Source organism: Corvus hawaiiensis, chromosome 3, assembly GCF_020740725.1.
Source record: "Corvus hawaiiensis isolate bCorHaw1 chromosome 3, bCorHaw1.pri.cur, whole genome shotgun sequence".
In the NCBI taxonomy this organism is placed as follows: Eukaryota; Metazoa; Chordata; class Aves; order Passeriformes; family Corvidae; genus Corvus; species Corvus hawaiiensis.
The window spans coordinates 91703169-91775257 of NC_063215.1; the positions used below are offsets into that span (position 1 = coordinate 91703169).

General features: G+C 39.5%; 1 long non-coding RNA gene across 1 annotated transcript; it reads right to left on the reverse strand.

Moving 5' to 3' along the window:
- Positions 1 to 16420: 16420 nt before the first annotated feature.
- Positions 16421 to 59407, reverse strand: LOC125324050. The gene is made up of 6 exons (XR_007202773.1): positions 58722 to 59407; positions 57397 to 57528; positions 47917 to 48011; positions 45729 to 45877; positions 28164 to 28334; positions 16421 to 17987 (listed from the first exon to the last, which is right to left on the reverse strand). It is a non-coding gene; the product is annotated as an uncharacterized LOC125324050 (long non-coding RNA).
- Between the last annotated feature and the right edge of the window lie 12682 nt (positions 59408 to 72089).

Sequence of the window (72089 nt, forward strand, 5' to 3'; positions counted from 1 at the left end):
TTTCTAAAAGATTAACCCTGTTGCGTGACTAACAAATTGCCACAGTACATAGCACATTCTAAAAGCTGAAAAGACATGTTCTGCCATGTAGTTGCAGGTCTGGGATATCAAGAAATACTTTTCATCACCACAAATAGGAGTTGGAAGTCTGCAGTCTGATTCAAACCATTCAGGCGCTTTTTTCACTAATTCTAAGAGGGACAAAGTCCTGTCAATGACTCACTTTATGTCATATCTTAGAAGTTGTGGAAAATTTATGTGCAATTCCTTATATTCTACATAGACTTTAAAATACAGAGTTAATAGTCTGTTTCTTCTTAGATATAGGAACAACTTTTACACAAAAACAGCACACAGGAAATGTTTTATGATATTTGAAAACATTATATAGCTCTGCGATTTGAAGTCTTTTCCTTTGAAACTGAATATGGCTGTTCAGTGGCTGAGGATGGCAAGTAAATCAGATAGTCTGAGACCTAACAAACATTTGTCCTAAAAGCTAATAAAGTTACCAGATGCTTGGACAGGCCATGTCCCCTCTGAAGTCAAAGATAGTTTTGCAAGCATCCATCACTCGATATTGAGAGATTCTATTCTCCCGCTCTTCCCTTCTCTCCCTGTGGAGGCTGAGTGGAGGAAGCAGAGTGTTACAAATTACTGTCAATGACTGAAAAGTGTCACTCCCCACTATCTATTTAGTATTCAAGTTAACTCACCAGTTTGGGAGGCAATAATGCAACCTGAAATGTATAATGAAAGTGTGAAACACACAAAAAATTGTTGGTGTCTATTTACTAGCGTGAGCCACTCACCTGACTATATTCAGGGTTGCAGGTTAAATCCCATGGCACAGTGCTTTTGCAGAACACTTCCTTTATTTATAGCAGATTTCACACTTGGCTACCTTATCTCCATTGGCAGAATTCCTGCTTGCCCATAACAAGCCACTTCAGGCATATCAACAAGACCTGAGCCTATATTTAACAGTGAAAGGGTATTTTTGCAACTTTGTTCTCCCGTAGGAAGTCTTGGTGGTACTTTGACTGGTGATTTCTCTATTACAATTTCCAGTTCCCTTCCACTTCTTGATACATTTCAGGAACCACTTGCAAACCAAATCAACCACAGCATTCCTTATGCAATCAAAATTTTCCATTGTATTTTAAAAACAGATACTAGAGAGGGTTGCTTCTGCATAGAGCCCCCATTTTACTCATCTCATTCTAGTGTTCATGCATCTGTGTGCCAATAAGGCTTTTGAAGTCCCCAGCCCAGAGCTCCTGATCATCATTCCAGGACTGTCTTTACTGTCTTTAAATTAAGACAGTTAAGATGATTTTGGTGTGACTCCCCATGGGGACTTCTTGATACAAGACTCAGTCCCAGCTCCAACCCCAAATTATGAGTATGTGTTCATAGTGCACACTTACAGAATCAAAGCCACATATTTGAGCCACAAACAGGGAGCAAAGTTGTGATGGGATTATGCATCCCGAAATATTTATGTGGTGACTGTCAGAGACCTGCAGAATCCTTTCCAGCATCTTACCCTTGTGCTTCATTTTAAGTGAAATCTTGTATTCTGGAATTGGAGCTGGAAGTAAATACCAGAAGACTTAGGTTTGGGGGTTTTTTTACCAAGTATTTTGCCTCAAATTGCAGATCCTCAACAGTTACTCCTAGAGAAATCTTGGAAGCTGGGAGGGGAACTTTCTGCTCTTGAGCAATGTCAAAAGAAAAGTTTGCATATATCTGTAAAAAAAAGAAGTTAATGGCAGGAAATGTTGTGCCGTCTGCATCCAGCTAGACAGTTGAAGCCCTTATTTCACCACTACAGTTTATTATTTATTTCAGATGAGGGTCCTTTCTCATTTATTCCAGGATACTCAGATGTCAGAAAAGAATTTGAGATATACTCAGAATTTTTCTATTAAACTGAAACAAAACTATGGCCTCAGTCCACAGGAATTGCTTCAACTTAACACTGGAACTTAAGTATATGACCCTACAGTAATCAGGTGAAGCAGAAACAACACAGTAAGGGAATTCCTGACTGCTGGAGAGTTTACTGGACACCCTGTCTGTTACTTTTTCTACTACACTGTGAAACTTAGGAACGAATGGAGTAAGAATGAAATAAAGCTCTTCTGTTTACAATTTATGTGAACCAATTTTGAGTGGAAGGGCAAAAATTGAGTGAAGTTTGGGGCTTCTAGCAGTTCTGGCTGGTTCTCTGCTCCTCTGCACATCCTATATATGAGAATATGGGGGTGCAATCCATCCCCATGTAGAGGCAGCCAGATTGGACCTCAGCAAAGAGGGTGTTTCATACATGCAGTGTTAGCTGCAAAGCAAATTTTTATTACACTCTTTATTTCTCTAAGCCCTTGTTTTATGCATAGAGTGGTCAATAAAAAAATACCACCAAAACAAAAAACCTCACAGTTTTCCCAGTGTCTTCATGGTCAATATAACTACATTTTAGGTAAAAGCTTCTTTTATCACCTCAGCTAGCTTGCTTACATATAATAAGCACTGCTGAGTAGTACATCTGGTTAATGATTATCTTTTACATATTGATATTAGTACCTGAAGTGGGAACAGCTCATTTCCTGAATACGATTACCATTTTGAAATCTTATGCACAGGGGGAAAAAATCAATTCTATAAATTAAACAAGAAGTTCTGAGAACTTATATCCCCCAGTTCACATCCAGATACTAATGCATCTCATTTACTTTGTTGCTATTCCCTTGAGTTATCTGTGTCATGCAGACCAGTCTTGTATGTCATGTTAACTATCCACTGAAAAAAGCTAGAAGTGTACTTGTAACAGTGCCCTAAGCGAGCATACAAGGTAGGTAGAAGAACATAAAAAATTCATCACTGTTACATTTCAAGTTGCTGGGATATTTTCATTCCAATAGGACAGAACTCATGTCAGCTAAAGATGGAGCTATAATTAAACTGATATGGCATTCACAATTGCCTCGAAACCTGCTGTAGTTGTCATATGTTTCTTTTCCCCATCTTTAAACTATATGGAAATCAATTATCTCAACAAACCAGCTGTAAGGACTGTATGCCAACCACTTACACTTGAAGTGAATAAATTATTTGAAATTCATTATTGATGTGAACAACTCTCCAAGATTTAAAGCACCAGTCCATTTTCTGTGCCGAGATTCACATGGAATTTTAACAAGTTCAGCACTATCCTCCGTCATAAATTCGTACAGCAAACTGTTATGCAAATAGCTAGAGTTCAGGGATTGGCGAGCCGTGCACAGAAAATTATGCTTCAGATGACAAAGTGCCCGTGAGTTAGTGGTTCTTTACATTTAGTGAAAAATTTGTTCCTGATTTACCCCAGAGTGACAGACACAGGGTAAAAGGGGGACATCGGAGACTGAAAATACCATTTGTGTGTCAAGGATGTTAGCAACCTGGAGTGGTGATAGGCACTGGTGTCTACAGGATATGAAATTGAGTTGATGTGATGTCATTTTGGCTCTACTGTAACCTGGTTATCTCTTGCCAAGACTTCATGTATGATTAGTCAGCTCGGAGAGGACAGCAAGCCTTATCAGGCACACTTCCTGACATTCCTGTCAACTTAAGAAATGTGGTTAAGGAATTTAAGATGAGGTGTCACATCTTCATATCAAATCCCATTGAGTCACCACCTACAACTTTGAAGACTCCTTCTAAAAATATTAATGAAAAGGAAAAAGGAAGTTTGGGCTGGATTTGACCTTGTAGTGCACATTGCATGTTACATCCCTCTAAGTTAGTGTCTTTATTATGCATACATTTTTTTTTTGTATGCACAGAAAATAATTGCTATACAGGCTGTGGAAAAATAATATTAATTAATACTAATGCTAAAGCATGTTCTGAGTTAGCTGACTTTTAGTCTGTAGAATAAGGCAACCTTTTATGTGCCTGTGCAATTTTAAAAGAAGCTCCTTGTGTAAAAAGATTGCCATCCCATGTATTTAACAAGGACTATATTTGGAATGGTTAATAGACAGATGAAAATACTAAGCATAACAATATTTTTTCATCTCTTCAAAGGAAAATTTTGTACAATGTAATAGTCACACTGTATACAGACTCTTTCAAGTTTCTTTTCAAAAGCAAGTTAGCAGCATGCTATTTTCATGCCATTACATTTGTCCAACTGCACAATTTGTATTAATAAAGGCAGTTGCATTCACTTCCTTGCTTCTTTGCAGCAAATTCATTGCTAAGTCAAAAAGATTCCTGATATGCTGCAGACCAAAACACTGCATAAACAAGGCACAGTAAAGGGTCTGTCTATAGACCACCACCTGGAAGACTAGACATGCACAAGTACCCAGTTTTTCAGCCATTGCCAAGGAATTCTTCCAAGAATTTCAGGGCCCGGTAAGGTCCAAAGAGTCTTCTCAGGCAGCATACAACTGCTTCACATCCCTTAAAGAGAAGCTTACAGTCCCAAATCCTGACACATTAGGTACGCATTCCTTCAGTAACAGTTTTTCTGGTTAATAATGATAAGTATATCTGTACTGAATAAGTAGCCCAGGGGAAACTGACTCTACATGGCACACACAGTCATAACTCCTTCATTTAAGAGATGATCCTGGTGCTTGCAATGCAGGTCTGGAAGACATGTAGACTGTGTAAGCACATCTGAGAACAGATGCAGGAGACTGTAACTGGCTGCAAGAGACCTGTTGAAAGGAACATAAAGCTATAATTACATTATAACTTTTGGGGTTTTTTCTGTTAATGAGAAGAACAGTAACAAACTTCCTTTTGCACCTTGCCTTATTTATTTGGTTGATTTCACCTTTCACCAAAAAATCACTATTTGTCTGAATAGTCCTACAAGGGCTTTTTTGCTTTTCCAAAACCAGTTCGTGACATTTGAGATTATGATTTCTTGCTTCCAAATTTAAATGCACTGCTTAATAAAACACGAACGGGAAGAACCAGTGGAAACATTTGAACAGAGCAAATGACTTAGACCTTTAAGTCTGTCACTTTTCTCATGGCAACAAAATGCTGAAACAAGAGCATCTGTGACCTGTAGGTTCAGCGAGCTAAGCCCATGAAGCTCAGCAATGTCCTCTGCTTGCCTTGAAGAATTGTCCAGCAGCCAGAACAATTTCTCTTCAAGAAACAAATGGTAAGTCATAAATCTTTTTGTGCACAAGGATAGGCAACCTGCCCTTTACCAAACTTTCATGACTGTTTCAGAGTAGACAAACATAAAAGAAGAAAAGGTTTAACACCTCAGTTATATTGAGCTGAGTTATAGAAACGTTCGGTAATTCAGAGAGAAAACATTTAGTGCTAGTGTACAGCCTTCAACCTGAAACTATGTAAAACTTAAATTGACTATAGAGGTTATGAATCATCTTCTGAAAGTCTTCTCCTGTGGAACAACAATTTAATTGTGTAGATCTCTCAGTCCATAAGCAAGCATGAGGAGAGAGCAATCAATGTATTCTTTAGACTGGAGCAACATTTCCAAATTCTTCAATCTAAATAGGTCCAAGAATATCACTAGATCTCTCCTGCTTGGATCTGACAGCTGGGTTGATTTTAGCTGAAACATTATGATTTTTCTGGGGATAGACATCTACTTCTTAAGAAGCTGCATATTTTTGTGTTAATATTACCCTTAAAAGTGATACTCAAATGCAAACTGCCTCTACAGTTCCTTGTCACCTACAACATCAATATTTTCACCAGAGAAATGGGTAAGCACTAGGCCACTGTCAATGCCTTGCAGTCCCAGCCCTGGAGTGAGACTGAGAACTAAGAGTTTCCTCACTTCTCTTACCAGTAGGACTGTAAGCATGCTTATACCACCTGCACTTGTTGAGGTGCACTGCTCCACACGTCTCAAAACCAGGCAGGAGTCTAAACTAACCCACTGGTATGAACACACATCGCCCAGCTATAGATGTGCTGTCTGACTCCCAGGTCTTCATGTCTAATTCAGTAATTAAATCAACAGAGCTTTGGCTACTAAATGATGATGATCTCTCTTTCTGAAATTGTCCCAAAGAGGAAGAAAAAAAGACTGCTGGAAGAGACAGAAGTTTCTCCTGTAGATGTTTCTGTGACAGAAGGAAGCAAAAATCATATTACAGGACAGTGATTAAGATGTGGAAGGTGATGAATATGCGAGTTGAAAGTTCAGTGGAACTTCAGGTTAAGATTTAATTCACCTAAATGTTAGTGCCTACACAGTTGGTGTTTGGACTGTGCATTGCCCAGACTGCCTCCATAGCAGAGAGAGACAGGCAACCCCAAAGGGCAAAACACCTCCTAGAATGAGAATTATCCAAGAGCAGAGGAACAAATTCCCTCCCAGGGACTGACTATTTGTCTCCTTTGACCACAGAGCATAGTGTAAGGTGTCAGAACAAGCTATTACCCTATACTTCAAGGACAATTTTTGTATCTGAACATCTGGCTTGGGCTTATCTCTAATTCTTAAAGCAAGACCACTCATTAGAATGGAAATGATACTTAATATCCGCATTTTTAGAAGTACTTTTATAGGATAAAGTAGCTGATGATCAGTGCATAATGCAAGGCCAGTCTGTGGCACTTAGCTTTGCAGGAGACAATGTTAAGAGCTTATATCGACTCTAGTCTTACTCTTATTGAGGTCACTGAAAGTTTTACCACAGACACCAAGGAAAAGAAGCTCAGGCCCAGATAACAGCAGCCATCAAGTCCTTACCATTGTCTCAAGGGAAGAGACAGTTGCCTTCTAACCTTGCTCTTTTTAAAAAGTTTATTTGCCTTTATCACTGGACATTTTGACTTCTATTTCACCATCCAAATTTTTCTGAAATAGCTTCCTCTTCTACCATTAGCCCCAGTGACTGCTTATGCACTTTACCATGTCTTCAGACAGTATTCCATCTCCAATAAACAAACAAACAAACAGAAATAACAAATAAACAAATAAATAATACATACTGACTTTATCTGTAACTGCAATAGTCAATAGAGCTTAGTTGTAGTCAATGGGAAGTGTCATGATAGAAAAAGTCCCTGCTCCAACTGGTCTTTTGTTGATGGTAAGGGACAAAGAAAATAATTTGACCTTTCCAACACACTTGCTCTTCACAGAAATGAGTCAAATATGAATATTTGCATTGCACTTCACTGAGGTGAGATTAGAAGATGTCAGGAGAGGGAGTCTTCTACATGAGACAGATGAAAAAACAAGGAAGCCAGAGGAAAAATGGAAACAAATGCAAAACTCATTGGGATAGGGAGGGAGCAACTGAAACGGAATGCTAAAATATGTACATAGCATCTATTTGGGCAGGGATACATACTGGAATATGACTTTGTAAATATGCAGCTTTTGCCTTACCAGAATTATTTTAATTGTCAACTATCCCTTTTGAAAAAGGGTGGGAGTGCCACGCATCTTTACCTAAGAAGAAAAATAACTTACTATACATTTTATAGTCATAAGCTGCCCTGCAAATCCCTGTAATTAAATGGAGGGCTTGTTTTGTAGATTCCAAAAGCTTTGTCATTCTAGCTCCTGCACTTTACTCTGGCAAAGGTTAGCCAGAGCTCTGGCAAAAGGAGATTTGTTTTTCCACAGATGGGAAAAGAAACAACCTCAGGGTCCTGGCCAGACCTCATTATGCTGCTATCCATTCCTAACTCCTGATTTTCTTGAACAAGGTCTTTCAAGGGTATTTACACCCAACCTATCCCCTCTGGGAATGTCGTCATCATGTGTGTGTCCTGTAAAACATACTAGTTTTTCCTAAACACAGTCTGGTTCTGCTATTTTTGCTGGGCCTTTGACAATGTGTCATCTTTGAAATGTCATTGCATTACCCTTTTGCTGTGTTTGGGGTGCCAGTGTCAACTGCAGGCGCCTCTGGAAGGATGTGCATTTGATTGGCAAAGACAGGATGATTGACAGCGGGTTAGTCTCCTGTCAAAGCTCAAGTGTATCATTGCGTGGCAAAGCTGTTCTGCTCAGTGCCACCTGTCCCCAGTCCCTGCCACATTGGTGCATTTCAGCCCACTGTCAAAGACAGCTAACAAGTGGTATTGGTGCTGTATGATCAAAAGCAAACCTACTGGTGATCAGTGACAGAAAAGTCTCCGCTTAGGCCAGTAAAAAAAAGTGCATTTTAATGCTATCTGTCTGCCTGGCTATCTGTATATTTACACATACATGCACACCCCCGCTAGTTGATTCTTCAGTACAAAACTGCAAGCTGTGAATAATTAATATGCAAGGTCTGAATCTTCAGTCTTTATTTTTTCTATCTAGGAAGTAAATGGGAGTTTTCCTACACACCAGTCCTACAGATTAAGCCCAGTTATCAGCAACTCTGATTTGGATACCTGCAAAGTTTTAACATGTTCCAGCTTGTCAGTCTCACACTTAACTTTCTGCTTTAAAACTGAAGATACGGCTGAGAGTAATTATGAAAATATTTAAAGAGGAGGATAATTATTCAAGTAATTTGTCTTTTAAAATTAACAATATGGTCTTATCTATTGTCCTAAAAACCTGTGTGAAATTTTTGTACTATTCAGAGAAGTCACTCTTAAGTGAGAGGGTTCATTTGCATTCACTGATCATCTCATTACATTTTGCCTGTAGTCCTTCCTGTAATTTCAGTAGGATATGCTATTCTTCTCTCTTAACACCTTGGGCGGCCAGCCACGGGATTAAAAATGTGGTGCTTCTCAGTTGCATCTGACAGCCAGTGAAACAGAGCTTCCTTTCTGAATATCTGAAGCAATGATTAAAAATCTGTGGACTCCTGATTTGTGCCTTGTATACATGGTCTTCAACGTACTTTCAGAAGATGTGAGGTTTTAGAAGCATCCCAGCTTTAGCTTTTAATATGTATGTCCATTTTCAATGAGAATGTTCCTTCTAATGCTGGCTTTGTATTTTTTCTTTACTTTAGGAAAAAAAAACCCCGTTTCATGAATCTTCTTATTGAAACAAATTGATTTCTGGACAAAATGTCAGGATTGCTCACTCAAGACAGCAGTGAAGGCAACAGTGAAATAATCCACTTATGTAAAACACTGTTGCTATCTTCTCAATCAGGAAAGTTCTGTTGATTTGGAAAGGATGTTAGGCTTTCCCCATCCCAGGGACTTCCACAGATTAAAGTTTTTACTCTGTTACAGAGTGAAACTGATGGCTACAACCTTGGCTGATTTGCAATGAAGAATGCAATTATGGTTTTGCACTTTCCTTTTTTCTTTCTTCTTTTCTACCTCTAGATTTCTTCTGCTCATGTCGTTCACCACCCCTTCTCAGCCATACTTGCTGTCTCCTTCATTTCCCCAGTTTTCTGTTGAGGTTCCACTGCATGCTTCCTATCCATAGGCCCACCTCTTCAAGACAGTTTCCAACTCTGTGTTCTTACTGCATGACAAAATTTTGTCTCAGAGTATTAAACTACTACATCAACTTCTGCTTTAACTCATCCCCACTGATCGCATACTGAGATGTTTACAACTTCCTTAATCTCACAGAACTGTTCTCAACAACCTGTTTGCTGAACTTTCCTCATCATGACCTTCATGTATCCTTGGAGAGCTTCAGATATCTTCCCCACCACAAAATCATATTTCTCCTTGTTTTTATAGTTCTTTCCTTATGTCTCTCTTTAGCACAATCTTTTTCCTTCAGCCAAATGTGTAACAAGCCTCACTTCAGTGGCAATGGCTCAGAAATTTATCTCTGCAAGGTACCATTCTACCTTATCTTCATCCACACAACCCTGTGCCTTAGCCTGTCTCCAACAAAAAAACAAGTCCCCCGTATTCCCTTAAACATTTTTGATCTCTTCCACACTACCTGTTCCACTATTTTCTCTGACATTGAGACTTACAATCGAGAATAGTCTTTGACTTCCTTTCCATCCACACATCCAGCCTGCATTACACCTCTGCCACATCTGTCTCTGGATCATATCTAAAATCTCTCTGTTTCTGACAAAATCTCACATCTGAAGGAGGCAGGCCTGTTCAGTCTCAAGTAGAGATGGCTCAGAGGGGACCTCATCTAAGTCTATCAGTATCCGAAGCAGGGGTGTCAAGAGGAATCAGGCTCTTCTCAGTGGTGCTGAGCAGTAGGACAAGAGGCAATGGGCAGAAATCGATGCACAGGAAGTTCCATCTGAACATGAGGAGAAATTTCTTTACTGTGGGGGTTACTGGGCACTGGAACAGATTGTCCAGAGAGGCTGTGGAGTCTCTCTCACTGGAGGTATTCAAGAACTGTCAGGACACAATTCCGTGTGATGTGGTCTAGGATGACCCTGCTTGAATGGGGAGGCTGGACTGGATAACCCCGCTGGTGGTTCCTTTCAGCCTTAATCATTCTGTGATTCTGTGATCAAAAACTCTGAACCATCACCTGCTTTAACACCCACTGCACCCACTCTCCTCTTCTTTGGTTCCCCTGACATTCAAATTGCTGCTTCTGCATCACAAGCCAGTCCTAACATGGCAAATCCTTCTCACACTTTGGAGTCCTTGTCTTAAATCTCTTCTCCAAAGTCCTCCTCCCCCATATCAAATCCCAGTTGTTCCAGTCTTTGCTGTCAGAGCCTAACCAATGCCTTCTTAATTCTCCATCTTAATTTTTTTGCATTGCCCACACTGTACCCTATTGACTGTTCACTGTCATTGCCTCCTCTCTTTTTAATGTTGCCTCTGAGCAGGCAGTGGATGCCTGAAATGCTGTTGAGAGTCATTACCCACTCCTACTTTGAGCACAAAAGCAAACAATGATCTGTGGCATGGTTATTTGATACATAGGAATAGTCTATTTACATACTGATAGATGGTTAATTGCTTTCATACTTGCTGGTAATAGTTCTGTTTTGCCTTTTCACATCTCTCTCCATTTCACCTGATCAAAGTATCTCTGTCTTGTGACAGGGACTCTGTCAACCTGTAACTTCAGAAAGCATTTTGTAAATTTCAAGCAACTTTATAATACCATATTATTAGGTAATAAAACCACAAGTATGAGTCATAATTTTTCATGGGCTTAATATCTTCCTACATTTTTCACCCCTTCCCAAAGTTCTTCCATGGTATTTTGCCTTAAATAACTACTTCCCTGTTTAAAATATTTATTTAAAAACCCAACATGAACAGACTAAAAATGTTCATGGTTATATTTATTAAAGCTATATACTATAGCCTAATTATTATAGGAATTACTACTCTCATTTGTATGTAGTACTTATTAATACTTATTAATAGCATAAATACAGATTTGGTCAAAGTTTTTCCATGCAGAGAGCACAGCTCATTAAAAAGCTTATAGAAAAGCTTTTCCACGGACGTAAAATGTAGCAAACACTGGAGAGAAACTCTAGTTCACTTAACTGTTCAAAGCAACTGCATGGTGTTTAATTCTCATTTAATGCTGTTTAGAGATATTGATTGAGCATGGCCTTACTGTTTAACAGGGGCATCTCTGAAGGCAACTGTTGTCCGATGTGTTGAGCCCACAGTTTTGACATGGAGCCTGTTCGGTGGTGGCCCCACTGATTTAAGTCATTTGGAAGGAGTCGGTATGAACAATGAAGTGTGTAGTGGGAAGGACAGTCTCTAGATCTAACAGTTTATCACTGATAGATAATTTTTCAGGATTCAAACAGTCTGTCACATCCCAGCTAAGAAGTGACTTGCTTTTACAATGCCATCCATAGGAGTCTCTTGCTGTGCTGATGGTGAAATACACACACAGACGATTAAAGACTGATATCTATGTATAGGGGGAGATATCATCTGTTGAGGCACTAGTAATGATGAGCTCCGTGATAATCTGACAGACTCAAGATATCTGCAAAGACCTCCTGGAAATGAAATGCAGTGTGGATGCAGTGGTTCTAAAGAGATCTCAGATAGCCTGTGATTCAAGTGGGGAAGGCCTCTGCCTCTTAGGCATGGCTGTGTAGGGAGCCAAGAATGTGCTTCCCAGAGCATTGGCAGGGGCAGGGGACTTTTTGTAAGGGATTCAGTAGGTTCCTGCTGCTAGCTGTCTTACTACCCAAATTTTAGGGAGCCCACAGGACTTTCACGTTCTCTTATTGTTATTTAGACACAACTAACAGAAACAATTCCTCCTTTTCCCCCTTCACACTCACTACATACCTGACTGAGGGACAATACAATGTGCTTATACTCATTCATCCTACAGTAGATATTTTGTAAAACACACAATAATTGGAACTGATGCAAGGTACATTTTTTGTTCTAGAACATGATGAAACAGCATAAAAATTTCTTCTGGTGAATGATACGAAGTGTTCTGGGGTTTACTGTGTTTTCAGTTTCTCATGTTTTACTAATGTCATAGAAAAAATCAGCCTTCATGCTATTCCAGAAGAGATTTCCATATGGAGTCCCATAAAAAGTTGTTAAAACGTTATATTTCACAATATGGAAAACACTTGCTTCATCAGTTACACGAACCAAATCCATCTCCAATACGTTAAACATATCTGAACAGTTCCTTGTCTTGCTTTGGACTAACATTCGTCAGGAATCAAGATATGAAGAAGTTTAAACTAAGGTGTAAATCACAAAATACATAGGCAGTTAAGTGCCATCCCTAAATACCAGCTTTCACATACCAACTACTCTGGTACTCTACCACTCCCTGATGCACTGATTGCCCCTGCTTGGACAACTCTTAATAGCCAGTTCCAGCAGTAAAAAGAGCAGAAGATTCTTGAGAAGCCAGAAGTACACAAGAAAGTTGAATATTGCAGCAAAAACTTAGGTCTTGGTTTTGGATTTTTTTATCCATTGCTTTCTTTCTGTAAGATGGGTATCTCCATTCTGAATTGTTTGTCTCTATCATACTTCAAAGTAAATCACATTTACTTTTGACATTCACTCACTGTAGGCTCACTGCCTATCACCCACCTCACGGCACACCTTTGTAACTCATTTACAACTTGACACTCCTTGAATACATTGCAACATTGTCATTGGTGTTTCTAATCCCCTTTTCTCCATACCTCACTTTCCTCAGCCCCCTGTGTCTTCTGCTTTCTGCTACACAGCATGCATGGACTTGCTGTCCCACTCACATCCTGCATTGCACTGCTCCCCACACCATCCCAGCCTTTGGACTGCTGCTGTTGGTTTCCCTAGTTCCTGCCTGCCTGTTTCCCAGTCCTCTTACTGAGGCTCCAGTGGATCCATCATCCATCCATCCATCCATCCATCCATCCATCCATCCATCCATCCATCCATCCCTCCCTCCCTCCCTCCCTCCCTCCCGTGCTCTCTCTCCCTGCCACCCTGCAGAAAGCAGCGAGTGTCCTTAGCTGCAGTTGCAGTTTCCTCCACTGAGCCTTCCTATCCTGTGTGGCAACTCAGCCCCCACCTCCTCCATGGCCCCTTGGCGTTTGGCACTCAGCTGCAGCTCGGGTTACTGCATATTTCCCATCAGGGAATTAAGCTCTTCAGAGGCAACACATGCCAAATTTTTTTCCACCCTAACAGAGAGCTCTCCCTGTATGTTTGATCCTCGTCAGATAGGACTATAAATACCTGAAATACTGGACAAACTTGTGCGACCATTTTTGGATTACATAGCCTACAGGATTAGACTTCTTGCAAGATTTCCAGAACTTCCTGGTTGGCTGAGTGTAAATATTTCAAAAATAACATCTTACAGTATTTCAGTGTTTCTGTTTCCTCTATTGGTCAAAAACAGGAAATGCAGAAGCATGTGAATCTCAGGTTTTACTAAACTTCAGAAAAATAGGTTCAGAGAGGGAGCACTTTAAAAAATAAAGGACCATATTAGAAGCCAGTTTCTATTTTCACCTAAACCAATTCACCCGTCTGCTTTAACCATCCTTCAAAAACAACAGAGACCGGAGTATTTTGCATATTTGTAATGTCTGACAGAGATAATAAGCAGAGAGCAGGCTGGTTCCAAAATAGGCTCATGCTCCTTGTGTAACCTGGTGAGTGAACATCCTGACATGCAATTATTTGTTTTTCCTCTCCTTACTAGTGCAAAACATTTGAGAAGCCAGGTTTTAATTTATTTCCATTTACAATGTTACCTAAGGACATTTCTTATCTGAGAAAAGCATTACCATTCGAAAGAGCATTTTCCCTCTTTTAATAGCTGCCTGTCCAGTGCTAGTTACCTTATTGTATATATAAAGTTAGGACTGTTTCTTCTCATGTGTATCACTGATCAGCACTGAGTTTCATCTGCCATTTTATAGCCACTTCCACAGCTCTAAAAATTGAGCATCTAACCTTTACCTTATCATTTATTCCTCTGAAAATGTATTCTGCAAGTCTATCACTTAACTCTTTCCCCTCACACTATCATTATACTACAAGCTCAAGCATAGCACCACAATGGAATACATTTGCTTGCAATATTTTATCCTATATTTCCAATTAGCCTATTGAACTTTTTTTTATATATATAAGCTTTAGAATTAAGTTTTCCTCTTTTTATTCTCACTTCGGAATTTTAAGGCTTACATTTCACAGAACTTGAACCCTCCTGTCTTGCTGCCTTTTCTGACATAGGATCCAACCTTGGTAAGTTGTGCATTGGGGACACTGCAAAACAAGGACAAAAGCTGCTGTAGCTGCAGCTGCTACAACCATTTTTGGTTGTGGTTATAAATTCAGCTTCTTCAAACAAGGGAATATTTAAGATCCGACACTGTTTGTGCTAATTTTCTGAGGCCTGGTTCAGAAATTACCTACTCTCTACCACCTGCTACAGAAAAAGAACATTATCAAGAATGTGTACAAAACTCAGCTAAAGGTTTAATGGAGTTTGAATAGGCTGATGTTCCCTTGGCACTTTTCCTGAAGTTGTTTTGGCACCAGCTGTTGCTTGGTATCAGTTAAAGTCGATTAGTACAGCAATTCACACAGTGCATTGAGGGCATTGCTTTCCAGATGTACTTTCTCACCTTAGAACAACTGGCAACTCAGTGACTTCTGAGCCATAGGTGGCACCTCTGTGTTTTAACAGCTTCGTGGACTGTTTTGAATCAATGTAAACATCCACAATACGGGGTACAAATGAGTAAGAGCAGGTTATGAACTGAGAGGAGAAAGAGTATCCTTTTGCCTTCTTGTACTCCCATTTGTTCATTTCATGGGTTCCCCTGAGCTGTTGCACTGTTAGAACCCTTGAAAATGCTCCACGCCATTTGTGATTTTAAATGTTTCCACCACATCCCACTTAGTTATCTCCTCCTAGACTGAGAAATCCAGAAGTATTCCTAGTTCCTCCAGCACAAGTGTTAAGTTTCCCTTCCCTTCCCTTCCCTTCCCTTCCCTTCCCTTCCCTTCCCTTCCCTTCCCTTCCCTTCCCTTCCCTTCCCTTCCCTTCCCTTCCCTTCCCTTCCCTTCCCTTCCCTTCCCTTCCCTTCCCTTCCCTTCCCTTCCCTTCCCTTCCCTTCCCTTCCCTTCCCTTCCCTTCCCTTCCCTTTTTTGTTTTGTTTTTCCCTGAGACTAGGGGTGAGGGAGCAGGGACCAGTGCTGCACACAGTTTCCAAAATGCTCATACTCTTGGGGTTGCTGAGCAGTTTGATGATCATCCTGTTATATGTGAAGTTACAGGATTTGAAGCCCATCCCAATCACTTTATAGATTTTTAATACCAACTTTTTCTTTAGCATTTCATTGCTCTGACACTTGGTGTCGTGAACTTCTCCTGAAGCTCGTGTCCCACATGCAGTTTGTTTTTACATTCCTGAGAAACTCAGACCAACACCATGCTTTGATACCTTGGCATCCACTGCTTTTCTAAATAATTTACAAACATGCAATACCTTACAAATAAGTTTCTGTGAGACTTCATTAGAAACATTATTCTGTTTAAAAAATGTACCAGTCATTTGCAGACTATGTTTCCTAATCTGTAATCATAAGAGGGTAAAACTCTTTTCCTACCACTTCTTTCATGTCAGCTTAATTCCTTAAGAGCCTCTGTGGAATGATGCTGTTGAAAATGAAAACTAAAAATTTATCAGCTGACCTCCTCTGTGCACATTCTCCATGGCTGCTCCAAAGGACTCCAACAAAGATTTGCAAAGGATGGCTTCCTGACCACTTGTGCAGCGCATACACAGATCCAATTCTGATCCTGTGCTGGGGAGGCAGATCTGGCACAGGCAAAAGCAGAACCAAACTGCTGAAAACACAACCGAAGAGATTTGCTGCAGTGTTAAATAAGTAGGTGCTGATATTTCAGAGGTGAAAATATGTGAGTGTTAGTGCTAGAGTTGCTGTTTGAAAACTGCATTAATTGGACCATGTTGAAGAGATGTACCCTCACCAAGAGACAACAGCACCGAACAGTATTCAATAGTCAACAAAAAACTTCCATGGAAATGCAATTTTATTAGATTATCAGGCCTGAATTTTTTTAACAACTTGTTAATCACCCAGATATAAAACAAACAAAAAGAGTGATCAAAAATGCACAATATTTAAGTAATTAATAAAACGTCTTTAAAGGAACCTCACAGAGCTTTAGCAAACTTCTTGCATGTAGACATTCTCCTCTGGGTATGGTATAAACATCTGAATGTGAATTCAAAGGTTAACATCTTTATAAATGCTAAAAGCATCAGCAGAATTTTTAATGAAATATGTTTTCAACCACTAGGCAAGGTTTTTATAAAAATTATATAATTCTTACATAATTGATGGCAGCAGCTAATATTGGTCTCATTATTATTGTCATTTAATTATAGTGTAATTCTCTCCAATATTTTGTCAATGTAATTTAACAAGTTATATGTCATCTGATAGCACTACAAAATGTGCCATTACATAAGCAATTGACAGCTATGCTGTTTTAAAAACATTGGCTACCCAACAGCATAATTTATACAGGTGTGAAAGAAAGTCCTAATGCAAAATGCATCTTCACTAAATCACTGGAAAAAAAAAAAAAAAAAAAAGGAGAAGGAGAGTACTTCAGCCACAACTGCATACTGTTTTAATGGCTCAGGGAGACTAGGAAGTCTGGATTTTATTTGTCATTAATGTTAAGATCAGAAGAGTAGTCATCTTAAGTCATCTTCCAGTAATGCCTACCTACAAATGCCTATCACCTATCACCCTACTAAAGAAACAGACAAGTATTGATAGTGATGCTACTGAAGTGTTCAAAAGTTTTGCATCTATGGTCCAAGCTCCAGCCAGGGAAAAGGTTTCTGGTTACTTTAATGGACCACAGATCAAGACTTCTTAGAAATCACAGAATATGTAACAAACCATGTTCAGAAACACAAGTGTTTCTGAGCTAGCCAGAGAGACATATCCAAATTCAATCCTTACTTCCCAAATCAGCTTCCGAAACTTATCCTGAGGCTATGCAGAAGGAGCTTTGGTGACAAGAGTTTCATTCTGTGCCAGGTCTAAAATACAGATATTTCAAAATTTCTCACAAGGAACTATTTGAAAAACACTCAAGGTCATTCATACTATCCCATCTTGAAGTTAATGTTTACATTTATGAGGTAATAAATAATCCATTGTATTAGAGAAAATAAAATACAAAAGCAAATAATAATTTCAAGTGAAAAATGAACACCCAACAATGTCAAAATGGATTATTTTGACTTTTTTCCTATCTTTCTTTCTTTCTGAAAAGAAAATTTAGGTGAAATCAGGGTGAATTTTTGCCATGTAATTTGGTTTCAGCAGAAACATGACTTCTCAAGGAGGTAGTTTCTTACAAATCCTTCTCACCAGTTTTTGGCATCCCTCTTGGCTCATTGATGTCCCTCTGTCCCAGACCACTCTGGATGGCAGCAGCCTTCCAAATCAGGGCTGGTGCTCCCGGCCTGCCAAGCTCACAGTGATGTGGCTCTGCTTTCTCATCAACATTTGCGCTTTTGGGCCATCACCAAAACTCGCACTCAGAACACCCACTTCTCCTGAGAGAAAAGAGCAGCACTTCACAGTAAAAAAGAAAAGAGCAGAACTTCACAGCAAAAATAGCCTTCTTCAAAAGCAAGAGACAACGAAAAATGCCATCCTGATCTTAGGAAAAGCCTGGAGGCTCTCTCATCGTTAACCTGGTTAAGAACGTTAGGTAGAACTTCATGTTCCTGTGACTCGCAGGAAAAGGCAGTAGTGTCACACATTGCCACTAAAAATAACTGACACATGTAAAAATAAACAAAGCACCACTTTGCCTGGTATCTTTTAACAAAGAGATGAATACTTGTACAGTAGGTGGTAAGCTGAAACACATCATATTTGATATGAGAACACTTAACTTCGTGGGGACTGAGACAATAATGCTATGCAATTATGTCGCTAGGGTCTAATTTGACTGTAAGATTTAAATAACAATCCTATATCCCACTTGAACTTGAATGTTTTCTGCTCAGTGGGGATGCAGCAGACACTTCAAAGTTTGGAAAGTGTATGCAAAAGCTGCATGCTCACTTGTTTTCTTTGACATCTGGAAGAATCTCTAAAAATAGGGGGCCAGTGTAAACGGGAACAGCATTTGGTCCCTAAATATTGGCCAAGAAATGAACTTTTGAACACCCACATTTCTGTCAGTACTGCAAATGTGCTTTAATTTTTTCACATTAAGGGCGAAACAAAAATTGCTAAAAGTATTCTATAAATCAACACACCAGCCATACATGGAAGAATAGTTCCACATACACAATTAAAACAGGCATGTATCAGATACAGGCCCATTAATTTTGGAAGTCCTGAGATGCTTAAAAAAAGCATAGAGTACTGCAACCATTTTGCTTTTGAAGTATATCTCCCTGACAGGATACAGGGAAGCTGTACTCATAGTTGAGCAGAAGCTGGAGCCATAGTTTTTTACTAACAGCTTACTGGGGAGTAGGAGAACAATAAAATTAGGCAAATTGAGTAGCTGAAAAAAATTTAAAATAAGAAGAAACATTTGTAAATGTAAGTTTATCCAAGGAGTGCTGTCTGTTCTGCCTTTTGGCCAGCCTTCTGCAGACATTCAAATGGAAAGAAACTGTGAACGCTGAGTGAGCTAAGAGCATATAGTCAAACATATATTTGAATTTGGATAGTTTATGGGGAATTTTCAAGTCAGAATAAGAAACAAGGTGATTTGAGACATCAAGGTTAGTCCTGATTTTTGGTCATCTATTTAATTGTATCTTTCTTTTTGCCTGCTGTAAAAATGAATGTCCACATGAACGGATTATTCTAATTAATAATTAATTTATAATTCTAATAGTAATTAAATTATATTCCTGCCCCGCTTTGGATAGTCTTAAACAATTGCGTGAAGTAAGCATCAACTTGAAAATGTTCTCCCCAGCTTCAATTTTTATTTAGTTTTCCTTAACAAAACATCCCTTATCTATCCTAGGCTCCCTTTCCTTCACAGTCAGACCCCCCACTACTCCTGTATCTCTCTTCTGAAGTTATCTGGATCCATTTGATATCAGTTATGAAGGATGAAGCAAAAAAATACCTCTTTATCTCAATGCAAAACACTAACACCCATCATCAAAACTGTTATGGGCCAAATGAAAATCTGGTTATGAAAAACAAAAACGGGTAATGAGCTGAGCAGTTTGAATTAAACGACAGGCCTTTGGAAAGAGTTGCAACTAATATTTTACTTATTACTAGAGAACAAATGTTCCCTAGTAATAAGAGAGAGCTAATGCAATGGGGTTTTTAGATCATGTGGAATGATGAAAAACTGAGAGACTTGAATTAGAATTAGACCTTGAATTTCTTGAAGTCAAAAACTTGAGAAGTTTGTCTTTCAAGCCAAAAGTGGGAAAAAACCCATGATGCATAAAAAGATAGTGCCATATGACCAGAAAACAGAAAGTACAGTAAATGAAAGAAAATAAAAGAATGTTTTGGCCGGTATTGGTTCATTAACCTAACCTTTAAAGTTTGCCACATTTTAGAACAGGTCTTGAAGGAACAGATAAATAAAGGCATGGAGGTGAAGGAACTATTGGATATAGTGCACTATTGGATATAGTGCAGTAGGATATATAATAAAAGAAAAGAGATCTAGGCAGACCAGCTTAATAGCTTCCTTTGATAAGATAGCTGATTTTCTAGACAAAGGAAAAGGAGTCAATGTCATCTATCTAGACTTCAGTAATACGTATGGTATGGTGCCACATGGGAAATCATTTGTTAAGCTGGAGAAGATAGGGATTAGTAGAGGAATTGAAAGATAGGTAAAGACTGTCTCAAGGAACGACAGCAAAAGATAGTGTTGAAAGGAAAAGTAGCGTGAGGGTTACCAGTTAGCAGTGGAATTCTTTATGGATCAGTCTTGTGTCTGATCTCCTCCTTATTTCAATTAAGATCATGACACAAATATTTGGAATGTGGCGATACTGCATAGGTTGGCACTATCAATACACAGGAGAGAAGGATATCATGCAGAAAAAGGCTGTAAGGACAGGTGTAATAGAAAAGGGTGAGAAGCAGTATTTTGAAGATAATGAAGCTAGTCACTTACCCCCAAATGAAGATAATGCATTTGGAAACTAATAACAAAAATTAGGAATCAGTTAGAAAAGACTGAGCTAGAGGGGGACCCCAGGTTAGCTGTCTGTCACACTACAGCTGAGAGCAAGCAGTGAGATACCGCAGTAAAAAAGGACACACAAGGAATGCGTCAAGAGGTACTTTAGGTGTATAGAGGAAGACTAGCTCCATTATGAAAATCTCTGCTGAGACCTCACTGTAAGTGTTAATATAGTCCTGCTAAACAGTTTCAGGCAAGACAAATCAAAACAGGACCAGGTGCAGAGAGGGCTAACCAAAATGAAAGAGGAAATGAAGACTAAACCAACAAGTACTCAGTCAGGGGTACCTATAAATACTGAGGCTGTCATTATAGAAAAAACACATGTACCTTAACTCACATTCAGGATGTAAGCTTTCTTCTTCAAGTCTATAGTAAGACTCTGACCCTTTATGTCTCCTGTGTGATGGATATTATCAGGAGTCAGCACTAAAAACTGGTCAGATGGCAGGGAGCTACTCACATCTTCCAGGGAACTTGTCTGTGATATATGTAGGTATATATATAAACATTTATATACATATATATATATAAAACATATATAAAAATTTTTTATACATATAAAAAACATTTAGACGTTAATGTGAGCCTATCAGGCAGGGATCTTTTGTTTGCCTCCTCCTAAGGAACTCTGGCACTCTAGCACACCTTTGTGATCAAATGAGTAACAAGAGCAACAGCAGTGGTACACTACAGTCAGGGACCTGTTTTGGAACCCTGCCAGTGGTCATCTATTGGCCAAGACCAATGTCTCCCATCTCTTACTAACTACACACCTCATTCCACACCAGCCTTACAAGGTATCAGGTACTCAGTGGTATTACAAGCTCTCACCTCTCTCAGAGTGATACAAAGACGACAGGTTATCTAAATAATCTGATTAATCTTTTCCATAATGCCGACCTGGATAGTGAAGTTGTCGGTGATTTCCTATTAAAACAGCCCAATTAGCACTTTGGAAGCATATCAGCAATGTCTGAAGCCTTGAAATGGGATCTTATTACTTCATAATGAACATGTGCAGCCTCGCTTCTGAAAAACACTTTTGCAACCTTTATTAAATTAGAAAGAGTGGTGTGAAAATTCCCCTGGAAAATCCTCCATAAAGTTAGTGGAACAAAACCCCTCTTGCCATGCTTTTAAATATATCCCACCAAATTCTAGTGGAAGAAGGAGCTAGCATTTCAGGTCCACAGGCTCTACAGAAGACAAATACCTATTCCTGCCAGCTGTAGTATCTGGAAATTCTGGCCCTTATTCTGCTATAGATTTTCAGATTGCTTTCTCTGATATAGGAAATCCAAAATTGCTGGTGTGGTGTATCCTGTAGTCTGTTGCACAGCAGTGGGTGAAAGCAGGTTTGGTGTAAAATGATTGAGTTAATATTTATTTACCTGGATCTTTTGCCATGTTAGGACAGGTGCCCCCAATGTCTGTGTCACTTAGAGGTTAGGTTGCTGCTGAAACTAGCTAGTCATATTTAAGTATATTCTTTCCATTTAATCACTGTAAGCAGAAGTCCAGATATCCAGCTCTTTTTCCTGCCATTCTCTCAGCAGCGTTTTTTTCACAATTTAAGAAATCATACAGAGATTATTAATACGCTATGAAAACCCCAAAGACTTAGGTTATCATTTCCCTTGTTTTAAAGATAAGCCATTGTAAAGGAAAGGATGGCAGTGCAAAGACAGCATCCTCAAGAGAAGTGAACTGAAATGACATCCTGTATCAAAAAAAAAAAAAGCACCTTTTAGGCATGATCTCAGTTAAACAATCCTTTTAGGTAATTTTGTTAGAATAGCAAATTTTACAGCAAAATTAAACTAAAAAAATAATTTGTCATCTTTCAATGGAACAAGCCAGGAAAGAGGGGATTTCCAATAATTACCCAAAGGGGCAGCTGTATTCAACGGATTTATTTATAATAATATTATTTGGTAGCAAGGAACTTACCATGGCTGAATGTAAAAAAGTATTTTTTGATGAGTTAAAGAGATTAAGAAAAATCAGGCAGATTTTGACAGAGAATGGTGTGTAAATGAGAGGTGTTATCAGTCTGAATCTGGCAGCTCCATTTTTGTTGTGGTGAAAAATATCAGTATTATTTACTAAGAAGATTAGGGCTGAATTGGAAGAGAGGCTGGTTGTTTGGAGATTGAGATAAGATAAAGGATTTTACCTTCTATGCACAAGCCAAATGCAATACACACAGGACTGTTATCTCCAGCTCAGGCCTAGCAGAGGTGTATTAAGATGTACATTGTAATTACCAGTGGCAGGAGTAGATTTCATAAAGGCTATTTTAAAACCGAATAAAATGCTGGCCTTTAATTATACAGCTTTGAAACATTTTTCTTAGTTAATTGCAACAGGAAAAAAAAAATCCACCTAATATTTGAAACTGATTCTTGCAGAGAAAACATAAGCGGAGCAGGCAGTCTTTGCCTGATCTGCACTTGTTTTGCTGTCTGGCTTCATTCTGTGATTTGAATCACAGGGACAACTGAGACTGCTAAACACCTTCCTCATTTTCCCCCTGTTATCCAGAAAGCAAGATTAGCAAGGATTGGGGAAGATGGGGGCTGGAAGGAGGGGGGAAGAATAAATCTCCCTTTCATGACATAATTAATTAGTTCCAAAAATGAGCTGTGCACTCATGAATCTCTCATGGTTGGCAGTGATGGTTCCAGCTCCCAGTACTCCCAGAGGTGTCCGAGTGATTGTGAGGGGCAACATTATTTTTACCACTGAGAAGTATCCGAAGGAGAAGAGCAAACCAAGTTGCACGTTTAGCACAAAGCCTGTTTGGACCTGGGTTGGAGCTCACACAAGGCTGCTGTTGTCAATAAGGAGAAACCAAGCTGGTAGTTTTGGGGGGAATTAAAAAGAAACCTGAACTCCCTCTCTTTTAGAAGATGTTGTTATTGTCTTATATCCCAGAGCAGCAGCATACCTCACGACAATCCTCTTTGGCTCTTCCATTAAGAATTGAAGACAGGAAGGAACCTCAGGCTGCCCAGGAATTGCCATGAGGCACTGCCACAGTGCATGTCCCCTCTGGGCTTCCATTTCTGCTTTGACTATGAGGAATATTACTGCCATGTTTAGTTCTTACAAAGATGATCAATTACTTCCCCACTTTCCCACTTTAGGGGAACACATCTATGTTCAAAAACCTTGCAAAAACACTTCCATGTGGTGAAAACTCAAAGGTATTTTGTGATTTCCATTTCCACATCAGCAAAAAGCCTTCATTACATCCACATCTCTATTTATTTTAAAATCCAACATCATAAGCATATGTAATATAACAAGTGTATGTACTCATTAGTAAACTCCTCTGTGGAGTTTACTATTCATGTTACTAAAGGCAAATAAATGCCCTTAGACTTGAGAAACCTGAAGAATATATTTGGGTTTGTGTTGGTGTTACTTTTCTGCTGGAAATTGTGAAGGCTGCAGTTACACAGCTGGCTTTTCATGCTATGACTGCTATAAGCAGCTAATTAAATTATTACTGACTATTGCTCAGTGAGTTGCTTTTGGTAGCACTACTTCATATGACCTTCAGTTCTGCTTTTTGTACAAGGTTATACAATCTTGCCCAACCAGCCTGGTCCATTTTTCCTGTAACAGTGGTGAAAAACATGATGAAATACTAAAAAATGTATAATTGCATCACAAAAGAAAAAAATTGTGGAAAACCATAGTATTTTTCATGAAGACACAATGCAGATGAAGTCCTCTTAAAAACTATGCATAATTCACTAGCTTTGCAAGGTACTGCCCTCTCTACATGTTGGGGAGTCCCTTCTAGTGCTCAAAATATCTGCATCTCAGAAACAAGCTGCTAGGAAAACTGGGGGTGGGCACCACTATGGATCTTGCCTAATCCCCTGGCTTCCTTCCTTTGATCTACAATGTTCAGTTTCTCGATATCTGTGGGAAGAGATCCCAGAATATATCAAACCACATAATTTTAACACCCTTTGTTTGGAACTAAAAACACACATAGTCATTAAAGGCAAGACAAAAGTTACTTACAACTCAGATACACTGATCAAATCCAAGCAATATACCATCACAAATGGAGTAGGAAAAATTTTGTGCAATTTTCCCTGAAGGAAGCTGGACTTTGGAGTTCTGCCTACAGTAGCAGTGCTTGAATGCATTGTGTCCACACTGCTGTGGTCTGCTCATCTCATAAGTGGTTGAGGTGCTAATTTGTAGGCTGAGTCTATGAATTATAGTCATTCGGATGTGTCAGAAATTTCACCAAACACTAGTTTTAGTCTATAGGATGTACATTCAGCATGTTAAAGGTGCTGTGAATCTTGTCTGTATCTTGGTGTAAATTTCAAGTCACAATTTTTTCTGTCTATGTTAATGGCCAAATAATTTCAACACTATTGTTAGGCTGTAGTGGACCACTGAAGGCAACTGCTTTTGTTAGTGGGTAATTTTGTTCCTAGAAATACAAACTGTGCACCAAAAGTCAAACCATTCTCTGATCCCTGTCTTGTTCCTGAGACAGTGCAACTACTTTCTTCTCTTCTTTTGTCTAGACAGCAATGTTCCTAGCAATGAGGTTTTGAAAATATTGCTCTGAATCAATTTAACAAGTCATATTTAAACAGAAGTGGCAAATAATTCATCCAGCTTCATAAATGCCCAGAACAAACAAGGTCGACATTCTGGTCTGCAAAGCTCACTTAAACTGACAAAGTGATGCTCTTTCTCTGTGCTTCCAGCCAGTTTATTCTGAAATAAAACTACAGTGTCCTAATAGGCCAGGATCTATTAGACTTGTTCACAGTTCATCTTTCTTAGTTATTGGTAGCCAGGAAGTGTAGAAAATTGCAAGTACAGTAAATACTACATTCTGTTGCAGAATAGTCATCCATCCATGAACATAATGCTAAATACAGAAATATTACAGTGTTTTTGTTAACTGGATAAATTGTGCTTTAATGTGCTTTTATGGAAAATGACCACTTAGAGAACAAATGTGTTTGTTCCATGTAGGTACCCACAGACTTCTTGCAGTGTAGAATATGTTTGGTTTGCTTTCAAAAGCAGAACTAAACAACAGAACTTTTCATTAAAGTTAGAACCATAAGAAAGAAAACATAGTGAAACCAAAGGCAACTTATATTTATCAGCTGTGTTTCCTTTTTTTTTCCCCCAACAAAACCTGACCAAAATGGTAAATTTCTTAAACTAGAAAAAAATTCCAAACCAAAATACACAGTAGTTTTGCTGATTAGGGGTAACAGAAAGTTGCTGATAGAACGGTAAATAAATGGATGCTGTCAAGAGTTGTGCACTTCCTGTGTGGTGCTGAGCATCCATTGCATATTTTAGGGTGCTTGGAGCATTCAGCATCTTGCAAGCTAAGATCTGTAAAAGAAATCTACTTTGCTTTCCTTGAAGCAGAGTTTTAGTTAGAAACACAATTTAATATATATATATATAATGTGTATATATATATATAGCTGGTATGTTTTAAGAGTTATACAACAAATGCTGAATAAAATACGTATAGTCAGATTAGTTGAAGCAATTAAAACTTCTTAGTATTGAAAAAACAGTAAGAATGATTACATTCGTAATCCATATCATAGGAAGAAGACTTGGAAAAAGAACAGGTGGTGGACAGTTGTATAGACGTAGAAATACTTCTTAAACAAAATTTAAGCCTACTTTGTTTCTGCCTTGAAATTTCTAGTGACTTGCAAAGCTTGCAGTTTCAGCCTTAGCTATGCAAGTCACTTAGTATGCTAGGGTTGTCTTCAAAATTTCCTGCCTGCACATTTGGGGGGGAAAAAAACCCCGATATCTCAAAGGCCATAAGGCAGAAATCTAGTTTCTAACTTTGGCTGAGAGTGACAGTGTTGGTCATGTCTTTGTGGGCTCAATGTGCTGTGTGGTTGTTGCAGAAAAAGAGGATTCCTTACTGTTCCAGCTATGATTACATGCTCAGATATTATCTTGATGGCTTTAAGAGACATCCATGTGTGCAGTGGGGTGCAACTGGTTGACACAAAATAACATTTTTTCCAATTTGTTCCATGGTGACAGTAATTCAGACAAGAAGATGATTTTGTATTCTACTCTAACATTCTACCTGGCCAATAATTCCAAGATAATACAATGTATATTTGAAAAGACTTTTCTTTATATATAAATATACATATATATATATATATACACACACACATACATATATTTATGTATTTATAAGCCCAGTAAGGGAAATGTAATTGCTCATATAAACAGATTCTGCTGTGCATACAATTATTTATTTTACTCTACAGAAATGATAAATATTTGTCAAGGGATTTTTTGTTGTTTTTGTTTTATGTATTTAAGTGCAAATGAACTCCACTGCGAATCAGCGACTTATTACGTTCCATATTCATGTGTGACACGTCTCAAGTACCATCCTTTTTTTTCTATAAACATGAGATATGATCTTGGTGTGTACTGAGAACCTCTGACAATCAGTTCTTGGCAGGGGGTGCTCAGGAGTACCTTAAAAATTCAATATTTACCTGGGTTGCATGCCCTGAAAGGACAGAATAGATCAAATAATTCTTAATTTAAGTTACTGAATGACCTGCCTCAATCCCCAGTTTTGGTGAACTGCAATGCGGTTTCTGGAGAAAATGGTATCCCCTAAGAACCAAAACATAAAGAAGACATGACTTTTCCTACCTCAGTAATCCCATTCAACTAACGGCTGAGCACACTCTAAAAAGTGTTGAGTGCTTTCAAATCCTAAACATTCAGAAATTTATGGACTAATGTCTATTTCACTTGGCCTGGAGAGCACTGATTTAAAGATCATAAGTGAATTGGAACAAAAAAATCCCAGGATTTCTGTGCAAATTGTGTGTCCAGGACTGCTGGCTATTAAATATATGCAGACTATATTTACAACATTCTGCCTCCCTGGAACATGCCATAATTAGTGATTTTTCATTAACATTAACCAATAAGTAGCAAGGAGAAATTTTGCAAGTGTTTGTGATTGCTTAGATAACAAATTGGATTGATTCCATCAGACCATCAATCTCAACTCCATATTTGGCAGAGATCTCTACCAATATTTCTTAGAAAATTGTTGCATCAGTAAATTTAATGCAAATACTGCTATGGGCTTTTTACTGAATGACAGAAAAATAGTTCACATTTTCAACCTTGTGAGTAATAATTTCACAAATGTGAGTAATAAAAAAATGCATTCAGTCAAGTGGAATCATATAACAGCAGTCACCACTTCCTATTGCTTCCCCCAGTTTATGGTTCTTACATCACATTTATCACTCATCTCCAGACATGAAGAGAACTTCAGCCACATTCTTTAGATACCTGAAGTAAAGTCATATGCTAAAGATAGATCAGCACATTGAAAGCTTTTCACTTAATTTTTCTTTTTCTAATGGGCTTGCATAGATTTTGAACAAACATAGAACCTTTGCTTATCCCATCCTTGTAAAGTATCTCAAGAAAGGAAAAGTTATTGGTGCAAGGTTACCTTTTGCTAGATGTTGAAGAGAAAGAAACAAAAATCCATGCACCTCCACCCAGCAGTACCTCACGAGCCTCAGTAATGAAAACAGCTGTGTTCCATGGGATCCTCATCAGCAGCAAGGAGATGGATGCACAGGAAAAAATTCCCTGCCTAGGCTACGTCTGGGTCATCATCCTGAAAGACAAAGTTAAGGGAATACTGAGGAATCAAAGTGATTGAGGTGTTCTGCTCACTTTCAACACTTCTCCTTTCACATTCCATCCCCAAAGAAGACAGACAGATGCTTCCAATACTAATGACTTACTACTGGAATAGACACAAATACCTCTCTTTTTAAGCAAGTAGTAAGCAGTGGCTTTGAAGAGCCTGTATCAAGGTGAAAATACTCATTTGCCTTCTCCCTTCAGAAAGGCATGAAACTTCCCTATGAATTGTGGTGTAGAGTTTTTGCCTGTACCCAGAGCATGAGGAGCAGACAACAGCTGAGAAGTGCTCAGGAAACACTTTGCATGCATTCTCCAAACAACATCCTGGCTGCCATCCATGGGTACAGAAAGCTCAGTCAAATCTCATTGGTTTTGGCTAAGAGCTAGCAAGAAATTTCCTCACAATGTGAGGAATTCACATCGGCGTCCAAGTGAAGACAGCTAGGATTAACCAGATGTCCACCAACCCAAATAAATCCACTCATCAGGATTTTGCAGAGGGCATAGATGCTTTAATTTGCCTATTGAACAAATTGTGCCTTTATGATATAACCAGTTAGTTTCCACACGGCAATTCTATTGCCAGTGGTCTCTATTGTTGCAAATAACGTAAACACTTCTTGTATAAATTACTGCTTGTCATTTGTAAACAAAACCTTGGAAGACGTGCTTAGGAATCACCTTGCAGTTGAGGGCAAAAGATCTCTGTTAAGATGTACTAAACCAGCAAGAGAGGAAGCTTCTGGCAACAATTTATTTTACCTCAAGGCATTTTGGACGACTCAGTGTTCTATTAAACACTGAGCATGAACCATCAAAACAGATGCTGTCTGGCAGATATGTCTCAGCTTAGTACTGTTCCAGGACTTACGTACTTAATCAGCATCTTCTAGCAGACTGTGTTTTTGAGCTGCTAACCAGCTCCATTTTAAATGAGATGAAAGCCAAAGACTTAATCCACCCATCAATGCCAGCAGAAGCCTTTCATGCCCACTGCACTCTTACGTTGTATTACTTACACCAAAACAAATCCTTCCGTCTCCCCTAAACATGTCTCAGGTATGCAGTTCTGACCTTGATCCATAACAAATGCAAGATCATTTTCCATCAGTAACCAAAGACCTTGAACTCAACTATGTGAATTGAGAACTTTCATTCTTACTTGATTCTCTTGACTTGCACAGCTCTGAAGCTGTCTGCATTTCTCTATACAATCATTTCACCTGTCTCTTCTTACCCATCTTGCTGAGGAATCAGCTCTTACATTCTTCTATCACCACTTCCACTGCTACCATTATTTCAGTGAGTATGAAGTTCTTGCCAGGACTGGAGTGCATTTCACAAACATTATCTTCTTTGGATAAGGGAGTCTGTCAACCCAGACAAGTTACAGACTAACTAAATCGCACTTCAGCAGGTATTTATAGAAAGGGCAGTGACTAGATTTGGGCCTTTGTTCATTGGGAATAACGAGACATTAAGATCCATTCCTGCTGTGATAAGGTGTCAGGCTCAAGCAGAGCATAATTTCGTCAGGCAGTGAGAGGCTGGCTACAACCACCTTGCTGACCAGATGTGTAACGGGCTACGAAAGAGGGATGAGGTCAGTGTTCACTTGCTTTCATTTGCAAAGGTGCCCTCTGCAAGGTAGGTAGAGGACTTATCTTTTTCCTTGTTTTCCTTGGGGGGCTGCCATGTATCTACATGCTGTGACAGTCCCAAAGTCGACACAGTGTCATCTTGATGAGGATGAGATGAATCCCTGCAGAGTCCAGGAAGATTTGACTGTGAGCAATTACATTTGATAGGACTCCTGAGGGGAGGTTCTGGCTTCAGATGCTCTGACACGGTGCTGACACAACACCTTCAGCACAGGGAGGCTGCACAAAATTTCAGGCTGGCAGAAGCAGGCTGCAGTAGTCTGAAATGCACCCAATGAAAACTTCATGGAAAGGGACACAGTAGAAATTATCAAGACTGTCACTGGTGATTGGGCAGTGGTGTTTATGCCATGTTCAACACAGTTGAAATCAAACGCAGCTGTGTAGTCCTTCTTCCCCCAAAAAAGTGTCCAAATCACTGTGTTGTTCTTTTTGCAGTTTCTCATGATAGGCAATTTAACATTCGGAACAGTGATACGCAAAAATAGGTTCTATAGCATAACCTGAGAAAAAAACCCTCTAACTTCAGGCATTGTCTTTCATATGGAAAAACCCCAAGTCTGTGATGATTCTGATTGAGCGATTGATTGAATGATTACTCTATAATGATAGTTCATCTGCTGTGCTTGTTAATCTAACAACTTGTTTACAATAGGCCCTTAGAGGTAAGATTATAAATACATAATGCATCAAGGGTGGTTGTATTTTTTGCCTAATGCGCAGAAATATTGTGTAAAATGGGTAGTTATGTGTATTTTATCAGGCTACAATTTCGTTAGCTAGATGAGACTTGGCCACTGGACATAAGACAGTCTAACTTACTCTAACAGCGCCACTCAAAAGAACAAAGTTTGTTGTAAGATAAAAAGAATCACCACCTTAAATCTTGTCTCTCTTGTATGTATATATATTCATTTATGCTCCAGCACACTTTCATGGCCAAAGGTGTATCTTCTCTGATAATGGTGATAATAGGAGTCAGTTAGGAATAGCAAAGCTATTTTTCTTATGTATTAGCACTTCCATTTCTGTATAATCCTACTAGCATGATTCTGTAGTATTTACAATTTTGGTAAGTACCGATTATATTTTCAAAGTCAAAGTGGGATAAAATTAGTGCATTGTACCCCGTTGTTGCTCTTTCTATAGTAGTCAGTCATACATATTGAACAATACCATATGAATGTAATTTTGAGAGGTAAGAGCTTGATTATTTAAAAAAACACTTACATGGGCAGTATGAGCTCTTGCTGAGGATCTTCACCATGTGAATATCATGCATGCAGTCTAGTTAATAAAGAAAAGCTGAGTCTCATGGATACACAGGAGTGTATAGGTGGAGTTCTGGCACTTGAGCATTTTTTTTTCAGCATTGAAGTCCATTCAGCAGCCAAGAAAACTATGTCTTATCACACCATTTGTACACTCCACTTCTCAGGGAATAATATCTGTATATCTGGTTTGCTAACGTCGAGAGGCAAGTGTTGCGGTTTAGCCCCAACTAACAATCAAGCAACATGCAGTCACTCATTCAGTCCCCCCTGGAGGGATTGGTGGGAGAAGCAGAAGGGTAAAAGTGAGAAAACCTGTGGGGTTTGGATGAGGACAGCTTAATAGGTAAGCAAGCGCGGTATGCGCAAGCAAAGCAAAATAAGGAATTAATTCACTACTTCCCACAGGCAGGCAGCTGTTCAGCCATCTTCAGGAAAGCAGGGCTCTGTCACACATAACAGTTACTTGGAAAGATAAAATACCAGAACTCCAAACATCTCCACCATTCCTTCTTCTTCCCCCAGCTTTATATGATCAGCATAATGCCGTATGGTGTGGAATATCCATTTGGTCAGTTGGAGTCAGCTATCCCAGCTGTGTCCTCTTCCATCTTCTTGTGCACCCCCAATCCCCTCATCAGTGGGGTGAGAGGCAGAAGAGACCTGGACTCTTGTGTAAGCTCTGCTCAGCAATACCAAAAATATCTCTGTGTTATCAACACTGTTTCCAGGCCAAATCCAAAACACAGCCCTGCAGTAGCTACTACAAAGAAAATTAACTATACCTCAGGTAAAACTAGCATATTATCCAGCCTTTATTCTATATCATTTATGTCAAGCAAACCCTATGGCAAGCACACGAGCCTGTCAGTTACCAACTAAACAGCAGTAACAGTTATAAATTCAGTCTAGCACATTCCAACCAAATCTGTCAAATCCTTTGAAGTCCCATGTTGGGCACCAAAAAGGACAGTCATGGTTTAATCCCAGCTGGCAACTAAGCCCCACACAACCACTCGCTCGCTCTTACTGGTGGGATGGGGTGGAGAACAGAAAGGGTGGAGAAAACTTGTGGGTTGAGATAGAGAAAATTTAATAATGAAAACAAAAGCCATGTGTGCAAGCAAAGCAAAACAAGACATTCATTCACTGCTTCCCATTGTCAGGCAGCCAATATTCAGCCATCTCCAAGAGAGCAGAGCTCCATCATGCGTAACAGTGACTTTGGAAGACAAACATCATCACTCTGAAAATCCCTCCCTTTCTTCTTCTTTCCCCAGCTTTTTATGTGGACCATGATGTCACGCACTATGGGATACCCATGGTCAGCCAGGGTCAGCTATCCAAGCTGTGTCCTCTCCAAACTCCTTGTGCATCCCCAGCCCCCCCACTGGTACTGATGTGAGGAAGCAGGGAAGGCCTTGGTGCTGCGTCAGCTCTGCTCAGCAATAGTGAAAATATCCCTGTATTATCAACACTGTTTCCAGCACAAATCTAAAGCATAGCCCCATACTAGCTATTATGAAGAAAATTAACTCTACCCCAGCCCAAATCAGCACAGTGAGTACTTTTGGCCACTGGCAATGAGTGGGATTTGGGAAGAGAGTTTTCTGTAAGTCTTACAGGTCCATCTGGGAATGATGGATGACTTTCAGCAGCAAAGATTTTCTAACAAATGACATTCCAAAACAGAGTCTTACAAAGTACTCATAGCTAATGTCAATAATTCTCTCTTTGCCAGTTTAAATATCCCTCTCAGTCTTTCGCAGCCTCACTGGTACAGTACACTGGCAAAATTAGCAAGTTAATGTCACCACTCCTTGTAGATAAACACGTGTAAAGTGTCAGGCATAAGGAGGAGATTACAGAACATGTACTTCTAAGTACCACTTATGAATACAACACATGTAGCTCATGGAAATGTTGACATCATCCAAAGAGGAAAGCAAGACTTGCAACCACAGTGGATTATATCATTAGCCAAACTGGAAAGCAATCATTCTTTACAGCTGCAAGAGTCTGTGCCTGCCCTGAACCTCCCGTTTTCCTGAGGAAAAATATATCACTACATTAATATAAACATTTTGACTGTGAAAGTTCCCCAAAACATATGTGACATACACATTTTAAATACAAGCACTTCGCAGCTGATGGATTTAATCACCTCTTTCTTGCTTGAGAAAGAAATGCCACTAAGAATGGAAAGAGGGTGAGGAGTATGGATGCGAACACAGCAAAGTTCCAGAATGCACACCACCGTGGATGGGGGTATGAGCCAGTCAGGTTGCTGCAGTGGCACACAGAGGCTTCCACTGGCTTTAGGAGCTTACAGAGGTTGTGCTGTTCAAGGCAGAGCATCCCTGCCCAAGAGAGCTTGCAGTCAAATAATTCAGGCAACTCACAATAGCTGGAAAACAAAAATTATAAAATCAAAGATACGTGTGCCTGCTCTCATTGTAGGCATCTGCACTCCCTCCTGTCCCTCTCCATTCTCCTAAAAGTATTAAAACCTCCTGTGCCAGCTGTGAGCCCAGGGTGTTTCCACCAGTCGTTGCTGCAGCAGATGTGGCTTTTGCAGAAATGGTTGAATAATAATGAGCGCCTTACAAACGTGCCCCCAGGGTGTTAATCTGTGTTAAAAACAAATTGTGGTGTCCAGACAAGCTACTAACCAGGAACAGGGTGCAGGCTGGTGACAGCAAGGAGACAAGGCTGCTGCCTGATGGACCTAAGCTGAGAGCAATGGGAAGGCATTAGGAAAGGAGGAACGAGCACAGTTGAGTACTTGGAATATTAGGCACGACTAGGGCTGGTTTTCTGTGGGTATCAAAGAGACACAACGTGTGTTTAAGAGCAAGAAAGACCAGAAAGAAAGAAGTGCAAGAGGCTATAAAAGTTCAGATTAGAGTTTTCCTTGTTTTGCTACCAAAAGGAAGATGGATTTGGCCGCCTTCTTGGAGGGACAGAACGGCAGGTTAGCAGGTCTACGGTCACAGGAATGGTAGCACTGTTGGTCAGTGTAATGAAGAATAGGAGACAAAGTAGAGCCAGGGTACAGAGGGAAGCAGAAGAGGTCAGTTTTGGCCATACTGAAGACGAAGCATCTTCAAAAGAGGTGAAAGGCAGACAAGAAGTGTGGCAATGATTTAAGGAACTATGGCAGGAATGGAAAAGTAAATTTGCAATTTTCTAGCAGAAAAATATTTCAAATACTGTTGCCTGCAATTTTTTTCTCTAGGTATGGTTTGATGAATTTTTTCCTCAAGGCAAAAAGACTTTTTGCTTAAAGCTGTTAATGAGATGAGGCACTTGTCACAGAGGGTAATGTAGAAAGTGAGAGGTCAGAAAGGACTAGTGCTTTGTGGGAAAAGGGTAAAGGATATAACCTTTGTAGGGATTAGGAGAGCTGATCCAGGGTTTGCTAATGGCAGAGGAGAAAAAAGTCAACCAGCTCTTTTGCTGCATACCTTTGCAGCTGAGTCAGGCTAAAGCAATGGGCAAAGAAAGGCATCCATAGGGAACGATGCACAGGTTGAATCTGAATAGGTGACTGGATGTGCAAGACAAGTATCAGGAAAGGATGTGCATAGAAGTTGCAAGTGTCACTACACTCTTCTAAATTTTGTTTTCAGCATGTGCAAAGGACATGGAAGAGAAATGTGAAAACACTGAGATCTGAATCTGAATGGCTGGTGGAGAGGAAGAACTGATGCAGCAGGAAAGAGTGAGAGGAGAACGTGGGGAGGCCAAATAACAGCCAGAGGATGCAGTGATGGAGCAGAAAGAGCTGAGAATATGAGGGGTCACAAAATGGCAAACATGCCGGTTTGTGAGAGAACTGTGTGGGCACCTGTACCCTACAGTATATTAAGCCCAGCAAAAGTGCAACACTACTGCAAAAGATATGGTGTAAGGCATTTAAATAGGCCTAGATGACAGCAACAAGAACATTTGAGTTGAAGAGGATTTAGTAACTCAGAACTCTGGGAGCAGTCTTTCCCAGGATTTTGAGTACAACAGAGGTCAATAAAATTATTTGTGTTCTTCAGCAAAATTCTCAGTACCTTGATACTTCAGGCCCTAAATTAAAGTCCAAAGCCAGTATTTTCATATGCTTCTCAGCTTCACCCAGGAGTCTGCAGGTCTGGCATTCAATTTGCTGTTTCTTGGACAGGAAACACTGGAGCAAAACCCCGATTCCTCTTTCTAAGCTTTCTCTTCCAGACTTTTACTTCTGTAGGTTTGTACTCCCTGTAAAATCATCACTTACGTAGCTAATATTGAAGACCTCTTCAAAAGTAGTAGACAGCCTCTGCCCTTACTGGGCACTGAACGGTACTGAAAGTGAGTAATTTGTTTTTCTTATTTTGTATTGTGCTAGAACTTGAAATTTCCCAGTTCATTGTTTCTGCCTAATTTTTAACAGATGAAGAAAATAACCTGGAATCTCTGAGGCCAGTTATTAACTGGAGGCACTCCATTCCCTATTTCTTGTCAGACAGAACAATATAATTTATTCTGTCAATATGTTACTTAAAACTCAAATGAACCATATCAAAAACCTGACTTTTTTTTAGAGTGAAGTACACTTTGTATCCACTTCATTTCAGATGTGCAACAATACTTTCACAGAAAAAAATTGACTACTTTGACTCACAATCAAAATCTTATCAAATGTCACAGGAGATTCAGGCCAAGTGTTTGTATTTACTGTGCTTGATTACAGATCAGTAGGAGATAAAAAATGACTCCTAGCTCTTATATCCAAGCCATACTTTTCTTCCTAACATAGATATTCACAGACGAGAACCCAGGTGAAATGTTCTCATAAAAATGGAAGGGGCAGCACACATTGGCATGACAGCAACTTAACCTTTTTACCCTTTAACTTAGAGGCATACTGAAAATACATTTTGACTCAAACAATATGACAGATGTAGTCAGAAATGTTTAGTACAGAGAAAATTTGGCCTGGTGCAAAGATACATTTTTGAGCTTACACCTATATTTAACCTTGTCTAAATTCAGACCTCTGTGTTTAGTGATTATCCATGAATTTCCCAAAGGCTTCCACTCCTTTCATAAAATTGTAAACATCAGTTTGCAGAAATAAACTCCTGCTTACACTGTAGGTACAGCCAACATAACTTTGAGTTTGGTTTGGGACATCTCACCCGGGAAATGCTCTGTATCTCCTGCAGGATCCCATACTAAAAAACTAGACATGAATGTTCCCTCCTCTCTTGTAAGCTGCATATAATTTTCCTGGGTAGTGAATGGGATTTACATGTGCAGCGTCTGACACTGAAGGCATCATGTGAGTGACTAGTTTCCCTGAAACCAGTATACTTATCAAGAGTGTAGAGATCTATTTTCCTTCTGTACCATGAAGAAATCATTGCTTTTGAACTCCTTGGTATCTAAAGCAGCTACAGGTTTACTTGGATAAATAAAAATTCTCGGAGTGGTCTCGTAATTCAGGAGAGGGTTTTAGGCAAATGATAAAACCTTGGGGCAAGATTTTTGGGTTTTTTTAAAATATTTTTTTGGCCACAATTATTTATAATTAGGACAAAATTTAGAGAAGAAAAGCCAATTTAAATTCTGAGTTCCCCACAGCTTTATGGAAAATACTCCACTTTTACTGTAACATACAGGGTTAACAGAAAATCAACAAGAAGAAACTGATGAGCATGTGATAAGTGACAAGTATTAACACAGTAAATAATCTGTTTCAAACTACTATGGGTTTTAAAAAATATTTCCTCTAGAAAAATAAACTATCACATAAGAAAAGGTTAACTGAGAAAGCATGGCTGAATAAGATGTGATTTCTACATGTGAAATTTGGTAATATTTTACAAATGTATCAAGGCAAAACATCATTACTATTTAATATGTGTCCAGGAATGATGCACAGAAGTTCTGCCTAACTCTGGTTTTGGTTAGCAAAATTTAATTTTGCCTATAGGCAATATATATTTCAAAGTATGTCAATTATACTTAAGACACGTTAATGCATTTTTAGAGTAATTTCTGTGTCAGTGAAATTATTGCCTGCTCTCCCCTTCCCACCCCCCACTGCTGTCACATATAACTATAACCACATGGAAAAGTAATATTAGGAAACACATTAAAGATGATTTATCAGCTGGAAATAGGAAAGAGAGCCAAGAGCAGGTGACGAACTCTTCAGAACCATTGCATTAAGCTGAGACAGAAAAGGCTGCTCCATTATGTCAACTGACCTGAAATATATAATCAATTTGGACCAAGTTCCATTCTCATTCACTCTAGCCTAATTACATATTATTTAAACGGCATTGCTCCGGATTTCTACTTACACAAGTGATAGTCAGAATTTGGCTTTTATTTGGCCCCACAAGAAAACATGATAAAAGAGCCTCACAGAAACCATGACTCACTAAAGCTGCAGGAATGCACTGCTCACTCTCTTTCAAAGGCAAGGTCTTAACTTACAGCCTTTACCACTTGTTTGCAAGTGGACCAATGTGTTTTTCACCAGAGTTGCTCGCTCAGGTAGGATTTAGAGGTGAAAGGTAAAAAAAAAAAGAAGTCCTAAATCTCCAGACTTAAAAATCAGCCCAGGGACCAGTAAATGAACTAACTTTACAAGTTGTTAAGGGCTGCTTTAATATGCTCAAGGAAAAGAGGCTGCTTAACAAGTAGTCTGGCAAATCCTGTATCAGCTGCAGTTTCCAGATAGAAGTAAAGCACAGTCCCATGTCGAGCACATTACAGTATCTAATCTGGCAGTCACAATAGGTGACTGATGCAAGATTCTCTCCCAGCAGAAAAAGTATTTGACACAGGAGGTTACTTAGCAACATTTAGAGAGAGGCTAAAATGACAATAGGATGGAAGTTTAATAAAGGACTACTAGAGGCCCAAAATTCAAGACTGACCACAATAACAGCAGTAAGTGTAAATGGTATCTTTCCACCTAGCCAAGACTCCCACAGGGAATTTACTAATAAGGAGGATAGCCCAAATCTCTTCTTTGGACTCCAGCTGAATTTGGTCAGCAGTGGCTGTGATGGGAACCTGCAACACCCCCTTCAGTCCAGCTATCCTAGCAAGGCACTCCCACCATCCTTTTCATCTACTTTCAGGTCATCCCTGAGGTCAGTGGAAGAGGCAACCTGTGTTCACCCTGCACCATGGAAAAATCCCATATCTCTAACAGATTTTCTTTTCCTGGTAGTCCAGTGGTAAGGCTTATCCATGTGTTCAACCCACCACTTTCCTTGTCTCGAACCTGTAGCTCAGCAATGCATGCAAATGTTCACTCACATGGTGATTAACCCTGGGAAAGGAGACAGTATCAAAGAGAATATCTTTTAATAATTCCTTTAGTCAGAAAGGAAACCTGGGGATTCCTCTGCTACATTCTGTGGAAATCTGATGAGCAAAGTGCTCCTTTCACACTCTGGTATTCACTGCCTCAGTCTGATCTCAGTTACAAGGATGTCACAAGACCGGAATGCCATTACAATCAATTATTTAACAAGGAAAAAAATCACAGGTCTGGTCTGTCATGGACTCTTATGCACTGTGTGTTGTGCTGAACTGCAATAGTTTACATTGCCAAGTGGTCATTTATCTTTTTGGCAGAAGGATACAAAATGGCCTCCAAAAGGTAACAAAGTATCACCTAAAGAAAAGATTTTCCAAAGGCTACAAGAAGTAAACAGACCTACTTTCGGGGTTAAGGCTTGGTGTTAGAAAGTTCAGAGCCGGGGAGGGATACACGTTTCCTACTCACTGACCAAATATTTAAATGAGCCTTCAAGTTCAAAAGTTCAAGTAGTCATCAGTTTAGAAAACTGCTTTGCTTACTTCATGTGTTTGAACAACCACACTGAAAAAATCCCTTTCACTTGAACAAGCAGCTGATCATTTTTCTGAAGTAAATATAAGCAGAACTTGAACTCAAAAGGAGCTGTATGTAGTAATCAACACATTACCCAGAGTAATGAGAAAATCATCTCTGTTTTCTAGAAGCATTAGATGATTGCATGATAGTGGTATTACACTTTATCAGCACTGATACATCATCCGTGTAGGTGCACTCAGGAACAAAAGTTGTTCCTGTAAAAGCATGGGCAGTGCCTGGCATTCCAGGGCTGCTAACGCTCCCAAAAATATCTCCCAAGTCAATTTGCCAGTCCCATTTTTCCGATGATGCAACTCTTTATCTCACACGACTAGGTCTATAGAAAGTCCCCGGAGAGGAGAGGCGGCCGTGCCGCCCGCGGAGCGCGGCACCAGCTCCCCTCAACAGCGCCCTCGCCACCACAACTTCGCTGAGCCGCCGGACAAGCCCGGCCTGAAAAGGTCTGGTTTACCTAGGGGACCGGCTCCTCCTCCTCCCCGTTTTTATACTACTGTGGGGTTAATAGCTATGTCGTGAGGGGTCAGGGAAGACATCTGTGTCTCAGATAATATGCTTACGGTGATTACCACACATAATTGACTGACCTTCCCTCATTCTTTTCCTGCTGCAGGCCATGGCTGATAGGGTGAGATGCTCCAGAGGAGTTTATTTTCCATCACACACTATTGTGCTGCTGAGCAAATATTTTAGCAAGCGTTGAATGAATCACCTTTCAGACTTTGGGTTTGACAGTTAAAATATGAAGGCTGTGACCAATCTAATAATACTAGATTTTAAATCAGCTTTGGGAGAAAACATGGAAAAATCCTACTTAAAATCCATTTATAGATACCTATTAAAATCCTGGTTTGAGTAGTGAAGTCAACACAAATTTTTTGAGAATTCTTGTTCTTTCTTTCACTCTCTCTGCAGGCTTCATCTCCCTACCTCACTTGGAACATTTTGAGCTCCTGAGTGGGTTTGTCTCAAAAAGTATCTGCAAACCTGAGTGTAATAAATAAATAAATAAACATTTGTGCACTGCAGAAACCAAGCTTCCAGGTAGGAAATGCTGAGGTCTAATTTAAGATCCTTACTTCAAGAGAGAACATTAGAAAACCTTTTTAGTTCATGGGGCTGTGCTATAGAAATACATGACTGTGCTGGACTATTCAGCATAAACATGTATTTCATTTTATAGCTGACAAGAAATAAGAAAAGCCCTCACACCATTCAGCAACAAAGCAATATTTTTCCCACTTTATATAAAAGAAGAGCAAAATTAGCTTTTATTTTCAATATACACTTACAAAAGGAGTGGAATAAATGTAACAGGAGATCTTTCTTTAAAATACTGCCAAATGAAAGCTTCATCTGAAACATTAGGATTTTAACTTTCTAATACTGCTTAACTCTGTTTTATCTATCTAGCAATTAGTCTACCAATCCAGACATAATATACTCCCACAGGAAACAATCTTTATATATATGAATATATGTATATGTCCCAGGTTAGATTGTGAGTGATTAAAGCTCTGTACCAGGAATATTCATCTCTCTCAAGGAGACCAGGCGATACCTAGAGCTGCCTGTACAAACACACGCACACCTACTTTCTCCCTCCTTTTAAAACCCTTTTGTCACATGGAAAATAATCTTTACCACACACCACCAGTGAGTCTTTATGGCCTATCCTCAGAATTTCAAACTGCAGCAATTTCAGTGGGAATTAATGGGCGGAATGATATGATACATTGAACAAATACATCTGTTCTTACTCCTGCGGCTGAAAGCTAACATTTGTGCAAATGAATGTTCCAGCACTACAGCCAAAAAGTGTTCCCAGCCCCACTACTTCCTCCACTTTAATTTGTCCAACAACATAATCTACATTCTCAGCTGCCATTTACGGAAATCCATTTGGAACTGCCATCATCTTTCAAACATTTAATATAATTCATAAAATGTAGCAACTGCTTAACAAGGAAAAATATACATATTCTAAACGTATGGGTGATCTTTAGACAAATCTCAGCATCACTTCATAATTATATACTACAAGTTTTAATTAACTAAAGCTCTGAAAATCATAATGCCTTATTAAAATGCAATTAATCCTTTGATTAAAAAACAAAAAGCACAAGTATTTACAACAAAAACACAAGTAGAATAATTACAAATATCATGTACCCATTTCTTTTATTTGGGTGTCACTTATGATGTCTCACGTTCCCTTCATTAATTCAAATACACACATTATCTCAAATCCACAGCAGACTGAGTGACAGTGGCCACCAAACACACAGCACTATATCCTATTGATTTCTGCAAATCCTGAACAATGCCATTTGCATGCTTGTTTCTGTAATAATAAAGATATGCCATTCAGAATTAAAGCACCGGCCAGACTAGTGGCAACTAATTGTGTTGTGTGTAATGAGTGCAATTTCAATTTGATATAACCCTCAGCTTTTCTTACAGCACTCGCTAAGTACTTTCAAGTCTTTGTGGGGAAATAATTGATTTTTTTGTGCTGTGGGCACAAGAAAATTATTATGATCTTTTGAATAATGCCAAAGAAAGGACCATGAATGATTTAAATTGGTATATGAAGAAGGCTTCACTGTGGATTGCAGTTTGACTGACATCCTACTAATGTAGTATCTAGATTAGCAATTTTTAAGGAGGCAGCTAATATAAAACTGGTAAAACGGAAAACATTGCTAACAGGGATTTTGTATTTGTTATTCAGTGAGGAATAACAATATGGGGATTTAAGGCATGTCAGACAAACACTATACTATTACATAATTGCCCTCACTCTTTTCTTTTATGGCACATGTATTGAAGGGTATGTTTCAACTGATAAATTACACATTTAAAATATGTAGATACAATGGTACAGTACTAGGTTATCACAGCAGCTAAAGTCCATTGGATGTGTTGGTCTGTAACCACCATGTACAAAACCTTTTGTTTTGCGTGATTGTGACAGAAAGGTTAGCAAACTTCCAAAAATTACTCTTCCAAAGAATTGAGATAATTGCCTTTCCTTTCAAAGGAAGGAAATCTTTTTCCTAAACTGCTGCCCACACCAGAGCACCAACCTGCCTATTTTATTCCCTGCCCTGTAAGTTTTATTTAAGAATGAAAAGTCAGAAACAGGTCTCAGCCATCTACAGCAGCACCCTAAGTAAAATTCACCCAAATCACCTCCTGTACATAAATAATTGTGGATTGTTTCAATCTGAAATGGAACTCTCTCTCTTTTCTCTTTCTTTTCAACTGATGAATACATTTTATGTAGCAAAAGTGGTGAATAAATAAGGACATTATCCACATTCCACCTTAAAATGCATACCTTCCAAATCTTATTCTTCAGAGGAGGGAATGTTGTTAATTTAGTTGGTCATAACTAAATAGTTTCTAATCTGGAGCAGGAGTCTGCTGAGAATATTGGACAGTTTAAAGGTTAATCACCATCGCCTGGTTACACAAGTGAGGCAGAACTAATTCCTCCAAAGGCAAATGGCTTGCAGTTTTATCAGCAGTGCAGATTAGAAGTGTTAATATACAGAATAGAATGGATGCTCAAGGGCCAGTTTTCCCTTATCGGCAAACTTTGCAACAGAACTCAGCTACTGCACAACCTCTGCACTTTCTATAATAAGGCCCCTCATTTTGCCTCTCGAGCAGAACTATCAAACAATCCTCCCCAAACCACTGCCACCAAAATCAGGGTATTACAGACCACAGCTAATTGGAAGATCACTATAATGAAGTAAAAGATAAAATACTTTGGCTGCTGGCCTAAAATGTGGATCAGCACAACATAGGAAGCTATCTGGCTATGTCACATTCTGAGAGATTTACATAAACAATAAACTCAAACCAACAGCCCCCAAAAATACATCTTTGTTTATAGTAAATGCAACCTAAAGCACTAGTTATAAAAACTGGGAGGATTTACATATTCAGCATTATTATTAACAGAGCAGACTCTACCAGATAGATGTAACTTTATGTACGCAGTGCAAGGAGATAACAAAAAGGTAGGGTGTGTAAGTACACATGTTGTAAAACATTTGCATATTTATGTTGCTCGATGTACACCAGAATACATTTGCTACTGCAGCACATCACAGCACACAGACTCTTGCTTGCCTTCTCCAAGGCTGTTTTATGCTACGGGTGTTTTTCGTCAGAAAAAAAGAAAGGAAAGGGGAAGATCCATAAGTGTCACATGCTATTTCCCAAATAAAATATGCTGCCAGAAAATCCTACCTAGAAAGATAAGAAAAAGAAAAGGCACTTTGTATCTATGCATCAAGGAGAAGAGCAGGCTATTCTGCTCAACAAATAAGAATAGCCAGTCCAGAGAAAAGTCATATAAAATATTACAGTAATCATCTTTGCGTAACAAACCTGGGGATAATGAGCATATGTTTTACAAACATTGAGCCTGAGCCTGCTCCTGCTGAATGAGTGGGGACTTCTGCCATGGACAGAAGAGAGCTCCGGATAAGCTCTGTATGTTCTCTTGGAGCTCTGTTAAAACCCTCCAGGCTGCCCTCTCTGCACATCTCCTCAGTCACCACCACATCAAACACTTGCTCCATCCATCCTGTTTCTTCACCTCGTGTGGGCTCCACCTGAGGAAAATATTTCATTTCAGGACACCAAGTCCTTAAGTCCCATTCATATCTAAGTTCAGGAGGGGGAAGCAGAATATCATGAATGGACTTATTTTCCTAAAATAAAAGGCTGTTAATTTTAATATGAGAAGTGCAGCACTTTAACAAAACATAGAAAATCTGATTCCTTCTAAGAGTGCCACAGAAGAAGAAGGATTTTTTTATAGAGAACCAACTTTTCCTTGGCTGTGAGCCTCTAGAGGATACATAACACTGTCACACCTTGCCCAGTGAAGCAGCAAAAGGAACACACAAAAGATGTAGACAATAGACCATTTAGCCTTAAATATTACCTACTATAATAAATATGTTTGAATTGGAGAACTACAAAACCTTGCTAGCTAGCAACAGAAAACATCATCTCTCTCATACATTTTGCTGTTCTTCAAGAATAATTTAACTACATACATGAAAGTATAACCCCAAGCACATTAGGTGTAGCACAAGTAGAATGGAGAAATTGCCTTTTGAGAAGGATTTGTGCTTGGACAGAGTATGCCTATCACTCAATATTTCAGAATATAAAAACATGCCTATCTTGATTCACAGTTAGTCATCACTAATTGTTACCAGAGCAAAGATACTCTCAAGTCTTCATGGTTCAAAACCAACAAATGCCTTGTTGACATCATACCCTACTGGCATCTCCCCTCCCTTCCCAAAACTTGGGTGAAGTTGAGTTTTACAGTGTCACCTGAGAGCCTGCAGTTCTGCAGAGACTCTAAGGTGCATATCTCCACCAGCCAAGGAGCTATCCATCAGCTCTAAATACTGACACATTCCTGATCCCTCAAGGCACATCAGTTTATCTTCACCAACACAGAATCAAAAAAAAAAAAGGGAGATGGTTCCTATAACAAGGATCATAACTATTTAGGGGAAAAAACAGAGGAAAATTTTTTTCAAGTAGTGGAGTGTAGACATTGCTGGCTGTCAATGGAACACCCCATCACAAATAAAACACAGCTGAAGTTAGCTCTGGTCTCGTGGTGTAACTGGATGTGGGTGCATTGCAGAGATCTAATCTTGAGATGAAGTTGAATAAAGGTTCATCACCAAGTAGATTAGATGACAACAGTCATATCTACTGCCACAGGCATAGACAGAAACCATTAAGGACTCTAAAGGACTTGCAGATTGAGAGAGATGATACTAAAAGCCTGAAAAAATTCATTAAAAGTGAACACTAAAGACTAGTACTGACAATCCCCTTCCCTCATGTGGGTCTCACCCCATCAGATGATTTTACCAGCTAGAGCAGGGTCCAGCACCATCTTGCCAGTAGGATCAAAATTTTCTCCAACATGTTCAATACTTTGTGAAAGTAAGAAAGATATTTACCATCACTCCAAGAAATCACTCTACTGCTCCCAAAAATTAAGATTATAGACTTCACTCTGACTGAAACAATCTTATTAAAACTTCTTGTTGGAAAAACAGTCAGTGAGAACTCATAGTTTTCAAGAACCAGGAGCAACCTGTCGACCAAACAAGATATCCTTTGAGGGACCCACCAATACCACTAATAGGTGACTGAACATCTCCCACCCTACAAAATCCACATATACACCCAGAGAAAAAATACCCACAACACATTAGGAAAAACATGCAGATGTCTGAGAAGCAAACACAATGAAACCAACACAAATTGATAAATTAAGGACTTTGGTCTCTTACTGAGATTTCAAATAATCCTTTCTTTTCCTGTCTATCCAACATGAGGAATAAAATTAAAGGGAACACAGAATAAAAGCAGAGGCTACAGAGGAAGGTATCTGTTGACCACAGGCACCAGTATCTTCTTTCTGCTCATCTATGTTTGTGGACAACATTGCTCACCTGTAGATAGCTTTGCTGTTCATCAAGCACTAACATAGCTCTGGAGGGATTAATCATGTCCCGGCAGGAGGCTGTCCAAAATGACCCATTAGAGATTTTTGTCTTCAGCATTTCCAACTACAGGATTCTTGGAGGCCAGTGATTTGAACCTAGTGATTCAGAACAGCAGGAGATACAGCTGGCTTCAGTAGGCACAGAAAATATTCACTCTGTCTAGCCACTGTCCTTATACAAGCCCTGTCATAAGAATATTCAAGTGCCTTTGTTGTTTGCAAGCAACTTAGTAACAGGAAGGTTTGTTGTATATATATTTTTGCACTTGGCTCATTTTGCACATCCAGCAAATATGAGGAAATGTAAATGAGTGGCATGATCTCAGGAAGTTAATCTATATAATTACAAAAAATGGATAAATTTCATTGAAAAAAATGGAAGAGAAAATGTTTGAAAACTTGAGGAAGACTGATGCAAGAATCTCTTGCAGTCTGGTCTGAGAGCAATCTAACTGGAATTTGCCACTGAATGCATATATCATTTCATGTCTGCCTACCCCTTGGCAAGGCTGAAAAATGTCCATGGGCTTCTGTCAGTTATTCTCCTCTTATTCAGAACTGCACCGTCATTCAAAGGTAATCTCATATTTCTTTGCTCCTAGCACCCTGCCTGAACAGTTTAAGTATCTCTTCATTGAGCCCACAGGCTACTCTTTTATCAAGAGTTTATTAGTGTTCTACCCTGCCAGTCCCACTCAGTCTTCTTTCTTTTTTTTTTTTTTTGCCTCAGATCACAATGCCTGCATAGATATTTTAAAGAAAACATGACAATATTTTGGACATTCCCACTGCTTCTCATCATATAACTGTAAATCACCAGATAGGTTCTAGAACTATTGTATTGATGAAGATACAGAGATAGCATTATCTCTAATGGCATTAATCACTTTTTGCCACACTATCCAGATGCCCTGTTCCCATTTGGCATCAGCTATAAGTTTACATAGCCTCAAGGGGAGGCTGGGCAAGACCACAGAGCAGAAATGCACACTGGCTTTTTAAACACATTGGAACTACATCCATTTCATGAAATTCTTCAGCCATGAGTAGCTGAAAGCCAGGACAGTACTGAGGGGGAGGCATCAGATGTGCAAGGCTGGCTCTCTGCTCCTCCCTGCATACCCGCTTGTGGCTATTGTTGGACTCAGGATATTGGGCTACACTGACCTTTGTTCTGAACCAGTATGCCTCTTATGTTCTTATTATGTTCTTATGTTAAGCAGGAAAAGAATTTAGCCTCTGGATAACACCCGGTTGTGCTTGAATTCAGCAGCAAAATTCCTTTTCATTGTTTCAGATTTGAAAAGTTAATTACCAAAAAAAGAAGTGTGCACACCAGTATATGAAGTTGTGTTGGTACCAGACACAGAAGATTAATTTTTTTATAATTAAGAACCTCACAGGATTTTTTTAATATCTACATGGATAGGGACTTTTTTCACCCTGAAAAACATGTAAGCCAACCCCTGCTCCAGACTTCAGCAAAATTCACCATTATGAAGGTATTTTAAATAGGTCTCTGCACCATCCACCTAAGAAAGGATTCCATATAAGAATTTCTGAGTGTGAAGTCTCAGGACATTTTAGGCAGAACAGTTCTGTTCACGGCCTTGCAATCTTCATCAGAATATGTACGGCTTCTTAGATCTTTAGATCCAGACTCTAGGCTCATCCCAGAGCAATTAGTTGCAGCTCATAGAGTGGTATTGCTGGTTTATAATGTTTTTTCTAATGATGTCATTTTATAATGACATTATTTTAACTCTGTTCAGATGGAGCTTCAGCCCCCTTCATTGAAATTTTTTGGAGAAGCATAACGAGTTGTGCAAATATTTTGAATCTCTTACTGATGATCAAGTTTGATTCTCTCACTGTCTACAACAAATTCCCTTCCAAAGATTCTACCTGGAAAGGTAAGAATTTAGGTATTCCTGGAAGTCAAGGCCAACATAAGCACTGTGAATAAATACTTGGCTATGTTGAAGACAATTACAACTTGTATTAAGGATCAGGATGCCTTAGAGAAGGTTTTAAAAAGACATGGAAAAAGTGCAACAGGAAATACACAAACCTAATTGCACAATAGGGAATTCTGGGTCATGTTTTAAAATGGACATGCAGACATCATTACTTACCAGGAACACATCAGGAATTTATTTCCTCCACACATCACAGATTGAAACTGGAAAGTAATCTTGCATAGCTGCTTGTTTTGGTGGGACTATACAAGCTGAAGTGAAATCAGACAAAACCACATGTAACAGCAGAAAAACAAAAGAAGCTTAATTCTAAGTGTTTCTGAGCTTGGCATAGGAATAAGGAAATTAGAACATGATGAATATTAATATTTAGATTGCCTGTGCATCAAGAGGCAAAACATCTCAGAAAAGCTACCTCTGCTGTGCATATCAACCTCTTATTCTTTGATGTTTTGTTATACAAACAGTAGTCAGATAAATACACACAAAAAGCTCAAAAACCTACAGTATTTCACAATGTCACATCAAGTGAGGGATTCTTTTGATTTTTTTTTTCCAGACCTGCTCATGTGCACAATTTCTTTATGCCCCATTTGCTATAAAAATATTGGTCAGCGAACAATGAATAGGTAGACATATTTCACTGCATAACCGAGAGTGAACTGTCTTTTTAGGTTTGTCTTCATTTTGCAAGCCCATGTATCTTAACCTTCATAATGCCTGTTTACATCAATAAAGTAAATTTATTTACTGGAATGCATTTGCAGAGTTACTTATTTACACTTTATTTGTTAGAAAGCCAGATATTTACTATAGTACATTTGTGAACAAAGTTTCACAGAAACTTCAAACGTGCATGAATCTGATGTGCTGTGTTTCAAACATGCCTAACTTTGACCACATCAGTAGGACTGCTCTTATACTCACAGCTACCTAAAGCACCTTCTGAACTGGAGGTGTAAATTCATGAGGTAGTGGTGGAGATTGGTTCAGTTTTTCGAAGTCCATGATTTCTGTCACCTCCTCCTCCATGAGAGGTTAAATAGAAAATGTGAAGTTTATATGAACAAATACAACTGATTTATGGAAAACCCAAAGAAAAAACACACACGAAGTATAATCCAGAACGTTTATTTTTAGAAAGAAATACTATCTAAGTCCATATCCAGCTACTTTATTCTTGTTAAGGTCATTCCATTAAACAAGCCCCAAAGAGAATTATCAATATTATCTGACACTGCAACAAAATCAGAATGGGAACGAGCTTTATACACAGCAGAGGAAATAGAGTGATACCAAATGTTGGCTGCTGTTACTGACCAAGTCAGCAGGTAAAGCCTACAAGCTGGTTAAACATCTGGAAGGAGGAGGTAGAATTTGCATGGAAGATGGATATGATTGCAACAGTAAAATAATCTGTTTCTTGGAAAAATATAACAAAAATGAGCAGGCCCATTCACCACGCTTTGCTGATGAATGCCACTAAGGCACTACTTGGAGCAATAGCTTGCTTTCTTTGCAGGAGTTCTCCCAGGTACTGTAAAAGTACCTGCCCCATGTTTGATACTTAATAAGTAACAAGGAAATTTAGAGTTTCTTGAAGCACTTCTCCTGTCCAGCTCCATTTCCATTCTGGCTGAAAGAGTGGAATACTTTATCCGGCAAATGCATAACGACCCAGTGGCTGAACTTCACGTAGGTGAGGTAGAGTTAGACGCTATGGAAGGGATGAGAAGTATGACTTGGCTTTCTGCTCATCAAAAAAAAGGAGCCCTTTGTTATTTGTATTGGCAGTCTGGCTGTGTGGTTAGGTTTTAAGGTAGTGTAAAACTGGGAGGGAGCAAAGGAAAGCTGAACATCTTTAGAAAAGTTCCGAGCCTTAAAATACAAGCTCCTGTCCTTAGCTCTGCGGTGCAAACTCATCTCTCAAGGACAAACTTCATTAGTATTGTGCGGTCTTCATCATCTCTAACTCAAAGCAGCCTGCTCAGTCAGAAACCAAAATTGTTCCAGTATGACAGGTTTGCAAAACAGTTTCCCTCACTGGGATCTGTGCTGGCCACCAACCAGTTTCCTGATGGCATTTAAGGTTGTTGACTTAAAGCCATGCTGGCAATTTATCGGTGGAGGAGGGAGCTGAGTGGGAGGTACCTTTCTGCCCCTGTTGACAAGACTCAGGATGGAACGTGCTCGATAACACATGAAAGAGTGACTTGGTGCTGCCCACATTGCCTCTCATCAACACGATGACTGCATCCACCCTAAGAGCCCTAAATGGCATTCTGCTTGTGAAAAGGTTGCCTCCCTCCTGTTTAAATGGGGCAGTGGTAATCAGTGAGGATGCTTAACCTGAAAGAGAATATGAGATCAGGAACTTGGACTCAAAAATTCTTTCTCTCTAGAGCAGATGCCCAGAGCCAATAAAAGCCACTAAAAAAAAAAAAAAAAAAAAAAAAAAAAAAAAAAAAAAATCAAAGATACATTTTTCATATTATGAGGGGGTTTAAAATTCCAACCAAAATGCACAAATATTTTTTAGATTTGGGCCACCAAAATTTAAAACATAAAGTAGATTTCAGTTTCAGTTAGTTAAGATGCTTCATTAATTATAACTTCTAATTTTCACATCATTCTACAGTACCTAAGACAATATTTAAAGACATTCAAAAGAAAAATGTTTGGAAAGAGGAAAGTGAAAAGTCTGTATTCCCAAAGACATCAAAGCAAGATGTTTTGACAATGCCAGGGAATTTTAATCAAAAGTTTTTGTCCAAATTCTCTTGTAAGGAAATGACATGATTTCATACAGTGTTTTGATTTTCATTAATTGCATTTACTTTAGTAACAGAATCCAAAGAATGCATAGAAGGATGAAACAATGCATACTTATCAAGCAAAATGCTGGCTTATTTTAACCTATTCTATCAGCAGAAGTACAGCTCATCTCCATGTAAGATTGCTATGCAGAAACACTCAGTGGAAGACAGCATGCCATAGAAAGTAGGATAAGGGAACTGGAAAAAGTAGAGTCTTATGAGGAAACAGATGGAATGAAAACATTTGGCAAATATCAGTGGTGGGCTATTTTTTTGATATAGCTGTTAGGTTTCTCTAGTGTGAGAAGTCAAATAGTTTGGCTAATAGTTACACGTGCACATTGAAATTAACATATAAGCATCAAAAAAGCATTGCACTGAGGTTTTTAACCAAAGAAGGACTGCTACTAAAGCTATCAAACTATGAAGGGCCCAGCAGCCTTGCTGTCCCCTTCCAAAGATTTGCACTTCACCCTTCCCTACTTGCAGTTTCCTCCACATAGCAGGAGTACATTGGAGGATTCTCCCAGTGGCTGGGACCAGAGGTTTTCCACCAGTAGACCAAGCTATTCTGCACATGAAAGAACCACTATAGAAGGACAGATAATGGGAAAAGCAAAACTAATCTGACCTGGAAACACATCATTATTCCCATGGAAGTCTTTTCTCTGGTATCAGACATTGGGAGTGAGAGCTGTGCTGGATTCTTTGACACCAAGAAGAGTTTTGAATTCCTGAGCACAGAAGTAAATTAAAATTGTGAAAGCCAGTTGCAATAAAGAGAAAACTACAGCAATGTGTCACTGTGTTTAGCATCTCTGTGCTCTGACTAGCACAGCAAAACTAAAGGATATTAAAGACCTCTATATTTTTATCACAGCAGTGCAAAATTTAAAACAATAAAACAATAAACTGCTTTTTCATAACGCCAAACTACCTTCCCCACTCTTCTCATTCCCATCTCCGAGATTCTGCTTGAGTTCATCTTTACCTTGACCTTGCTTCTGCTGAAATCCTTGTTCACATCTTAATCACTTCACATCTTGAATACTGCAATTCCTTCTACGGTCTGTCTAAATCCCAACTCTCTCTAAATGTCAAGAGGTCCAGAATGGTGTAGTCAGATTAATTTCTTGCTCCATGCATGGATAAACAATATGATAGAAAGTGTGTTTATGTAGTAAAATTGGGAAGCTGCAATAGAAGGTGAGGTGACCATATACAGAACAGGAATGGCAGAGAACAGACATCCTGCAGCTACAAACTGGCTAATATTCTCAGGCATTACTGCAGCACAATAAAATCTCTACTATAATATAATTAGCACCAAGACCAAGAAACTTGGAAATCCCAGTCTTCTCTATCATTGCAGACGACAAGCATCTCGAGTGCCTTTGCCTCCCAAAACAGTAGCACATGTTTGGTGTCGAAATAGGCTCTAAGATCTTCAAAAGCACAATGCAACAGTTGTATAGGAAAAGACTTTCCCTCTGCAGTCAAGGGGACAGCCAACTCTTCAGGCTTGCTTGTCCAGCCAGAAGCAGCACATGGCATTTTGTTAACTATGAAGAACCACTGTAAAGAAATCATTTGCCAGCAGAAGCTAGAGGACAGGTACCCTATGTCAGACTGTGCTGTTCTGCAGTGATATAGAATCCTAAAAAATCATCTGCTTCAGAAAGATTTGTTATCTAAGTTGTCCTGCTTTTCTGGGAATTTTGTGAGTTGTTCTGCACTAAAAAATAAAAGGAGTATAGAAATGATAAGAAAGTCCAGATGCCTGTAGCCCTGCTTAAAATTGATTAAACACGGTGGCTACTTGATTTGTCTGGAATCAGTGAAAATAACTGTCAAATATTGCCTGGAATACCTTCAGTAGAAGAGGTTTTTATCCCATATTAGTCACTATACACCCAACAGCAAAACTGTTAGGAGGCAAACTTGACTGCAGCCTTCTTTTCTTAAATCACCCTGGCTCTTACCCTCCCTCTGACATACACCTTCTAGTCACATTGATCAAAGAAATGTATCCTGCCTACATTGAAAAAAACCTCCAAAATAATAATTTAACTCATATAAAAGAATGTAAAAGATGCCTCATCCATTGCTTTTATAAACTCCAGAATCGTACTCAATTTTGTAAGAAAGCATTTTCCTCACCTGAATGGTAATTAAAAACCCTAAAACTAACGAATAAATCCCTCCCTGAAACAGTAACACATCTCAAGAATGCTTGCAAACCAATGAATCCAAACAGCATAGTTTGGATGATTCAAATATTTCATTTCAGTATTTTTGATAATTAATTTTTTTCCATATTATTGGCTCAAATCAGCGAAGAAAACTTTATCCTGAATCAAGAAGCAGAAAATTACCAAGGAACAGTTCTAAGAAATAGTTTCAGGTTAAAAAATTACTGGAACCAACCTCTTGCTGAAAGAAACACACCTGCTTCCACCTCTGTTTTTCAAGTGGCTTAAAAAAAAAAAAAAAAAAAAAAAAAAAAAAAAAAATCCCAACCAGCTGTAGCTATTTCTACAAAACCAGTTAGCAAATCTGTTTCTGCCCACCTGTGGCTGCACCTACAGACAAAATGCATTGGCCTGGAATGGGGCGGTGACCTTGCTGCTGAAGATGAAGCTGAGTGCCCTAGAGCTGGTTTCAGCCTGGTTACATGCCCGTCTAAGCCAATTTCCAATTATTTCAGGTGCAAGTTTTAGCATGTGCAGTAGCCCTCCCACTTTGTTTCCTCTCATTACCATATGAAGACTTGCATTAGATGCCCACAGGCATTTTGCAAATGCAAGGATTTTCAATTACCCATCCTCTGACAGGCATCGTGTCATCTTTGTACGGCAGCTTTACATCCGTGAATGGGGGCTTCTACGTCATTGTTGCCAGCAATGAATAACCACAGTCACTTCCCTCTCCTGCAGCAGCAGCAGCAACCCGTGCCCTCTTGAGTAAGCTCTACTTTCCCTCCACAAATATTGCTGGGTCTATCTGTGGTGCCAGCTGTGGACAGGAAATTTTTCAACAGTGGCTCTGCATCACTTACGGTGCATTTCATCAGTACTGTTCCTATGTGTGCAAATGGAAAACGTAACTATGGAGCCAGCAATATCTGCGGGATTAATATGATTTCTCATTAATGAGAACTCTGTGACCTTTGGTATGGGATATATTTAGCCTGTTTGTTCTCTTTTTTTTAGGTGAAGTATATTCTGCAACCTGCTGTGATTTCTGGCCTATTGATTAATGGGTCTTTCCACCACAAGCAATCTTAATCTTTCTTAATTGCCTTAATGGCCTCATGGCCTCTCTTTTACACTCTCTGCCCACTATGTTGTTGTTGCAAATGCTTTTGTATCTTAACTTCATGACTATACTAAGGACTTAAAGGAAACTGACTGTGAAGTCTATTGTTGCTCTTGATTTTTCCATTCTTTAAACTCATGTTTCAGGCTCCTAATATCTGTAGGTAATTTTTGGATGTAAATGTGCATATATTATAAAACAGCTGTCCAGAATTCATCAATAAAGGAGTTGATTTTTTAATAAATTCCTAGTATAGTTCTGTAGTGCAGACCATCAGATTTATATATATTGTTATTCAAATCTGAAATATTAAAATTCATGGCTAGTGTTCAATACAGTTGTAAGAATCCCAATTCTACAGTAAGTAGAAGACTTGAGTAAGTCTGCCCTGGAACGGTTTGCTATGATACATAGAATAAAAGATGAGGAGTCCACAAATAAATATCTGGTTTGAGTCTCTGCTCTCTCCTGGGGGTTTATTTAGAAACAAACAAACAAAGAAGTGATGAGATAAGGAGCTATCAGATTTTTTTACAGTACATGTCATTTAAATTGCACGATGTCTGGGTCAGTAATGTTTGTTGGTCACTGTGTTTTATTCGTGCTGTGAAATAGAAAGGCAGAAGACAGACCAAGTAAATGACAGCAGACGGTTTAGTGACTTAATTTTCAACCTACTCTTTCTCTACATGAAGAGGTGGAATGCCAGCAGAAATATACAGACTGCCTGTGTCATCATTAGCCCATGGGCTAAATGCAGCATCATCACATGAGGTTGACTCACACAGGGCAGACACTTGCAGAGATGTACCCACACAAAAGAATAATTACAACAGAGGTGTTGTTGACATTCATAAGTGACCCTAGGCTCAAAAATATTAGTCCACAAAGTCTACTCAGGGTACAATATTTTTCAAATGCTTCCAGGCAAGAAGGAAAAAGTTTAAGAAAGATTTCATCTAAGTGGTGACAGTAGCTTAATCCAAAATTCTTTATTTGCCTGACACTAAGTCATTCCCAGCAACTTCCAAGTCTAGATCTAGTCTAGAGCCAGCTGTGCAAAAGCAAAGGCAAAACTGTGAAGGCAGCAACTTCTATGGAAATAATTTCACTCCTCTCAGAAGGGAGAAGGTAATGCACAGTAATTGCAATACCCACAAACAGCAAATCTTTAAAACTGTCAGTAGTCCAGAAATGTGTCACTTAGACCACTGTAATTATGGGAGAAAAGGTGACATTCGGGGTTGGAAAAAGAAACATGCTTGTGGTAGAGTCTTTTTATAGGAAAATGTCACCTGTTTAAAAGCTGTTCAGAATTTTGGCAAGTTAGAAATAATCATGGCTGACATTACCTGGCAAAGAGCAGATGAAAAGATCAAAACTGGATAACAGATAAAAGCAATCCGGCCCATGGTTCCATCTTTCAATTTATAATGGCAGCAGCAATGTCAAATACTCCAAAACCTGACAACCAACGTGGTATGAGCAAGGATGAAAGCAGGAGAAAAATGCCAGGGGCAGAAAAAACCCCAACAAACCACACTGGCAATTCGAAGAAGAGAGCAATAGATTGCATCCAATTAGAAAGATATGTGCATATGCATAAATATTATTTATTTGCTTTGTTTTGGTGGGATATTAAATGTTAGCAGCTAAGATTTGCTAAGACTTATGGCTGGTTACCTCTGCAATGTTAGTCTTCATCCTTTCCTCTATCATGATGTATCACATCAATGAAAGCAAGCTTCCATCCTCTGAAAAGCAGGTTAATCCAGGCCTTATAGAGCCGGTCTAACACAGAGGCCAAATCTAAGTTGGAAGTTTGAACAAAAATTGTGATTTCAGATTTCTATCTAAATAACAGTTTTTAGTAGAATTTTCTGTACACGGTTTACTAGAATGTCTTTTCTTGTTGATTTTGGTGGGCAGGGTCAAAGGAAATATTCTTTAAAAGGTTCTGATCCACCCAACTCTAATATTAATTTTATCTTGCACTGTCACCAGGGTTAGGCTCTGCAGATTTAGCACTGACACTGAAACGAGGATTGGAGCCCTAGTAACCAAAGTCAGGAAAAGGCAGTTTTCCCAGTGATGAAGGCAGATGATCAGAAGGAAGTGAAAGGAATGAGGTATTTTAATGTCTCACTTTTGCTCTAACCACTTTTGCACTCAGTTCTGATACTTTGTTTTTAGATACTCATCAATTTCACCTGAATTTTTTTCCCACAATACCAAGTTTGGACTTGTTATACAGAGTCTGATTATTGCATTTGTGGGTATTTTAGTTCTAGTTTACCAATAATGCAAAATTAATCTTAACATCCAGCTACAGATGCCACACCAGCTTTTGCAGGGGGAAAGGTTTTTTTCCTATCTTTCAAATTCAAGTATTTCTAAAATGTTTGAAAAGTCTTTCTATAGCAGAGTCCACCCTGAAAACACTGAAAATTTGAGTTTTGCCTTTTATTTTTCCTGATCTACAGGAAACGTTGTTTTGTCTAATGAAGAAAAACATGATAGTAACTTACCCACCCTACCAAAAGGTGACTGAGAAAGCAGCTATGAAATCTAAAATAGTTGTTTATGGCTACAGGTACCTTTCTCTGTTGAATAGAATGGATCAGCCCTGCATAAAACATCCTGGGAAAAAAGACCTTGTGAAAAGGGAGCCCTGGCTAGGTGGGAGCTAAGATGCAGGAAATCAGGATGTTAAGGAATGTGCAGTGCAGTGCTCAGTGCTGAAATGTTGCTTTTGTGTGTGTGTGTGTTTATTTGTTTGGTTTGGTTTTCAGTTAATGATATTTTCAGTAAAAAAATATATACAATTTGTGACTATCTCTGGCCTTTATATTTATTTGCCTTCCTGGGACTTGGGGAAGGGCTGGCATTTTCTTTAACAGAGCTCAGCACCACCTGATAGAGCCTCTCAGCTGAATCTCCGGATGCCGAACACAGCTCTCTCTCATTATGGTACTGTGGAAATCTGTGGTGTAGTCAGAGCAGCTTTTGATCTGTAGCCATCCAAGTGATGGAAAGCTTGTCTGAAAGCTTCTCTTAAAGCCTCTTCCACAGCTGAAGCACATTTGTAAGGAGGACCATAACTACAGTAGAAATTGGATACTGATAGTACTAAGTCCTGGCCTTATTGAAGTGAATCTCTATTTTCCATAGATTTTATTGTGCCTCAGGTATTCCTTGAATCTCAGGGAACTAAGTTTTATCCAGCAATAATATCTCTTTGCTGATCTTTGTGAGAGTTCTAAAGGATTTTTTTCCAACAAGAAGTTACCCAACAACCACAATTATGGTCACATCAAACCCCTACCAGCATCTACTGAAATAACAAACCAGAAAGGACATATCACTTACTTCCTAACCTCAAGGTTATACTACGGCACATCACACTTCTATGTCCTTGCCCATATCCTGATTCCTCCAACGTCTATTTAAGTGCTTAATTTCACTAACATAAAGGATCTTGGTGAATTCACTACTGACATACCTCTCAAGGAAGTGGAGGCAAGTGATTGTGTCAGAACTTAAAACTTTTGTCTTTAGGCACACTCCACTGTTGCATATGAATCACCAACTATGTTTGGTGCACAGCAAACACAACGATGGCAGCAGGACAAAACTGAAAAGGAGCAGGAAGAGACATATTCATCAGATGCTGTGAAAAGAAAACTGCAGAATTTAAAATGAGTTTGCTCACTGTCTGTAGGATGCTATCCCAACTGCAAATAATAAAAGAGACCCAGAACTACAGCTCCACCAAGATCTGTGCCTGGTTCTGTGCTGCACCCACAGATCTACCAGAGTCAGACATCTCTCTGCTCAAGAATGTTTCCTGTAAACTTAAACCAGTGGAAGTGAAGAGTGAAAGGGTTGTGTATTACAGCTACAACATTGCACATCCTTAGGGCTGGAACTGACCTGAAGTTTTAGGTTAAACTTGAATGCTGCCACTCTGATGTAAAATTAATGTGGGGGGTGTGGAAAAAAGTCTGGTAGGAAGCTCTGGAACATAAAGAGATATGTTACCTTTAGCATACAGTTTGCATTGGCCTTTTTCTGTTCAGCTGGATGCGTATCTTGCTTAGAGTAACCTTTTTTTGCCCAACTCCACCCCACTCAAATCTGTGTAAACGCTATCATTTGAAGCTCAAGTTCATCAGGGTACATGGGTGCATACATGGCTTTCATTACAAGTCATCTGCTTGATTTCCGTGAAGCTATTTAGATGCTTAGACTCAATTGTGTTCTTAAAAACACTCAGAATCAACCCCTAAGTCAATTTTCTTTTGCCTTCTTCCAACCAACATTATGGATGTATTCTTTCTTTGGCTCTCTGTCTCTTACCACATGCCCTTTAAACTCACCATCCTGTCTGCAGTGCTCTAAAATGTCTGCATACTTGCCAGCATTTCTCCTCATATTTTCTTTCCCTTATTTTGTCTGAATCCACTCTCTTGTCTAATGCCATACACTTCCCCTGACTTGTTTCCTCTACTCTGGACCTTAAGTAGCATCTGATGTTTTTCTCCTACTTTTGAAACAGTGTCCCTGGCCTCTGTCTTCAGTCAAGTAGCCTCTCAACCCCTTTTGACCATCATTATTATTTTCCACATTTCGGTTCTTCATAAAAGGCAAAAAAAAGGAGGAACAACATGATGCATGAGTGTATCAGGAGTACTGAGACTCCCCAGAAAATTAAATTATCTTAATTTTATTCTTAGAAATAATCAGTGTACTAAAATCACCGATATTTTTCAGGGACTATTTAAAAGTACAGTTTGATAATACAGATTTTGAGATAGCAGAACCCACCTGATGAATAACAGCATCCAAGCTTTGCATTGCCTGACTCGAAGAACTGAAGTCACAAACCTCCTCAGAATGAACCTCAAACACACAGAAGATAAATGTCATTTTCACGTGTAGAAAAACAGGCAAAAGAATAGAGGACAGAGCTTCTTCAAGAGAGGACTCTCTAATTTCTGCCTATGTGATGGCTCTTAGGAAATTTGCAGCCCTGCAGAGTAGACACACACCATGGAGGCACAAATAGTTTTGATCTGATAGAGGGAATAGTTGTTGGGTGCAATGACAGGAAATACAATAAGCAACTTCTCCCATTTTTGACAACTCATACATTGTGTAGAAAGAAACTATTACAATAATTTTGAAGCCAAATAAGTAGGGCAAAGAAGGGCTTCTCCACACTTCTTAAATCAATTTGGCATGTAACCTCCAAGCTCACTTAAACCTTTCTCTTTCATCCTTTATAAAACAATTGACTGTAGCCCACTCAGAAGCCTACCTGTGCTTATCCTGGAGTCCTCAGGGGATTTCACAAGAGGACTTTCCAGATGGCAGAAATATCCCTGTGCACAAGCTGACTGCATTTCTCAGTTGATGCCCACAAGGTTTTATGCCCAAGAATTTCTGGTAATTTATAAAAGAGTTGTAACATTAGTTCTGAAGGAAATAACTTGCACTGGAGTCTAACTACGTTTGCTAATTTTTGTACCAACAGCTAGTATGGAGCTTGAGGAAGGCTAATTTCTCTTGCCAAAAAAAGCATGGATGCTTTGTGACAGCCTTTCTAGCCCATACAAGATTGTTCAGAAATGCCGGCCTAAGCCTTTAAAAAAGTATTTCATAACAATAAAAAATGCTTTGAGCATTTTACTTCCAGCAGGACAGAATAATGTGTTATGTGAAAATCATGTATAAGGAATCTGTCCACCTATTTTCCTTGCAAAACATTTGCTAATCATGCTGTTAAAGGGGATGAACATATTTTAGAATATTAAAATTTGATTTGGCAAAGACGAGTTTCAATATTAAAACACATATAATGACCCTTAGATTAAGCTTTTCTGATATACTTAATACCCAAGCTAAATAACTAATCCACAGAGAACAGGAGGTGGACTCAGCAGCTGAGTAAGATTACAATTTTAGGACATATTGTAGAGGACACAGGGAAATGCAATCTCATCATTTTCTTAACAATATTCACTACATATTGGTTAGTCAAAACCACCTGGCACTAAATCAGAAAAAACCCCAACATCCTGCATTCACATTGAAATCTTCTCATAGGCCTGAGACCTGCCTAGTACACAACTGTGACTGTGCTGTTTCATCCTTCAGAGGAGAGGCAGAAACTACTGTGCGCACTGTATTTCATTCAGTGGTTTGTTTAGCAAAGCACAGGTACTGCTCAACTTGGACAGATAGCCCTGAGGGAAAAACTACTCTCCAAGAAGAGCTGGTCAATCACAAAACAAGTGGAACACAGTAATAATTAATCACAGGTGAAAATTCAGTGCATGATTCCGAAGACAAAAGATTTGGCAAGAGTTTCTAAAAAATTTTCACTATTTTTATAGCAGCATGGTGTCAAAGCAGAAGAAATGGACACAGCATTGCAGAAAGTCCTTTACCTCAAAGTATAGTAATTTTTAAATTATTGCTGGATTTGTTACATTTTTATGCGGACGGGGAAAGGTTGCAATGAACAACCCACAATATAATACAGATCAAGTAATATGAATTTGCCACAGTATTCAAATCAGTATATATATATATACATCTGTATAGACATTATATTCATGTGCACATATTCTGTTATGTTCACTGATGTCCACATTAATGTACTATTGTTGTTCATTAATTCCTGTAACACAGTGTGCATATGCACATGATGGAGAGTGAAACATTCACACATGCAACATGTGAACTGTTGCAGGGAGCAAACTCCTTTTGAAAGCAATCTACCTGAGAGACATCATTTTTCATATATTGTACAGTACATGTAAACATAGATGGAAAAACACAGCTAAAATACCAATTTTCTTCACTTTCTTTCACCTAACTCAACAAAGTATAAATTTTTATTAGGCTGTGATTTATTGAATAAGTATTTTAAGTTCTTACATTTCCTCAGGTATGTCTACGTGCAGGAAAATAAAGCTAAATTAATTTAATTATTTGTAGGCAGATTATCTCATGAACTGTTCAGTTATGTTTTGCACGTATTTTTCAACAGCCTATAATAATTAAAATGAAAAAGGATGAAGGTTTATATTTTAAAGGGTTTTTTAAATGAATTTTTTCATAAATTACTTTTCTCCTAGCGGAAAATGGTTTAATTTATTTTGATAGTAAACAGATCTTTACAGAAAAACATAAAGAAATTTAAAAAAAAGAAGAATCAAAATCATTTTACTTCAACAAAAAGAACCTTCTAATGACTGCTCCCTAGGACCCAAATATAAAGTGAGATTTAAGAACACTTCAGAAGTTGCCTGCAACTTTCTTTGCAATTATCAAATGGTTCAAATGATGAAATGTTGTGTTAGCTGTAATAGGCTATATATTCCTGCTATGTGACAGGCTTTTCTTTTCATCCAGCAAAGAAAATTCACTATCGATGCCTTGGGAGTAAAGCTAGATCCTGAATTTTAAAGAAGGCGTATAGAGGTTACTTGAATGCCTTTGCTTTCTATAACCACCGATATGTCATTTATATTCTCCAGAAGGAGAGAATTTGTGTACAGGCAAATGTTTCTGTAAAAGAGTAAGGTTTCTAGTATTTAGCATATCTATATCTCAGCACATTTTTAACCTGAACTACTATTTGCTTCCTTAGGCATTTATATGGGGAAAACGGATTAAAGCAGGCAGGAAATAATGGAACCGATTCTTTACCGTGAGCAGGATTGGACCTAATGTATTGTTAGCTTGAAGGAGGAGGAACTTGGTCTTTTTCATGTGCCTCTTAATACAGATATCTCTTCAGCTTTGCAGAAAACGTGTTGTCTTTGAGGAATTTCTGTCATGAGTAATTTCCATATATTTTTCCCCAAATGGGATAGGAGCTCTTGGTAGAGCCAAGGTAGAGTGGGACAGAAAATTTAATTCTCTGCACAAGCCTATCCTGGGAAGCACAGCCATCAGACTGAGGTATTTCTGATGTCCACTTGTTGACACTGACTTGCACAATATCTGTGGCAGAAAATATATCAGAGAGATGATGCGTGTCTTAACCTCAGCGTGCTGTCACAAACCACTTGGCACTGTGAAACACACGGAGGGAGGACTGCAGCGAGGAGCAGCATCGTCACAGGGGAAACAGCAGTGACTTAAATTGCTCTCTCTCACAGAGGAGGCCCTGAAAGGCACCGTTTTTAAGCACCAGGTTTGGAAATGAACCTGCTTCTCAGCTGGCTCCAGAGTGCAGGCGATGTGCTTGCGGCAGTCCGGGCGGAATGCTGGGCTGGGTGACCGCTGGGTGAGAGGAAGGCAACCAGTGAAAGTGAAACACCAGGCTCCTTCGTGCAACTCCCTGCTTTATGTTTATTTTGATGAAATAACTGTATTGCAGCATTTTTAATCACTCAAAATTATCATCCTACTTTGTCACCAAAATAGCACAATAGATAATTGATCTGCTGAACCAAAACAGCACAACCCCTGGCAGTATGTTTGTGCTAATTCACGAGGGTTTTTTTAAAAGAATTTGGGAAGCTATCTATATACCTACACAAAGGTCTTATTTTATTATTAACTGCAGTAATTTCATACTGGAACCCTAATATTACAGTGCAATTTAGTTGAAACTGTTGAACTTGCGAACTGTTAACAATACAAATAACACAATAATGGCGAAGAATCCAAACACTTCACAGCAGCAAACTAATAATCAGTAACACTTTTATGCCAAATAAGCTACCAGGGAATTAATAATTTCGCTTCCCTCACCACAGCACCACTGGTGTTTCAAGACATTTCTCCTCTGAGGAAAGAAGCTGATTTGTGCCCCAGCCCAAAACGAGGGCAGGTGCCTCCTCTGGGCAAAGGTATGTTTGTTGGTGCCCCCAAATGCTTTCCACCCTCCTCCCCCTCTTGATGGGGCCATGGTGAACACAGGCTGTGGGTCACCAACCCTGTTCCGGGCTATGCAAACAAGATACATTTCCAGCACCTCACCCTCGTGAGGTGATTTGCCTCATGAAGGTAAGGAGCCAGGAGGTAAATAAATAGGTCTGTTGAGCCAGGCCTTGCCTGCACACACCTGTATCAACAAGGATGCAAGCACAATTATCTTACCTTAATGAACTTAATCTTTAATTTCACAGCTTGGCCCTTGTGCTCAGCCTCTTAACAAAGGAGCTGAACTGTTTTAGTCCATATGACCACCCTTCCTCCAACAGCTGTGGAAACTTAAAGCCACGACAAGGATTTTTGCCCCTTGTGAAACTGTCAAAAGCAATAAATATTTTTCTTTTTTTCCATCATTAGACCCCGTTAAGAAAGCCTGGCCATTGTCCACTGTAATTCCCAGCGCTCACGGGGCAGGAGCTTTATTGTCCCAAATGAATCCTGAAGTGTGAACAATGCGGGGGAAAGCGGCCACTCTTTTCGGGAGGGTGTAGCCGTGAGGAATGCGGCGCTTCCCCACGGACGGCTCCACCAAAAGAGCACTTGTGTTTTTTAACACTGGCCTTTCAGGAGGATGCTCGAGTTAAGGCATTGTGGCCCACTGTAAATAGATGCACTCGCCAGAATGGGGCTTCGTCATCCCTAATTAGGGAAGTAACTCCAGAGAGACAGCATGTCACTTGCAAGACTGGGCTCATTGTTGGGTTTGTGCGCGTCCCCACAATGTGAGGTAATTGGAGTTGTACCTTTTAGAAAGCTGCTAATTTCACATAGGAAGTGCTAACAAGACCTTTGTGTGCCATGTTTTCCTTCGTCCTTTCTAAGGAAGTTACAGAGCTCGAGTACTGGGAATGGCTGGGCCAAGGCCTGCCGGAGGAGGCTGCGGTAATGAACCACTTCAGCCCCCCGCCAGAAAAAGGAGGCCTAATTTTCGGGCCTGAGAAGACGAGGACGGACAAAAGGTTCTGTTTAAGCTTATTATACAGGACATTCTCAGTGCCTACACAGCTTTCCTCGAAATGACCCTCTCAAAATAAGTGCATCAAGTTTGAGCAAATAGAAACATGCAACTTTCGAGGCTGGGGGTTATAGTTTTCTTTACAAAGCCATTTATATAATGTAAGCCGCAATTAGCGCGGAACGGAGCAACAAGATCTAGCAAGGAAAGTTCCCTTGACAAAGGACAGAAATTAGGGGAATAAGTAACAGTTAAATATTGGCTTTGGATAACCAGCTGAAAAGGCCTTTCAAATCAGCTGTGGATGTAAAAAAATAAAATAATTTTACTCTGAATATCTTTCACCGCAAAGTTTGGCTTTTAAATCACCGACTGATTGATTCCACTAATTTCACATTATCTAGATAGAATGAATCTGGGCTTAAAAAAGAAAAAAAAAAAGGAAAAAACTGAAAAGCCTCTCAGCTTTTAAGCCTGACAATATCAGCAAAATGTCCATAGGAATTACATATAAAAATTCAAACGGTAATGAAACAAATTACTACTTACAGTATGAAAAGTCTGCAAAAGCTTTTTATAGACTTGAAATGCAGAAGTTATAAAAACTACTCAGTGAAAAGAATTAGAAAATGACCTTTGCAGATCGGGGGCAAAAATGAACAGTCTTCAGGGGAAAAAAAATTCACTGTTAACAATGGCTTTTAATGCCATTTTGCTTCCCTCATTTATCTAATAATCATGGCAAGGTTAGGGTAAACAATGAACAGTATGTTTTCACATATTCCACCTTTAGTGTCCTCCATATGAATTTCTAAAACACTTAAGAGAATAGATACATAAACCTGTGACCTTCAAATGAGCTTTTTGCTACTTCCAACATTTTGAATAAAAAAGGTCAGAAAATTGAAGCGCTTTTGCGCAGTAATGAATTCCATTCTGTTGGGTAAACAAAGCTAAATTTTAAAACATGGACCTGACATCTCTATAGCTCAAGAAGCTATTCTCTCCTTTGGGCGTGGGGGGGAAGGGTGAGGAATGCGAGCACTCCACCAGCCACCCTCTAAATCACTGCAGCATCCACCAAGGAAAGGAGGAGGAGGAGACAAAAATATTTGGTTTTATTCAGCGAACAGCCATGATTTCCAAGGCCAGTGCAACACAAATGTTGGATTTTTAAGACTTTTTTTCCCTCCACCTCTCCCCCCTCAGTGAATAATTGATCCGGTCCACACAAAAAAGAAGCCAGCGCTACCCTCATCAAGCCAGCTCTTACTGACGAGGGCCTCCAAAAGTTACTTCAATTTCCGCCGTGCTTTTGTCTGTGAGTTGTCCTGGCTGAAAGGCCTGGTTAGGTATTGTTGCAAAAAAAGTCTGCGCCCACGTTTATTCCCCCCCTCTAATTCATACTCCGCATTGTGGGGTTTTGCTATTCAGGGACTGATTGGACAACAGCCCAAAGAATGGCCCCAGTGATTAGGCTCTCAGCATGGGTCTGGATTGTGGGTATAAACCCAGGGCTGGGGCTTGAATTCACGGCTGCTTTCTGCTTCCTCCTAGCGCCTCCCGCGCCCAATATTTTCTGCATCCTTTGCTGCAGGTAATGCATTCCTTCATACCAGGAAATGGAATCCGTATAATTAGTCAGCACAGTAGTGTGTGAGCCCTTGAAAGTCCCCGGGTTGTGCCCCAGGAAGCAATCGCGCTTTGGTATTGATAGGAACTCGCGGGATTTTGGTCAGGGTGGGATAATACAAAACACCGAGTATTGTCATGACAAGGTATTCATCCTGCTTGACAAAGGAAACTTTTCTGCCGTCCCCCCAGGGGCACACAGGGGCGATGCTGGACACAAATTTGTTTGTTTAGAAGTGGAGGTACGGTTTGCCCAGCCCAAAGGCCAGGCCTGAGCCCATCCCTGCCTGCGGCTGCACCGCGCCATCCTGCTTCCCACTTTGCTTTACGTTTGAAAGTATGGCAGCTGTGCAAGGCGAGAAGTGTACAGATGTCACTCTGCGTCTTACATGTCAGTAACTGGAATTAATTTACATTTATTTGCCAATTGTTTTATATCATTTTATGACAATGTGCTGCATAATATAATTTAAATCTTTAATGTACAACTAATTCTCTACCATTAATTTGTCAACATGATTACTGGATATGCCACCAGTAAAAGCTGGATGACTTGAAATATGTAGAAGGCATTCCTGTAGCTTTAAAAAAGGTTTGTATCTGAAATGACAAAGGTTTACAGAACTTTTTTTGGTCTGTCTGTAATTTTATGAAAACTACAATTTCAATGTAATTTCACAAACTGAATTATTCCAAATCTCAGTCTGAAATAAAATCAAATGTCTAATATATTAATTAGCCCAGGGAGAGAGTCCCAACAGTATTGTAAGAAGCAAAATGATGGTTTGCTTCCTGAGAAACGCAGCCTTCATCATGACAAATCCTGGCTGATAGGAGTTTAAACTGTCTCCCTGCCAATAGTATTTTATTTGGGCAGAGCAGCAATCTTTTTAGCTATGTTCTGGAATTGAAAAGCAGCTCATAACAAGAGCAGGTTGCAAATTTTTTTGACAGAAAATGGTGATTTGTTGAAAGTTGTCCTGGGTGTGTACAGCAGGAGCTACAGCAGGGAAGGTTTCTTGGGGCAGAACTGCTGATTAAAAAATGAAGAGGGAAAGGGAGAGAGGGAGAGAAGGAAAGAGGGAGAGAGGAGAAGAGGGAGAGGATGTTTTTCTGCCTCCCAGCCCTCCCCCCAGCTGCCGGTAGGTAGGAGGTCAGGGCACTCTCCAGGGATGTGTGAGAGCCAGTTTCAATTAGCTCAGCAATGTGCTTATGAGGGGGAATTCAGAGCACATCACCTCTTTGCTTTCAGGGGGGGTCTGGCCCCCATTTCTCCTGCAGCTCTGAGGCACTCCCCTGCTGTTTCTCCCCCTCTATCAAAAATTGAATGTGTACGTGCCTCCGTCGAGCAAACCAAAACTCATACTGAAGCAGAGGCCCTGACCTTGCAGCACCCACACCGGGGCAATTCCCCTGTGAGAGTCCTCCCGCAGAGCTGGGGCTGGGGACGGCAGCCCCAAGTTTGGGAGATGGGTGCAAACAGCACCTGCAAAGCAGAGCTAGGAGTCGAGCCCCCCGGTGCTCTCCTTACAGCCTCTGAGGATGCCTGCACGCAGAAGCAGACCCTTTGTCACAGTCCTGTAAGCTTGGTCATATGCTCACTTCCATGTTGCACAGATCAGCCAGGCCTTGCAAAGGGGCCCGGCAGCGCCTCAGAACAGCGACTGAGTGTCTCTTTTGGACACTACATTGCAACTATTTAATTCAGGTGGGCTCCCTGCAGTCATCAGGGATCTGAGCAGCTGAACCTACTCACACCAACCTACGCTCACACCAACACTGGTCCAGGGCCAGGGTACTGATGAAAATGCTGGGCAAAGGATGAATAAAATGGACTGAAACACAGCAATTAATTTCCGGGGAATAATTTGCTAAAGGAACATTTCATATTCTCACACTGCTCTTTTTAAAGCTCAACTTCCTGCCTCTCCTCCTCACTCTTCTCCTCTACCTTTTGGGTACACAGGAGCTGTATGAGTCACCAGAACACTGGAAAAATCTAGCAATTTCTTTTCTTAAAAAAAAAAAGAAAAGAAAGAAAAGAGGGCTTGATTAAAAATTAAAATAGGAAAAAAAGACAAGATATTCACTGAAAAAGAAGTGTTTAGACAAAGCCTGTCTGCTTCAATTTCCTAGCTACGTAAGCTCCCTTGCCCTTAGAGTGACAGTAGATTCCATAAATTAACTGAAAATCCCTCTTCTCAAGAGCCTAAGTTATCTCTCCTTCGCCTGCAGCTCTGATTTAGAATAGGCACTCGTTTGTTTACTGTTTTAATTAATGCTCCTTTTCAGTGTGGAATAGGGGAAGGGAAATGAACTGACTTGATAAACAGGTGTAGCTGTTATGTGTTATATTTGGGATCATTCAGGACTTGCAACAGATTAATCAGGCTTGACTGGACGTGAACCTCCTAGCAGAAAAGGTAGATCAACTCTGCTGGATGCCCAGTAGGTGAGTATTATTTTAACTGCTAGCCTGTGATAGGAAAGGCTTAGAAGGACAGTCATCAGTGGAGAATATCTCTCTGTTTTCGCCCAGGAAAGCAGTCTGATTCTTTCCCCCACTGCTTAACAGTTAAGGAGACCTTGACAATATAAGCCACTTTTCATCCCCCCTCTGCTTCCCCTTCTAACCTCTCTGCCTCATATTCAAGGGGAAAGAAACAAATCATCCCATTATTTTAAAAACATTTAAGTGTCACATTGGGGAAAATGCTCTCCTAGGTTAACTATGAATGATTGAAGATTTTTTTTCTAAATGCAATATAAGTGTAATAACAGTTTAAGTGTCATGCTACACTGTGTATTGCCTTTGCACCCTGTGTAATGCCTAGCAGACTCAGAGTAGAAAATGATCTAAAATCAGTCTTTTCTCAAAGAGAGTTTGAATTCTTAGCCTCAAAGGAGAATAATAAGGAAGAGCTTAGGTCTCTTCATTATGAGGCAGCAAAGAAATTGCGTGATTTAACTGCATCACAGCAGTAAAGCACCGTTCAGCTTATGAGTATCAAATTCCAGAAGAGACTGCATCTCTTGCTTTCCAAATAAAGTAACATCTAAAAATATTTTCCTTTATTCCACATTTTTTCTTGGCTTATACAATTAATACGTGTACAGAAAGGAACATCACACTAAAAATAAGTGAAAAGGAACCAGGGAGTATCCATTTATAGTATCATTCAGTTGACCTTACCAGACTAAGGCAATGTGGGGATGTTGCACAACAAACCAGGCAAGTGCTTTCATTTTAACTGCATTAGATTAAACCTAGAGCTTATGGCTGTCAAATGGGGCCCTACTCACTCGTGTCTCTTGCCAGCAGACTGGCTGAAAACCAGCTTTGGTGTCAGCTGTGAAGACAGATGCTCACCCACCTTCTTGGAAAAAGATACTTTGAATGCAAATGTCCTGTGTCCTCACTGCACAGCACAAATACAGGGCTAGATCTGGCTTTCCTTATGCTGTGTCCATCAGGAGAATAGTCAAAGACATTCAGAATGTGACACAGGCAATCTTCTATTTTACACGGACCTCTGATTTTAACCTACCCTCACAATTTTACCAGACTGCCCGAAGGGAGGGTGATTAGACATGGGATGGAAAGGAAGGATAGCCGCCCTGCTGGAACGTTCTTAGCATTTTACTGACCCCCAAATACTCCCAGACATGTAAGGAGCTTTGATATATTATAAAAATCTCAGATAAATGTCCTGTTCAAAGACAGCCTCTAATATCTTGCTACAACCATCAGCTTGGGCTCCATGATGGCAGCAGATAGCCTAGCAATACCTACAATGCCATAATAAATCATTTATTTTATCTCGTTCATAGAGGTCTAAATGCTCCCCTACCAGGCAAAAAAACAGCTCAACAAGGTCTGCAAGGAAAACATTTTGGAGTTATTGCTGCATTCTCCTCTCAGGAGATTTACAGCCTTACTAAGTGGGAATTTTCAGTCCTCCAAACAGCATGGATGGAGGTCTGCAGCAGCATTTATTCAAGTGCCAGGTTAAGGAAGGCTTTGCCAAAGCCAGACCAGGGAAACCACAGTCCAGCCTATGGATCCTGAGAAATCCCCCCTGAAAATTTGGTTGAAGATGTCTTGTTTTCCTAACAAGGTACTGCAGCTGATCATCAACATGTATGTTTGGAACCAGTCGAATGTGCTTGGCAAAATTGGTATTAGATTTGTGGGAAATCTACCAAAACCCAGATCCCAAACCCAGTTGTAACAAAAGGTCAGATTTCTGAAGAAAAGGCCAGTGCCAGCTGCCACACCTCACCTGGGGTAGAAGTGTGCATGTGCTGGAGCAAGAATACATTACAGTGCATTTCTCTGCTTCTGCCTCCCTCAAACACTCAGTGGGAAAACATCAGTGGGAAACTTATGAGTGATCTGAATTGCCACTGCTCTGGACTTCTCTCTTCTCCTGAGTATCCATGGGCAAAACACAGACTCATCCCATATAGGAGCATCCATCCTGTGATTCTAAGCCAAGTAAGGGCAACCATAATCCTGATCTTCAGTTTTAGGTCACAACTGACTCATATGAAACAAATTACTTATTAATGAAACATAGGAATCTGAAAGTTAAGAGTTAAGAAAAGACATCAGAAAAATGGAAATTTATTCCAAGAATTTTTGCAGATCTCTCCAAAATGATAATGAGAACTGTATTTTACCAGTTATTTAAATTTGCAGTATGAGAAATAGCAAGTGCTTGAAGCATGTGACAGAAAACCAGGAACTCCTGAGCCAGCGTGCACCAACACCTGGTACTGCCCTGTCCCCCTCCTGGCATGCAAAAGGAAAATTTTTCTCCCAAGGCTTTCTTTTATCTCATGAAATAGCATAGACCTGTAGGCAGATGAGATTTAAATGACTTATTTTAAGAAGAATTGGTAGCACCTTTCCGACCTTTCCCAGGCCAGATGAAACTCCTTGGTTCCCCTGCCAAAATCCTCCTGAACCTCCATGGCCATGCAAAATCCCCAATAGCATGTGAGGGCAGGCACAAGGCTTTCTCTTCCTGGGGAGATGTGCTCTGTTAAAACATGTGTTTCATTACAGAATAAGAATGACATGCGAGGCTGTGGAGTGTCACAGCTTTTGCCAGTATTTGAATCCTTCCCACCTTTTCAACAGGAATTTACTCCATTTTTACTGTTTATTGTGAACCTCAGTGACTGAGGTTTGGAAATTGCCCAAAATCTGCAGCGCAAAACAGCATCCAAAAGCCAGAAGAAAAGGAGGAAGGCAGAGGCGGGGAGGCAAGTGTCAAGCTAGTTTTGCAAAGCAAATAGAGTATTATCCTTTTGTTTAAGACTTTTTATCTGCTATGTGATACTTTGCTTGGAGGAGCAGTGCATACGAAGAGCTTTCCTGCGCACCCCACCGTCCTTGATTGCTTTACTGTTCTCAGTGCAGATTTATTAAATTTTGAATTAACATGTGTTAAGGAGGTTGATTTTGTTTGCTCTGCCACATAACTTACTTTCCTAAACACTTAGTAATAGCAGCAGTTAATCTATTGACCAATGGCTTAAGCAGCAGGTGGCTTTAAGACCAATGGGCCAGTCCTGACAAGGCCCACAGAAATTCCTAAGGCCTCTTTGTTACCTGGGCTGGAATAGAGAAACTACTTGTTTGGAAAATGTTTCTCCTCCCACAAAACATCTTCAGTATTAAGGGTCTTTTGTTAGCAGAAGGCTGAAGAGGGGGATTATGAAGGATAGTCTGTCACACAAATTGTTTCTTCTTAGACATATAATGCAACCTGCATTAAAAGTTTACAAACTAATCTAATGAAATTATCATTCAAACGAAGCATGTCTCCGAACATTAAACTGACGCCTCGACCTGCCGTGCAATTTCCGCACTGGAAATCTCAAGACTGCTGCTGCTATTTCAGAGAAAAACAAGGTTTTTTTCTAAAAAGCCCTCAGCACTGCTCTGTTTGAAACAGGAACCCAGATAATCTGCAAGGGCTCATTTTCTTAGGAAACCCAGGCAGTAAAACATTAACAATTAAATTAGTTCCCATGTCTTAAGGAATCTGGAGTTAACTGTGTGTCATCTGGGTCATTATAGCCTCTCCCTGCTATGGCATGTAAATCCACATCAGGAAAGGTGGTAGTTTTTTTCAAATTTATTATTAAATTATTTAGTAGCAGTCAGCAGCAGCTGCAGCAATTGCAACTTGCAGTTCTGTACCCTTTCAGACTATATTGACTTAGCTGAGGGAGTATTCAGCTATGACTTTCTTTAGGGAGGATTTTACAGTGCAGGGTGGGGAGACATCTCTCTCCAAAAAGTGCCCATGTGTGCACAGAAAGGACAGTGGTAGTTCCTCTGTAGTGAAGAAATGGTGCTTGGGGAGTAAATGGAGCCTTTGGGGTAGCTTTTATTTTGTCTTCTGCCAAGCTTTCTGTGTTGTCCTGATCCAAGTTAGGAAAAATGTAACTCCATATGGTCTGAATGTGCATATATGTGTATGTGTACACACACAGATGTAAAGACACACCTATATATGAATACACACACAGACACACACATATATATACACTCTGATTCCTGCACTACAAATACAGTCCTCTATTCCCTGTATCATAAATAACAATTGCAAACAGCTGGCCTGCAGCACATAAAAAAA